This window comes from Emydura macquarii, unplaced genomic scaffold, assembly GCF_026122565.2.
Source record: "Emydura macquarii macquarii isolate MOO-44397 ecotype Brisbane River unplaced genomic scaffold, CSIRO-AGI_Emac_v2 contig_1146, whole genome shotgun sequence".
Classification (NCBI taxonomy): Eukaryota; Metazoa; Chordata; order Testudines; family Chelidae; genus Emydura; species Emydura macquarii.
Genome location: NW_027131283.1, coordinates 18,530,994 through 18,603,082, shown reverse-complemented (window position 1 = coordinate 18,603,082; position 72,089 = coordinate 18,530,994). Strand labels below are relative to the sequence as shown.

The window sequence follows — 72,089 nt, the reverse complement described above, 5'->3', positions numbered from 1 at the left end:
TATCTAAATAACTTGTACATCTTAAAAAGCTCAAAATTATGTTGTGTAGCATGTGTAATGGCAAAGGTTAGCAACAGCATCTGGTTCTTTATAACATATGCACTTCTTTTAAAAGCAACTCACTGAGATAAAATATCTACAGGAATTAGTATATGGTATCAGAGTAATATATATCCACACGCACATGCAGGTAGGTGGAGTGGATGAGCAAATGAGTCTTTTCCACTTCTAACAACTAAGATGCTATCAAAGTAATTGTAAAATGATGCCTTAACAAAATGTTGACCTCTAACACTATTGCAGTATCACACTGGCCATAATTTAGAAATGTTCTTTTATTGGTTTTATAAAAATTGAAATAATGGAAATGTTTCTGGACTGATTTCTAAAGAAATCTTTGTAGTGCTATATCTACACAATGCCAATAAAACGTGTTACATGGATTAAAAATTGGATGACAGATCTCAAAAAGTAGTGGTATCTAGTGGAGTTCTGCAGGGATCACTTCTAGACTTGATGCTATTCAACATTTTCATCATTGATGTTGAAGTAAATATAAAATCACTGCTGATAAAATTTGCAGATGACACAAAGGTTGGCAGAGTGGTAAATAATGATGAGCCCAGGACACTCGTACAGAGCAATCTGGATGACTTGGTAACTTGGGCCCACTCAAACAAAATGTGCTTTAATACAGCAAAATGAAAATTATACTTCTAGGAACAAGGAATGCAGGCCATCCCTACAGAATGACTACAGAGTGTATCCTGGAAAGCAGTGACTCTGAAAAGGGATTTAAGGGTCACAGCGGAGAAGGAACTCAACTTGAGCTCCCAGTGCAATACTGTGGCTACAAGGGCTAATGCAATCCTTGGATGTATAAACATGGGAGCAGTGAGTTGGAGCAGACAGGTGATTTTACCCTTGTATATGACACTGGTGAGATAGATACTAGAATACTGTGTTCAGTTCTGGGTTGTAAAAAGGATGTTGAAAAATTGGAGAGGGTGCAGAAAAGAGTGACAAAAATATTCAAAGGACAGAGAAAATGCCTTACAGTGACAGATTTGAGTCCAATCTGTTTATTTTTACTAAAAAGAAGATTGAGCGGTGACTTGATTATAGTATATAAATACCTTCATGGGGAGAAAATACCTGGTCCTAAAGGGCTCTTTAATCTAGCAGAGAAAGGTATAGCAAGAACAAATGGCTAGACACTGACTCCAGACAATTTCAAATTAGAAATTAGGCAAAAAAAATTAACAGTGAGGGTTATTAACCTTTGGAACAAACTACCAAGGGAAATGTGGATTCTCCATATCGTGATGTCTTTGAATCAAGCCTAGATGCCTTTCTGGAAGATATGTTAGGACAAACATGTTAAGCTTTAGTCACACATACTAGTTATTGGGCTTAATACGTGGTAACTGGGTGACATGCAATGGCCTGTGTTATACTAGGTCAGACTAGATGAACTAATGGTCCCCTCTGACATCAAACTCCCTGAAACTAAGAATTTACAGTTAATACAGAAATAGTTAATACCCAACACAATCCCCCTATTGCTGCATGTCCCCTGGCCCCAAGTTCTCCTTTCCCTTTTTTACATGTTTAGCCCTCATTTTGTGGCAGGGGAGAAAGATGGAGGTTTCCACTGGAGAGGGGTGAAAGAAGGAAGGCTGCCCAGGGTTTAGTTGCCCTGCCCAGCCATTCATGAGTCCTGAACGAATGGGCTGCCCTGACATGAAGTTGTCCAAGCTATTGCTGAGCTGAGGGTACATTTTAGGGTCATCATATGGTGTGGGAGAGGCAGCAGGAGTTGATGCTCTTGCAGCTATTATAGACAGCGGTTGGAACAGTTCTCTTTGTTTAGCTCTGTCCTCCTCCCTTATCTCCCATTCCTGTTCCAGGAACTACTTTGCACTTGCCAGCTCTCTCGCTGTAACATTCTCCTCCACCTGGGCAGCGAGCCGCAGCTTCTCCACCTGTATGTCAGTATGCCATTGTTCCAGTCTTTTGTCCCTCTTCTTCTGGTATTGGATCTGCTGGGCTGCCCTCTCAAGAACATCAACCGTATCTTCATCACGGGAATGCTTCCTTTTGGAATGGTCCATGATTGTACATTGGACTAGGAATCGAATTCCTGAAGAACAGCAAGCAGTATAGGTTGAGGGTCCTGAAACAGAACAAGGGCTATTGTTTATTAAGTAGCTATGTGGAGAAGCACAGACCTAATAAGTGTGGATACTCACTGACTCACCTGATTCTCTGCAGGCTCGGAGGTGAAGGGCTCAAACAGCTCTTCGGAGTAGGGACCAAAAATCTTCTGTCGATCCTAATCCACAGCCTGCTCTGGGACTGGTTTCATTATAAGAGTCACTTCATAATCTTGGCTGGGAGCCTGCTGTTGGCTGCAATCAGTCCCCATGCTGGATTCAGAAGACAGCAGTGCCCCGTCACGGCTCACCAGGTCATCATGAAGCACGGTTGGCTCCATGCTGGGCGCAGTGCCCACGACCCGGTCAAAGTCATCATAAAATGGGTCTGTTGTTGGCGAGTTGTCCAAGGTGCAATTCTTATCCCTGGTCTTCCTGTATCCGCTCTTTAGCTGCTTAATTCACTCCCTGCACTGATCACCTGTTCGGAAAATCTGCAGAGGCTGCCAGCTTTTTAGCTATCTGCTGGTATGCGTGGTCCTGCCTCATGCTTTTGCTGAAGTCCACAGTTTTACTGGCCTCACACCACAGATTCTTCAAAATCTGGCTGTGCTCGTATGACCAGGAAGCAGCTCACTTTGCAAAAGGCTTGATGGGATCAGTCTCCATGGCAAATCCTGGAGCCTCTCTGATACTGTGCTTGCAGATTGGTGATCAGAAGACAATGGGTTAATGCTGACCTGAGCTACTGCTCTTCACAAAGGGAGGGTGGCTTCCATTTGCAATACAGTGCATTGCAGATTGCTGGCATAAAGAGGACTAAGGAAGTTGTCTCAAGTAACTATGGGATAGAACTGGCTGACTCCCGGGCTCTGAGTTTACACTGCAAAGCCATAGGGACCAAACCCTTGATTCCACCTCACGTGAGCTCAGACTCTTCAGCCCTGCAGGGTCCTGGCACCCAGGATTTGAGGCCTCCCTGAGTTAGCATAATTGCAGTATGGACACAAGGGGAGGTTGCCTGAAGCCCAGGCTAACGCTTAGGCTTACATTGCAGTGTAGACATACCCACAGTCTCCTTAATCTACTCCAGATTCTGGGCCTGATTCTCCATTGTCTTGAATTGCGTCACAATTTATAGCAGCTCAAAGTGGGTATAAAATGCCACCATACCAATCTAACAGCATTTCACACCCTCTTTTTATATGTGTAAAAGATGACACAAATGGCAAAACAGTGGAAAGTCAGGCCTCTAATTTAATTTTAGCACTCAGGAACGAAGAGAAATATATTACAGTAATAAAAATACTTGGTAAAATAAGTTGATATCCTGTCTTGTAAATGCACATACCAAATCCAATTAATTAAGGTAGATTCCCTTGCTCTAATGTAATATAAAGCACAGTCCTTTGTCTCTCTATCCAGATAAGACGTCCATTGATTTTAGTGGGAGTTTTGCATATGAAAGGACTGCAAAATTGGGTTCATAAACACCTCAGGTGGTTAATCCATTATCTGGTTTCCCAGTCACTGACACACGGAAGCCTGCCATAACTTAAATCTATTGCATAAATTACAGTAACATGCGTTAATGCTATTAAATGTAAGGGATTGTCATTTTCATTATAAATCCTCATTTTCAACTTTTAGATTGCAGATTAAATTTGGCATAAAAGCTTTCAACCTGGAAACAATTTTTACTTTTGCAAATTTTCAAAGAGATGTATTTGGCTCTTTTTAAGTTATAGGAATGCAATAAAGATGTTTGCCATATACTAAGGAGTTTTTGATGTTGTTGTGCTCATATACCTGTATGTGAATGGAAATATCTTTTAAAATAAAATCACTATTTTTAAATAGTTTGAGATCCCTAATCATCACATATGTATATTTATAGATGATATATATATATATATATATATATATATATATATATATATACCACAAAGACTGAATCTGGATTCGATCATCCCTAAAGTTCAAAGGATTTAGGTCAAGGGTTTTGGTTTGGGCCCATTTCTAATAACGCATTTTAATGGTGAAAGGACTTTTCTCCTATCCAGACTGGAGTTCAGGTCCTCAGAGGTCTGTGGTTCTCTTGCAACCATAGATAATATCAGTAACACCTATGACCTCAACCCTCCAAGCATACAGAATTTGGTTCTAAGTCCGGTGCTATGTATTGTGGTCACTTGCTTTAGTGTATTGTTGTGCCCACAGAAGTGCCACTCTAGGGAAGGGCCTTTGGTATTAATGTTGTCATCCCTATGGCTGGGGATACACATGACCTTAAGGCCATTCGTTTGCGTGTTTAGGGAGCTTGATAAAGTGCTTGATACTTATTATTACAAAATTCTCAGGTTACTGTCAAACGCTGATTTTTTTTTTTTCATATTTCTGAAGGCTGTTCAAATGGAGAAGGCACACTGAATGCCAATCTTTTCATATGTTCTCTCCAAATAGATTTTAAATAGCTGAGTTACAGCCTGAACTTTAGAGCTGCAGCTAACGTTAGCAGACTGATCCTCCTTCTGCAGCCTGGGATTATCCTCGAAAAGTGGACAGATACTGGGCAAGCCAAGGGGATGAATGGGCAGGCCAGGACAGGGCAAAGGGGTCACATGCATTCATATTGATAAATTATTGCTAATCTACTGGTTTAATTCCCTCTTTCCCCTGAGTTGCCCCAAGAGTAACTAATGGCATTGCCCTTCCCCAGAAGAATGGTGCTTGTGTTTTCCTCTTGATTTTTCATTGTTTTTTCCTCTTGGATAACCTTTTTTCTCACGCTTTCTTTAGAAGAATGGAAACCCAGTATGGTTTGAGTTTGAGCTGAATTTCTCAAGCCCACAATATTTGAGTGGCTACAGATTTAAGCAAGATCGGTTTGCCCATCATTGTTATTGGTCAGAGGCTGGATGGGCAGAATGCACAGGATCAGACAGTTTTCCATGTTAAAGTTTCTGCATGAATTTCCATGAGAAACACTTACATTTCAAAATACTTGATTTCACAATAAGTCCTTCTATTATTGTTGAATTCCAGATGATGCTGTTTTATCATTTTTCCCCCACCGGAGAAGAAATCCATCATTTTTACATGATGCTGTGCACTCAGTAATACTGTTGTCCTGGAATAATAGGAAATATATTTCATTTGGTGCAGAATTGTGTTCCCTGAAAGCTGAACATTTTAGGGCCGTGTTCTTTTGTCACAATAGGCAAGATATAACCAAAACCAGTGCACTATTAGCAAATATATCAAATCCTCCAAAAACTACCACTATCCCTATCAATATTTTAATATACTTGCAAAATATAATCATGGTAAATAAATTACACTATGAAGGTAAATTCACATGTAGGTTTGATTGGTGTCTGCCTTTTATTTAAAAAGCAGGAAGAATATGATGTAACATGCTACAGTCTTTGTGCTACGTCTGACTAGCTTGTATTGAATACTAGCTCTGTTAAGTTAAAAGGATTTCTGGTTTGTTTCAACTTGAAAGTGATTTAATATGAGGCCCACAGAGAAAATCTGTCTCAGTAATCAAATTATAACAAGTAAGGATTAAAAGTATTAAGAAGTTTAAGCAATCTTTTAGCTGCCCTGTGTTCTTGAGGTCATTTGAAGCTGGCTGTGGGAATAAGTAAAATAAAACAACAAGAGGAAAAAACCCAAAATATTACAGAAGGGAATCAAAGAGCAGTGTTCAGGATTAGATTATTGTACAAGAAAGGGACTGAAACATTTTCCAGGATCCTTATAATTGATTTTCATTTGGGGAATAGAAGTTTAAAAGCTCTCAGGGTATTTTAATAATAGTCTCTTCTTTTTCTTCTTTAAACTGTAAATCTGGTCACAGCAACTCTTAAAAGCTAATATTTTATCGAAAGCATTGATTAAATGCTGCTAACACCCCATTGGCTCACATACTAATTAGAAGACCATGGTGTTGCCCAGCTGGAGAGCCTGGGATGGGCACTTTTTAAAACACTTGTACCCACTAGTTCAAATTCAGCCCAGGTCAGTAGCAACCAATGCATTAACATCAGATAGCTTTTTTGGTGGCCTGCAGGAGAAGGGGCGGTGGTGTCCCCAGCACAAAAAAGCTACCACCACAGCTGCGCTAATAGGCATACTTCTTGGCTATCTCAGTAAAGAGGCTAAGAGTAGAATGGACATGGAGAATGAGCTACAATCTCACCCCAAATGGTAGTCTCTCCACCTCAACCTTGACGCTCCAAGACAGGGTTGAGGGGACCCCACCAGGGTATAACAAAGCTTTTCCTGTCAGTGCCCAAGCCAGTGTTCTGTGAACAGGAAATATCTGTACTCTTCACAAGAATTATATTCATTTCATATTGTTTTCAATAATGTGCATATGAATGCCTCGTAAACTCTTTACATCCAATCCTACTAACCCATTTCTCACACGTCTAATTGCACCAAAGACAATGGGGCAGTTGGCTGTACTAAAGACTACTTGTATGAGTAAGAGGCTGTGATCTATCTACTCTATAGAGGGTCAGAAAGCAGACGTCATTGTTCAGGAAAATTGTTTTTATTTCCATGCTAAGATTTTGATATGATGGAAATTTTCCAACCACTCTTCCCATCAATCTGTTTGCATGGAAAGTGCTATAAAACTAATACAAAATGATAGTCCTCCCATAACTGATATGCTCTTTGGGCTTTATGTTTATTCAGAAGTGGAGGCTCAGTTCATTTTAGAGAATGCAGGGACCAGGAGCATGCTCTATAGTCCTACCTATGTATCCAGCCAGTGCCATTACTCCTCTCCTTTCCCCACTACACTGAACTCCCTTGGTGACACTAACTGATGGCAGCTCTTGTCTTCAAGAGAACTTGGGGACTACATTTGTGCCTGGTCACGACCCAGGAGGCCCAAGTGTCTGAGGAAGAAGCTCAGGGGCTCTTAGCCAATTATTTGTCAATACAGACTTTAGTCACATAATGATAGGTGAGTGGGGTGACACCTGGCCATAATTCATATTTCTTGGCAAAAGAAAATTGCATAGGGGGGGTTTAGCAAGAGGCCTGACTGAAACTAGGTTCACCCAGCCAAGATAGCCTGTGACAGGTAGTAGCTAAGATAGGTCATTAAGCCTTTGAAAGACAGTTGTTAATCATTGTTCCAAATGTGCATCTCCAAGAGAAAATAGTGAGCGCAAACCCTATTGCAAAGCAACTGCCTCCTGCGGGTCCCTGCCAGTAGGTCCCCCTGCCTCAGTTCCCCTCTTCTCAGGGGCCTATCACCATAATATCAAAATGCATGTCCTGCTGGAACACCCTCTGGTGGCAGGCCATGGCACAAAAAGAGTGCACCTGCCTCAGTTTTCCCTTCAGTGGGCCCCAGAAATAGCCCCCCACACACACACACACTCTCCACACATAAATACCCCATTGTGGGGTTAATTTATTACAAGAAGTTCCACAACTATAGCAGAATTCCAACTCCCAAAAGTCCATCAACACCAAGTACAGCTCCAGCATCTCTCACCATCTTCCAGCTCGGCTTCCTTCTCAGGTTTGATTCTAGTTCTCACCCCTTCATCATTCCCCCCTCTTCATCCCTCTGGCTTCAGCTCTCTGGATGTGAGAGCCAGCAAGGCATCACTCTCTGCTGTCGTCAGCTTTCATCCTCCTATAGTTTTCCGTGCCTGTGGCTCTCTGGGCTGGGGAAATTTGTAGATAACCCTCTGCCCACGCCCAAACTGCCTTTAGCTTTCACCAGCCTGATCTGGCTCTTCCACCCAACCAGGGAACTTCCACCACTCCCTGCTTCAGGAGTATCCTCTCCCTGAGATTCTCATCCCAGCCCTACTCCTCTTCTGAACTCTCAGGACTCTGAGTTTTGAACTCTCTTGCCTTCAGGCAACCTCCCATTTCTAATTCCCAGGGACAGCCCCACCCTCCTCATTACACCAAACTAGGGCACAGCTGGACTGGAACAGGAGCACTGGGCCCAATTTCATGTAATGGGTCCTCTAACCTGTTACAAGGTGACTGAAGAAAATGGGATTGGAAAGCAGGAGTTAGCAGTCCTGGATCAGAGGTGAGGAGGGCGATTGATAAGAGAGCTCACTAAGCGAGAGGAAAGGTGTTCTCTGGAAAGCAACCAGTGCTACCAGGCTGAACAAAGAGTTCCTGGAAGAAGTTTGTTTTCAAGGAATACCAGCAAAGCACTTATCTTGTTTTTCTGTGCAACTAAACTGAAAATGCCTTACCTAGCTTAGCTTAGGAGACACATAAATCTAGAGCAAACCATTTTTGTTCTTGTCCTTTTAATTCTCTTATCTATGTATTTCCAAAAATCTTGTTTTTGTTAAGATTACTAGTGTATAGGTAATTTCACACAGATGTTCTCAAACCAGAGTGAACCCTGTAACCTTTAATGTAAAGATTGTCTGGACCTCCACCACCCCCACTCAGTTTTAGTCAAGGGATCTGGACAAATGTGTTCCACCCCAGTGAGCTGTGGCACATGAATGCAAGGTGAACTGAAAGACCAAGCGGGAGACCAGAGTGTTAGTCATCTTATTTATTAATGGACAAAAACATGGCACATATAGCACTATAATATATACACTCTTCATGTGTATATACGCACACCTGGTTGAAAAAGGGATAATTATTTGAAAAGCCTTTTGTCTACCAAGCTGTGCCTTTTTTCCCCTCAAAAAGCTTTAAAATGTGAAATTTTTTCAACCAACTCTAAGACTTTATAAAAATGATTTTTGACTAAAAGCGATACATATATTGCTTTATTTTGGAGGGAAGCGCGGGAGATTTATCTTCCTATGAAAAAGGTTCCATTTTGGGGCCTAAGATATTTGATGGTGTCCTTTTAAATCTATAATATGTAGTTGTGAAACCAGTGCTGCTTAATGCAAGTCCTATTTGCTGTTTTTTCCTTGTCTTTAGTTTTAGTGGCTGGGATGTTGTTGTGTTCCCAGATGTGGAAATGACACTCAAAACAGGCTGCTGCTAATTACTGAGCGACATCCAGATGTGAACGTGCAATCACTCAATAGGCAAAAAGAGGTGTTCCCACATGCTGCCTAGATTTGTTTTCTGTGAGTGATTATATAAGATTGCCTATACCTCATCTAATTTTCTCAGTCCAATCATTGGGTGAAGGCTTGGCCTCCTGCTGGGAAGTTCTGGGTTGTATAAGGGCCTGATCTATGTCCATTGATGTCGATGTGCTTCTTGCTAAAGGGTCTGATTGTGAACTCCTTAATCAGTCACTGACTTCAGTGGGAGCCTTACTTGAAAACGGATCAGGTCCTTAGATGGCAACTGTCAATGAGACACAAGCTCCATTCACCGAAGGGAGATATTGGAGCTGGAACAGATATTTCATGAAAACATTCTGAGGGGAAAAAAAGCTTCACATCTATTGGGTGTATCCTATTGGCCTTACTCACTCAAGTAGTCCTACTAATTTCAATAAGACTATTTCAGGCAAGGTTGTGGCCCAGCTTGCCTTCGCTACTCAGATTATAGGAGCAGCATCCGGAAGAAAGCAGACTTTGCAGGCTGTTACTAAGTCTTCACCCTTTTGCAAATAGGTGGGCGTTGGCAGGATGGGGGAGGTGAGGGAAGTCAGGAGCAGCCCTAGCCATTTTGCCAACCAACCAGGATAGAAAACATTTCGGTGCCAGTCTCCCCCGGAGTCGCTGAGAAAAACCACAGCCAGCCAGAAAAAAAGTGGGCCTATCAGCAGAGTGGCACAGCAATATGGTGCCCTCTGGAAACTGGCTGCCAGAGCAACCATCCTGCTTGCCTGTCCCTACAACCAGCTCTGGGGAACACAACAGCCCCACAGAGGGTGTAGCTATGTTGCTGTCCCATGGGAAGCACACTGCCCTTGGAGACACAATTTGCCTCCCAGTTAGCAACAGGGGTAGCACAACGTGATGCTAACCCCTTGCTTGGGCTTGGTAGCAAAGCCACAATGACACCATTAGGGAATAAGGTGCTATTCAACATGAGTAAGGATAGAAAAATTTGGTTCACAAAAAAGCACTCCACATCTGGCCCTTAGTTAAGATGTTTAAATTAAAAACCACAGATAAATATGTCAGCAGCCAATTTGCCCCCATTTGTCTGGTGTCCAGGCTCCTGCTTATGGGACTGCAGTAACACAAGCATTATGAAGTTACTGCACAGTTAAGGTATGCAGTTGCACAGCATGTTGATCAGAGCAGTCTCAAACATCTCCATGGTCTTCAGTCAGAATGACCATCCTCAATACATGCCAGCTAGTTGTGAGATATTTAATTGCCTTCTCTTAACACTCACTTCCTCTATGAAATGCTGCAGTTTAAGTCAACTTCTTTCAGAGAAATTCTACCCCAGCATTTAGCTGACACAGAAATAAATTAAGATTAGAACAATTTCGAAGAGATTTTTTAAAAGTTATAAATGCTTTTTCAGAGCCAGTGGTTGTCATGGTAACCATTTGAACTGCTTTTTTCCTTGGAAACACTGAGTAAACACTTATTAGAATGGGCCTCAGTGATACAGTAAATCCATAAATTTATTGCTACTTGCAGACAGAACTGGGTGAAGAAATCCAGGAGACACACTATATTTCAGAATTTGTTTTTCTGCTCAAACTGATGTTCCAATGTACAAAGTCATTCAAGCAACCAAGCAGCTAGAGATGCATGTTTATTGTCTGATTTAGCCCATCAGATGGGGGCCTTGACGGCAGCAAAGTTGGTGGCCAACAAATTTCAGCTGGGTCAAACCCAAAGGCATGGATAGTGTTGACAGAACACATTAGATTATCTTGTTGTAGGGATCATTACATGATGTACAGCTGGCATGGAAAATTGTATGTAAAATCAGTTGTATGCTAGTCTTTTTTTCTGCACCAATCAGTTTTCCAATTGTAGACAAGCTTTATGAGTTAAAATATAGCACCCAGTGGAAAGAATAACACATGCATAATAAAAGCTGTACTTCTCTTCAGGATTAAACTGCTATGGGTTGAACCAGCATCCCAATAAACAAGCAATATATGTAAGGTAATATGTAAGACTATACCTAAAACATTCCAAGCCAATTGATTTTGGTTTGCTACCCCATACAGAAAAATGCCCTGGAAGACACACAAAAAGCCTGATATTTCAAAAAGGTAGGTACCTAAAGTGACAAAAAATAAATGTGCATTTGCAGACTTAATTTGTTCACAGGTTTACACTGAGCATCTGTGCAAACAAGGTACTTGTGAACATGTGGAAACATGGTAATTTTTAAATCATGTAAAGTCCTAATCCCAATTTTAGTTAGTTTGGTTTTTGTTTGCTGTTTTTAAGAAAGGCTATTGTTTTAAGACAAATAAATAAACCCATTTCTAAACAGGAAGGTTATATTCAGCAGTAATTCAGTTACAGTATTCAGTGGTCTAGAATACAAAGTACAGGAGTGTTTAGTTTTGTTTTTTGTGGGTTTTTTTGTCTCTTAAAGGTACATATAGAACTTGTCTAGCCAGACACAATCGGGTCTGAAAAACTGAAAAATTTTAGCCAAATTTCAGAGAATAAAATGTAACAGTGTATTTATAGCTTTAAGTGTTACATAAAATGCAAAAGAAAGACACATTCCTTTTAAAACAGATTATTGGTTTTGTTAAAAAATAACCCACTAAACTGTTAGGTAAATGTGAGACCTGGAAGCAACACAATCATTGCCATGTATCTTAGCCTGTGAGATGCTGGGCAGCTTCTCCGTTGTGTTTAAAACCCTCAATCCCCTCACTGATTTCAGTTGGGAGCTGAGCATCTCCCAGAATCCAGCTTTAACTGCTGATTTCTTGGTTCTCATATTCTCCAGAGCTATGATTTGGCAAGCTGAGCTTTGGCAAGCCTTACCTTGGTATCAAGCAAATTCACTTCCAAAAAGTGTTGGATAACCCCTGCCATAACTCTTCTTGTGCTGAAATCCAAATGTGAATTTCTTGGAAAGCATACGGGGACATGCAGTCAACAGATCTGTGAAACACATACCAGTGCTTCAAGCACTCTCCTATCTTGGAATAGAATCTGGTAAAGTCTATTTCAGAGAGATTCGGAGAGAAAACACTGCAACCCAGAAGACAGCATCAGCAACTGACTCCAAAGAAATAAACTCTGTCCCTAATGTAAACTCAAATGAGCAAAAGAGGATGGAGTGCATTCATTTAAAATAGTATTGAGATTAGTGATGGGCAAATTGACTTGGTATCAGAACAGACCATAAGAAGCCAAAACTTTACCCCAAACTTGAATTCAAGCACAGTGCTTTTTGGCATTTGGAAAAATATAGTCATGCTCTTTTATTCCTAATTGTTTTTCATTTTCATATTCCTCCTCATTGTTAGAAACAGCTGGGACTAGCAACAGAATTACCAACAGAGGTCGCTATTTATGGTAGACTATTTCCAGTTCTCCCGGAAACAGGAGACCAAAGTCAGTGGGACATTTACTTGAATGAGGACTGCAGGATTTGGCTCATGAAGTACTGAGGATCCCATACAAAATCCTGTTCTTGCAAACTTTCCAAACCAGTTGTGCAGAACAAAATGGTTCAAATGCGACTGAGCAGAGCTGAAGATCCAAACCATTTAATTCAATGGAGCAATGCCATTTTACACTCACAGAGGATCTGATTATTGACAGGTAGCCTTTATTAGTTGAGTTCCGGAGCCAAATTTTTACCTCAGACATATAAATTCAACTCCATCTGTGTCTACATAGGAAAGAAAAATTTGGTCCAGTGTCTATAAAGAAAACAAACACAACTCTAATAAAGATTTATAAAAACATGGGCCTAATTCTGAACTCACAACAGGAGTAAATCCAGTGAGGTCAATAGTTAAAATGGTGTAAATCTGTCACAAGTGAACTCAGAATGAGATCCATAACAGATATCATTATAAATACTGCAGAGTGCACCAGCTATACAGATTGATTTACCCCCACAATAGCTCTAGTATTTGTTTATCCTTGGACAGAGATGAGGGACAGCCATTTTATATACAGTAGAACCTCAGAGTTACAAACATCCCGGTAATTGAGGTTGTTCATAACTCTGAAATGTTCATAACGTTAAATAAAACAATATGGTTGTTCTTTCAAAAGTTTACAACTGACCATTGACTTAATACAGCTTTGAAACCTTACTATACAGAAGAGAAATGCTGTTTTCCCTTGTGTTTTTAGTAGGTTACGTTTAAAACAGTACTTACTGTATTTGCTTTTTTTCTTGTCTCTGATGCTGCCTGATTGTGAACTTCCGGTTCCAGATGAGGTGTGTGGTTGACTGATCAGTTCGTAACTCTGGTGTTCGTAATTCTGAGGTTCTACTGTATATAAAAATTTGGGTGGGTCTTGCCTTTGCTGCCCTCTCCTACATACACAGTTCAAAAGCTTGTGTCAAAGCAACCTTCTGTTCAAGAGCCAAGGAGGAACAGATATGCCTATTTCCAAAAATCACCAGCTCTGCACCACTCAGCCACAGACATCACTGCAGGTAACACAAGGCAACTCCTACCCCTTCTAGGGGCTAGAAACACTCTGTTGTAATCAATCTGTGGCCATCCACAGCCACATTTCTCCTACAACACAAATAGAAAACTGGTGCCTAGAACTCCAGGACTGAATTCCTGGTTCTGTCACCAATTCAGGACATGCACTTGGACAAGTCATTTAATGGGACAAATTTTAAGAAGGAAAGGGCTCCTACTAAAATCAGTGGGAGCTGCAGGCACTCAGCTCCTCTGAAAATCGGGTCTTATTTATTCCCTTGCCTGAATATGGATTTAGGTACCTACATTTGAAAATTGTGGTCTTGGTTCTTAGCACAACAAATACCTTCACTATCATCAAATGAAAGCTCTCATTCTAGCTTTGCTTATGCACAGTGTAGCCTCTTTCCTCCAGACCAATCTGCTTTTCGAAACAGACCAATCAGCCCAAATAAGCTGCTTTTCTGCAACATGAAATACACTACAGACATTTCTGGAGAAAAGCCAGATTTTTTACTGGTTTTTCATGCTATGCAAATATGGTTACCCAGTTCTATTATGGGATGTTTCCTTTCATTCTTGGTTTGTGACACAGCCTTTACTTACCGTTCACACTATCTATCTTTTTAATAGCTTTGAAAGCAAAAAGAGGAAAAGCTTTCATTGAACTTGATCCTGTATGAGGAGCTGCTAACAGGGAGTTCCAATAATTTCAGTAGGATTCTGCGTGCTGAAATCCTGATACAGCTCTGGGCTATAGAAACATAGGACAGTGAGTATAATGGATGTGTTGTAAATACATGTTGATCGATCTTTTCAAATGTAGGTTAAGTAAAATATACTGTGTTAATTCTTCATTCTTGGAGCTAGAGGGCGAGGAGCATTCTGATATGTCCCCACTGCAGGGAGGTAGCAGTTCACATCTGTAACAACCTCCTTGGTCAACTGAGGATTGGGGTTGATGATTTCCAATCCCTTCTTGCCAATCTCCTCTTCAAGGGCTAGACCACTGAATTTCAGCTGCACCCCCCTTCAACAGACCCATTTCGCTGACTGATCTTCAGACTTAGGGGCACCCGGGGGCAATTACCTCTCAAGACTGCACAGTGGGATTACAAAACCCACACTCTGGAAGATGCTTCTTTCCTTCCCTTCCTCCTGTTCAGAGATTTTGGTTGTACATTGGATGGGAACTCCACAATGCCACTGAATTTGAAAGCAGGAAGAAAAATGGCCCAAGTGGGAGAATTGCTGGGTCCTGTTGCTTTGAACATAAGGAGATCCTACACTGGAAGTGGAGAGTGGGCTACCCCAAAGATGGTCCACCAACCCCTAAGAGAGCAACATGGTCAGGCTGAAAAGAGTTGAATTGTGCTGGGAGGAAAGGATCAATAGGGAAGGAGGAAGCTGGGCACAGCAGACTGCTCCCAAAGGTTTATATCACTATCTAAACCAAACTTCTGAAGCTTTTGAGGTTTGTCCATCATGAATTCCCATCATCCACTGCTGAGAACAGCAGTGCCCACATGGCCTTTGGCAGTCAAGGGATAAGTACAGCGTGACTCTGGGCACTGAGTTACTTTACATATAAAGTACCATCATAATAAAAATATCTAGCAATTTTCATATGCAATTCATAAAGCCTTTACAAAGGAGGGTCAGTGTCTTCATCCTCGTTTTTACAGATGAAGAAACTGAGGGTTAGAAACTTGGCCAGAGTCATACAAGAACAAGTCAGTGGCAGAGCCTGGAAGAAGACCCCAGCTATTCTAACCTCTTATTCTATGCCCATCATATTAGACCGTGGTATAATTATTTTAAAAGTGATTCCCATTCCTAGGGCACAATGGGCCAGATCCACTCAGCACAGCAGAGAAGGAAGAAGTCATCAGGGATCTGGTTACAGCTCCCTGATTCTCTGCCAGCCTTGGCTCCAGGCCCAACATAGGTTAGAGCAGCTCTATGCTCTATTGACAGTGGGCTCAAAGGGACTGTGTGCCAGCTGAGAAGAACTGGAGCAGAGGAGCGCTCCAGTCATGCCCCATTTCGCCTCTGGCACCACTCACTGCACTGGAACTGGTAGGAAGGTGGCATAGGATCTGGCTATGTCAGTTTTGTATCTGATGTAAACTCCCCCATGCTGAGGGAATTTTCATTTGTCCAGACGTGCAGCAGCACAAAGAGGCCAGAGCAGGGAAGGAAGTCTGGCCCAGTTAGTTTTTGGTGTATCATTCTTGTTAACTCATTATTTGACAAAAATCTCATCAGTTTTAAAGATCCCTGCTGCAGTGTCATGCTGTGGCAATCCCACAGTGTTATGTTCTGTTGTGTGATATAACCCAATGTCACTCACTCATCCCAAAGTGAAAGGTCACATCAAGGAGAGCATCAGCCAAGAAATCTGACAAGAAACAGCTTTTCTAGTGCTAATGGAGCCAAGATTTACAGAAAAGGCTGTTTCTGAAGACAAAAAGATAGCGACACCAGTGATAATCACCAACTATTACACAAAAACGACCATGGTTACAGAAAATCCTACTCAGAAGAATACATGACGGCAGAACAGTTATTTGAAGAGGTACATTTTCTATAAATCTAAATATGACTATATAAAAAATACAGTGAAGTTCTTTCACATAAGTAGTACATCTAGATAAAGGACCATACCTGCTGAAATAATAAACTGCTAGTGAAAAAAAAGAAATAAAAAACCCTCTCTCCATTCTGTGTAACCAGATTAAGTAAATGGATATTAGAAGTACAAGGCCAGCTGAAGTCGATGGAGTTATGCTAGCAAGAATTCAGGCTATCATTTTCATGGGGAGGACAAATAAAGTCACTGGGGTTATCCTCCATCCTTGTCGTGCTATGCCAGAAAAGCTGAAATCGTCTAGCGGTTCGAGCAGGGGAACAACGCTCAAAATTCCACGCTTCTGCTCCTGCCTTTGGTCCTACCTTGCTGTGTGACTGTTCTTGGACAAGTCACTTAATTTGTGTGTTCCCTAATTTACCCATGTAGAAAACACGCCATTTTTTAGTTAGATGGAGACAAGGAAATATTAGACAAAAGTCCACTCGGGATAATTTTTTTAATGACCTGGAACTCAAAAACTGTTTGTTTGTTTTTTTCCTTTAAACTGTACTGAAACATTTGGCTTTGCTTTCAGAGTAAATATGTCAATTTTCAGGCCAAACCAATTTCCCAAGCCAATGTTCTAGGGGAATCAAGAAAGGGCTTTGAAATAGAAGATGGTTGCCACCTTAGCTATGAAGAGGCTACTGCTAAAATATTACTTAGAGAGGTGTGGTGAGAACTAATTAATAAATGTTTATAAATGTTCAGGGATCTTTGGTGATGAAATGGGTCGTAGAAGAAATTTAAGTTCTACCAGAGAAAAGTAGAATGGACTTGCATTTAATGTCTCCTCTGAAAAATTGCAGCAAATGTTAGTACTGTACTGCTCTATCCACTTTGGGTGTGAGTTTGAGTTGGACAAGAGTTGGACTTCACCTGATAACTCTCTTGTTTGTTGACAAGGGAGGATTGCAAAATTAACTACTGAAATATTATGGAAGAGTGAACCTAAAGAAATCACTGCTCAATTTCTATCTTCCAAACTTGATGAACTCAGACCTTTCATGTGGATGCCATTGCATAGTGACAGAAGCCCAAGATAACCTGCACTCTGGGAAAAGATCATGGCTGTCAGGAAAAGGATGGCAATATAGGAAAATAGTTGGATTTTCCTTCTGTGGGCAAGCTTCTTGAAGTCATCTTAGCCCTCTTTTAACAATAATAATTGTAATCATCTCTTGTATAGCACTTTTCAAAGTGTTTTACAAAAGAACGGTAACTCTCATTATTCCCATTCTACAGCTGGGAAGCCAAGGTGCAGAGAAGTGAAGTGACTTGTCCAAGGTCACACAGCAGGTCAGTGGCAGAACCAGGAACAGAATCTAGATTTCCTAGCTCCCCGTTCAGTGTCATATCCATCCTACAATGCTGCCTCCTGTTGCCACGTATACTCTTTTCTTGGTGCACAAGCTGTTCCAGGCTGCAATTGTCGTATAAGGACACTTACTTCATGATGTGAGTGGTTCAAGTTCATCAAATGTAGCAGCCAGAACCTGAACTTATTTGGGTAAACTCCCAGGTTAGTGATCTGCTGATGTTGACTATGCCAGACCTGAAAGCACAATTTTCACGTTATATTATACAGATTCAAACTAAATGTGTTCAGGTGGTTGTGAAGCTTTTCTAATTCCCTCGTCTTGCCCTAAAATCCCATTTAAAGAATTGGTCTCATTCCTACCAAAGGTGTGTCCATATTAAAAAAAGAACACTGTGACTGGTACTCCTTGGCACCCTTGTTGGCAGTCTCAGCAGCGAGGACAGACTATATCAGGACAGAAAATGAACTACCCTCTGACCCCTGGAGTTGGTCCTTTTAAGGCAGGGTAAGATATTAGGCAAAGCATGCACCTCTCTTGTCCCAGTTTATGTGTTCTATAAGAAGATAAAAGACCTTCATGTCCAAGGCTACCTGCCACCTTTCACAAGCAGCCAATTAACATTTAAAAAAAAAAACTTGAACTATATAAACAATTTATAATGATATTCATATTAGAAAAAGAACACTATTTATTTTCCAGTGTTGTTGTAACTGTGTGGGTCTCAGGATATTAGAGATACAAGGTGAGTGAGGTAATATCTTTTATTGGACCAACTTGAAATACACCTTTCCTGAACACCCTCTTCTGGCTTTCAAACAACCTCCCTGCCTCACCAAACTCATCATCAGAAGCAAGCTCCCCACAGAGCAGGATACGCCAACTCAAAGCACCACCAGCCCCGGAACAGATGCAAAACCTGCAGACATATCTTCACTGCTATGATAATCAACACCCACCCCAACAAAATCCTTTCAAGGGTTCAATGGGTCATAGACAGGCCTATCACAATATGTGGTGTACCTCATCCAGTACACTAAATGCCCCAATTACAACTATATGGGTGAAACCAGATGATCAATATACTCCCAAATGAACTCACGCAGGAAAACGATAAAAGACAAAAACACCATATTCCTTGTGGGGGAACACTTTTCACAAAACCATCGCTTCATATATAACCGCTCAGTCCTTGGCCGCAGAAAAACTGCACAACAGCTTCAAAAGATGAGCCTGCGGTTTAATTTTTTAACTCTGCTAGACTCTAGAAGTCATGATATTAATAAAGACACTGGATTTATGGCTTATTTCAACAATCTGTAACTCACTAAGTCCTCGTTTTTGTCCTTTGACTGCGGGTGTTAACTGGCCACTTCACCTTAAGAACATAAAAATGGCCCTACTGGGTCAGACCAATGGTCTATCTAGCCCACTGTCCTGTCTTCCGACAGTGTCCAATGTGAGGTGCTTCAGAGGGAACGAACAGAACAGGCAACCACTGAGTGACCCATCCCCTGTTGTCCAATCACAGCTTCTGGCAGTTAGAAACTAGGGACAGCCAGAGCCTAGGACTGCATTCCTGATCATGTTGGCTAATAGCCATTAATGGACCTATTCTCCATGAACTTTTCCAATTCTGTCTCTAACCCCGTTATAGTTTTGGCCTTCACAACATCCCCTGGCAATGAGTTCCACAGGTTGACTGTATGTTGTGTGGAAAAGTATTTCCTTTTGTTTTTTTTAAAACCTGCTGCCTATTAATTTCACTGGGTGATCCCCTGCTTCTTGTGTTATGATATGGAGTACATAACATTTCTCCAATACAAATACTCCTGTTCACTTTCTCCAAATCATTCATTATTTTATAGACCTCTGTAAGCGCGTTGGCTCCGGGGGAGGCCACAGCGGCTTCCTACAGATAGGGAATAGCTCGCGCTTGGCGAGTGAGTAGCCTTAGTAATTCCACCCTTAGGCAGGGTGAGCACCCAGTCTACCGCTCAGGCCCCCAATCTGGGGCGAGCGAACCAGGAGTCAATTGCTCCAACCCTTAGGCAGGGCGAGCAGCAGCCGATCGCTCAGGCCCTCAGTCAGGGTGAGCGAGCAAGGGGTCAATTGCTCCAACCCTTAAACAGGGTGAGCAGCAGTTAGTGGCTCAGGCCCTTAGTCAGGGCGAGCGAGCACGGAGTCAGCCAGGAGAGAGGTTCTCCTGAGGGTGGCTAGGGAAAAGGGGAGGGGGACGCAGGCCCACCCGTCTCCACTGCGTCCCAGCCCAGGGCCCTAGTAGTGGCAGAAACGGCTGCCACTGTGTCGGCGGGGCTCCCGCCGCAACACACCGACTATATGGCGGCTTCAGCCACAGGCAGTGGCTGTCCCTGGGCTACTTCCTCCCCACTGACCCCAGTACCTGCCTCCTCCGGGCTGCCGGGGTAGTCCGCCGGGCGTAGCGCCGTCAGTCCTTCCGCATCGACCAGGGGTAAGGCGGGGAGCTCCTCTTCAGGGGGCAGCTCCTCAAGGTCGTTGTATGTGGGGAGAGGCTCGGCCTCTAGCAGCTCCTCCAAGTCCTGCCCCGACTCAGGGAGGGGCTCGATGGCCGGCAGCTCCTCCAGAGGTGCCCGCCACTCACGCTGCTCCGGGGTCTCGGCCCAGTCCGGGGGTTCCAGAGCACGGGCCTGGGCTCGGGGTAGCTCAGCTCAGTCGTCCTGGCCGGGTTGCCTGGTCCAACTCTGCGAAGGCCCTATCCAGTCCCCAGGCGGGGCCGGGGTCCGTCAGCAGCTCGGCTCTGGCCTAGGCCTCTGCGGGCAGGGCTGCACGTCTGTCTCTGGCAGCAGTCTGGGCCCTACTGAGCTCAGGGGCCTGGCCTTTATACTTCCCCTTCCTGTAGGGGCTCCGCCCTGCTGCCGCTGATTGGTTTGGCTGTGTGGTCCTATCACGGCCCGGGTCCCTGGTTGCCGGGCAGACTCTGTGGCAGGACGTGAAGTGGTCCAATCAGGGCGCTCGCGCCCTTCCTCGGGCTCTTGCTCCGGGGGAGGCCACAGCGGCTTCCTACAACCTCCATCATATCTCTCTTAGATGTCTGTTTTCCAAGCTGACGAGTCCAAGTCTTTTTAATCTCTCCTTATATGGAAGCTATTCCCTACTCCTAATCTTGTTTGTTGCCCTTCTCTGTACTTTTTCCAATTCTAATATATCTTTTTTGAGATGGGGCAACCAGAACTGCATGCAGTATTCAAGGAGTGATCATACCATAGATTTATATAGTGGCATTGTATTTTCTGTCTTATTATACATGCCTTTCCCAATGGTTCCTAACATTGTGTTACCTTTTTTGACTGCTACTGCACATTGAGCAGACATTTTCAGAGAAATAACCATGATGACACCCAGCTCTTTCTTGAGTAGTAACAGCTAATTTAGATTCCCCCATTTTGTATGCATAGTTGGGATTAAGTTTTCCCAATGTGCATTGCTTTGCATTTATCAACTTTTATCACCTTGAATAATCTCTTACAATAAGTGTTTACTGCTTATGCTAAACAATCTGTTCCACCTTATATTTAGCTGTGACATGAGTATCTTTCTCAGACCTGAAGACCTCTGTGTAAATCAAAAACTTGTGTCTTTCGCCAGCAGAAGTTGGTCCAATAAAAGATATTATCTCACCCATCCTGTCACTCTATATAATGACTTTAATCCACAGATGTCTTTTACTAACACTGACTAAATGTAATTTATTAATATCAATAAATATAAGCACTACATTTACCCAACATTTCAGTAATGTCGTAGGTGATGGATTACACATTAAAAACTCCATTAAAAGCATTAAAAAAACCCTCCATTTAAAAAGGATTGTCAAATTTCATAAGCAGTCTCACGCAGGGAGAACCCAGTTGCATGGACAACTTCTTGTGCCTGTGCTTGGGTTAAATAGAGATTAGGGACCAATCAGGACCCCCAGTGTTCCACCAATCAGATCCCAGGACTGGAGTCCTCTGTCAGAATTCAGCTGCTATTCTGGTGGCTGTTAGCAGGTCACCAGGTGGTCAGACTGCCTAGCTCTTGAGAAAACTGTGGACTAAGGTTCAAGATCTGAAGTTACTGTTATCCCAGAGCTAAAAATAGAGGAGGGGTAAGGATGCAGTGGATAGCCATAGTGAAGAATAATATAGAACAAAAAGGTTTAAAGATGAATGAAGCTGGTATTAGGTAGAAAAACTTCAGTGGGCCTGTTGTCACTGAATGATGAGCATTAAGGAAGATGGTGGCACCATTATACTGGTATAACTGCATCCATGCTAGGGGCTGTACTGGTATTACTAGATGAGTAAAAAAATCATACCTCAAATCAACATAGTTATACAGATATAAATATTCAGTAATTAACCACTGGAGCAATTTAAAAAGGGTTAAAGTGGAGTCTCAATTTTGGGGAAGTTCTAGGGCCTGTGTAATACAGGATGTCAGATTTGATGATCACAATGGTCCTTTTGGTCTTGGAATCTATGAATACCTGTATGCAGACCAGGCCTTGGAGAAAATGAGAATCCAGACTAGCGTGTGTCTCTCTGTTTCAAAAACAGAATTCTCAACTTGCTATAAGAAACGAGATCAAAATCAAAACATTTTAATTGGTTTTTAATATTTTATTAGAGATGCCAAATGATCACCAAGTTTTATATACTGCTCTGATGAAATGAAGCAGAGAAAAATTAGAAGACTATACTTTGTAAAATCTTTAGTTGTAATGTGATCTTTGCATTTTAACATTCCAATTAAATATATTACTGTGTGGTATTTTGAAAAGCCAGTTTTCTCATAAGGGGTAATTAGGGTTGGCTGCTTGTCATCTCAAAAAAAGGAGAAAAGTTCTGACTTTGTCATAGCAAAAAACGCAAAAGTCATAGAGCTTGTCTACATGGAGACTTAGGGTATGTCTACCCGGCCAGCAGCATTATCAGCAGTACAGGATCGATTCTGCGGGATCGACTGAGCAGCAGTGGAGACCCACTCAATCGATCCCGGAAGTCGACACCGTTAATCCATCCCCGCAAGAAGAGTAACGCTGCGTCGACCGGAGAGCATTTCCTGTCGGCGCAGCATAGTGGGGACACTGCAGTAAGTAGCTTGTGTATCTTCTGTCGACTGCTGCCGAATTCCGTCAGCAGTATAGACCAGGCCTTAATGTGCAGGCTGTCTTCAATGTTTTAAAAAAATGGAAAAGCCATGGCACACAAGATCTTAATTAATAAAAATTCATCATGGGAAATGATGAGAAAAGTCAATATCATTTGTCTGCCATTAAATGTTTTAACACCTTTTAATACTATTTAAGTATTAGTTCAAAACTTTTTAAAATTCCATACCCCACTACACTGGAGATAAAAGGAGCCCTATCTGTGAAAATTCACAGAAAAGACTTTCTTAATAGTGAGCTGGCTGGAGTGACAAAGACCATGACTTTTTATTTAAAAAATCCTGAAAGCTATGAGGTTTTAAAAAAAAAAAAAAAAAAAAAAAGATATCATGCCCAGTGAGAAGCATATAGCCTTAAAGAGAATTTACTCATTCACTTTAGTAATAGCACTTTCCTGGATGACTGAAATATACTAACTGTGGCCAAAAATGGTCTCACTGTACACCACAAAAATGGAAATCATTTAGAAGTCAAATAACATAACTGTGTGTGTGACACACACACACAAACACACACAGTTTTAGTTTAAACCAAGTTAAAAGATGTGAAGGGATTTAAGGAAATGAGATGCACAAATATATAGAGATAGAAGATAAAAGCATGGTGGGACCACTACCCTTTAGGGCTTTGATGAAAATCCTGTTGGTCTTTCCATCATGGTAGCTAGGACTCAGGGCCAGATCCTAGAGCACATCTGAGCTCTACTTAGTGCAGGACCCAGGAAAAGGGAGCAGAGGTAGTGTTATCTGTCTCAAGGTTTTATAAGTTCTTATGCTATTGCCCTTCACTGAAGTGTCTGAGCAACTTCCATGAAAAATCAACAAGTTGTTATTTTACCCATGCACTTCCTGACTCCTGAGAGTGGCTAAAAGCCAATTTGGGCCCCAGAGAAAGTTAGAACAGCCTCAGTTTTTCTGAGGATTTTTGTCCAAAGAAATTAATTTAATAATAAATTAATAATAATAACAATAACTATTATTATGATTATTTATTTATTTATAATGTTTAGTTGCATCAGGCTGCTAATATGAAGTGTTTAGTATTTCTTATAAGGAATAAAGTGAGATCACATCATCGGGGCAAATTTCAAAAAAGGTTAAACTCCCTCTTTAGCACAATCATCACTATGAATCATCCTAATACAGCATAAATTCATAGAATAGCCTTTCTTTTTTATGATGAGAACAAGAGTTTTGCCATCATGTATTTTACGGTGCAAAAGTCTCTTACTCGTGAAACAAGTGAGGCTAATTCATCAGAGTAACCACATTTTCTTTGTAGCCTTTAACATTGGAAAGAAAAATAGGATTTTACTGGGCAAAGGAGACAAACATGCATTCAAATGAGTTCATTCATCTATTATCATTTTAAATCTTCTAAAAATAATTCTTGTATTGGTTTTTAATTGAGCACATTTTTTCCTGGAGTAGAAATTTCTTTCAAAAGCTTTCTTTTTCCATCTAAGGCAATGATTTATTAACACCCAGTTGATGCTCTTTGCTTCCTGCTCCTCCTGAATATTCTTTTTATTATAGCAATAGTTTTGCATCATTTAATCTTTAACAATTTGGTTTTTAAGTTTTCATAGAATCGTAGAATAAGGTATGGAAAAAGCCATTAAATAATCTTTTCCATCTCCCTGGCCAATGCTGGATTGTACTTTACATTATAGTCTTCAGAGCTTTGTCCAATCCCTGTTTAAACATCCCACGGGATGGGTATTCTACCCCTTCACTTGGAAAATTATTCGACAGCTTAACAGACCTCAGCATGAGCAAAAAGTTCCTGATCTTCAGCCTAAGTTTTCCTCGGCTAAATGTCATTCTGTTATTTTTCATTATGTCCCTCCTGACCACTCTAAACAATTCCATTCCCTCCTTTTCTTTTACGCCCTTCAGAATCCGTGCACTGGTTTAGTTACATTAATGTCACTAGCCACTACTGACAGCCCATTATGAACAAATCCACGGTGATGTTTTATGAAATATTTACTTACAGAAGCATTGATTGTGTAAGATACGTGTACACTTATGTTAAAGATAATGATATGTTTTTAGTTATGCTGTAAAATCTCAGTTAATTAACCTGATGTGTGCTTCTCCTCTAAGGGTTTTCTCCACGGAAAGACAGCGCATAAAAATGAACACTGCTTATCCCAGGAACATCTGAAAAATGCAGGCAGGTATACGAGATGAGCCAAGAGGAGTGGGTTTTTAGAATACTGTGGCAGAAAGAAGATCTTCATGTTGATACTGCTCAACTGCCATTTCTAATGTCTGAATAATTGCTAACTGTCTACGCCCTCTGCTGCTGTTGCTCCTGGACAACCTTTGGAAGTGGGCTAAGGGCAACAGTATTGATCTTCCCATGGCAGGGTGAGAAAACTATTTCTGGTCTCACCAGAGAAGCCAAGAAATGAATAAGAAAGTAGACTGAACTACTCTCTTATCCTTAGTGTTGGCTGTTCTGGGTCATAGATAAACTATATTAAGCTGGGTTGGGAAGGGCAGATAATCCAGGGAACATTGTACAGCAAATCCCCCTGCACCCCATTTCCCCATCCCCTTCTTCACCCTCAACCCGAGCTATAGCTACTGGCTTGTGTGGAAGAAGAGTGTGTTAGGGAGTTGCTTCAACCAGCCCATCAAAATTCCTTCCCACCATTTTTAGAGAACCTAGCACAGCCAGGGATTCTAGATTCAGGGAGTCCTTGTATTTCCTGGACCCATTTGAGTATGCCTACACAGCAATTAGACACCTGTGGCTGACCCATGCCGGCCAACTCAGGCTCACAGCTCTATGACTCTGCGGGGTGAGAGGGACTCAGAGCTTGGGCTCCACCCCGAGGCTGGAAGTTTACATAGCAGTGAAACAGCCCTGAGGCCCATGAGCACGACTCAGCTTGCACTGGCCAGCTGTGGGTTTTTCTTTGCCATGTAGACATACCCTTAGTCTTGAATACTTATCTGCACTGTGACAATGAGAAAGCCTCCAAGTCACATAATAACACAAAGTCTTTTTGATTTACAGCAGAATACTTGAGTAAATGCAATCACTGTGTTGTCCATAAGTATAGTTGTTTAGAAAGTCTCATGATTATATTCCATAGAACACTATGCCATATTCATATGCTGGGACTCTACCCAACATTGATCCTGATGGTTTTCCTCTAAATCTCCAAATCTTCATGTGTGGATGATGACTGTATATGTATAGCATTTATGTGGAAATATTGAACAAGGAGGGATTATAGTAATCTGGAAACTTTCCTTCGTTGTGCTGTTTCTTCCAATATCGCTACTTGTCCACAATACTGTATGTCAAAGTTAATAGATTCTAGTAACTATGTGGCTTAATGTGCTATTTAAAAACATGTAGTTCTCCGAGATTACAACATTACAGTACAACCTCAGTTATCTGAGTGCAATAAGGGACATGAAGTTTTCATTTGGCTAATCATGCTTTTGGCTAAATGTTTTTTGCTGGGACTGCAAATATTCAGTTTATAAAACCAGCAAGAGAGGCTACAGAATTTGTAAAGAATTCCTTCTGAGGAACTTATGTACTCTGCAAGTTTAAACACCTACCTGAGGTGAAATCCTGGCCCCATCAAAGGCAATGGCAAAACCCCAACTGACTTCATTGGGGTCATGATTTCACTCAAAGTCTTTATTTTCAAACCTTAATGCAATCATAGAAAATAAATTGAAGAAGAATAAATGAAGATGCTCTCCGGGGGGGGGGGGGAAAGCAGGAGGGAGAGAAAGAAGCACATTATTGTTCATATTTTGAATCAAATTTGCAGTCATATATGTGAGCGGAAGTTCCATTGATGACACCGGAAGTGACAGTTGCACACAGACAAATCAGTTGCACACAGACAAAATGGGAAATGACTTCCTAGGAAAGAGTACTGCAGAAAGTGATCTGGGGGTCATAGTGGATCGTAAGCTAATCTATGAGTGAGCAGTGTAACACTACTGCAAAAAAAGCAAACATCATTCTGGGATGTATTAGCAGGAGTGTTGTAATCAAGACATGAGAATTAATTCTTCCGTTCCACTCCACAGTGATTAGGCCTCAGCTGCAGTGCTTTGTCCAGTTCTGGGTGCCACATTTCAGGAAAGATGTGGACAAATTGGAGAAAGTCCAGAGAAGAGCAACAAAAATGAATAAAAGTCTAGAAAACATGACCTATGAGGGAAGATTTTAAAAACTGGGTTTGTTTAGTCTGGAGAAAAGAAGACTGGGGGAGGGGGGGGGAGAAAATGATAACAGTTTTCAAGTACATTAAAGGTTGTTATAAGGAGGAGGCAGAAAAATTGTTCTCCTTATCGTCTGAGAATAGGACAGGAAGCAATGGGCCTAAATTGCAGAATGGGCAGTTTAGGATGAATATTAGGAAAAACTTCCTAACTGTCAGGGCAGTTAAGCACTGGAATAAATTGCCGGGGAGGTTGTGGAATCTCCATCATTGGAGATTTTTATGAGCGGTTAGACAAATACCTCTCAGGGATGGTCTAGATAAGTGCAAGGGATTGGATTAGATAACCTCGCGAGGTCCCTTCTAGTCCTATGATTCTATGGCGTGGAAAACTCCTCTGCCTGATATCAGTGACAGACTCCACAGGCCTTGGCCTCCTCCTGCCCTGCTCTTGCTCTAATCCTGTTCTGGCTCCAGCCTAGATCCCAGCCCTATCCTTGCCTTGTTCTAGACCTGCTTTTGACTCCTGATTCTAGCTCCGACCCTTGGCTCTGATCTCTAGGACCAACCACCCCTACTCCAACCACTAGGCCTGACCATCCTCATCTTGGTTTCTGACAACATTGCCTGGTTTTTCTGCTAATTTTTCTGCTGCTCTGGTGGTTTAATAGTGACCAGGACACACCAGCTGCTCCTGTATTCCAATCTGCACCTTGCCTTTTGCTTCTTCAGCTATTAATATAGTAAGTCTCACCCTTTAGGGTCAAATTTTGGTCCTATAGAACTCGCTGGCAGAATTCACATTGACTTCAGGGGGACCAAGTTTTAACTCTTCATGCACATAGATGGAGCTGCTTAGCCAAACAAACTTTTTTGTACTCCTCTATGAAAAACGTCATTCCTTTGTGTGATTAAGAGATAACTGACTAGGACAAAATATCAGTGATTCCTGGTCTCTGAAGTGGTATCTTTTATGTCATTGCTTTCTGCTGACCATGGTCTCATTTTTTGCCAGTAGAGACACTGGACCAGATTCTTGTCTCACACCAGTTTTACACTGGTGCAATTCCATTGATTTCAATAGAGTTACTTCTGATATAGCCATGTAAGTGAAAAGATATCAGACCTAATGTTCTCCTCCAAATCATGTTTCTGCAGTGATGTATCTAGTATTTGTGTCTACCTTTCTTTCTATTACTGACATAAGAGAGATAGGGTAAATAGTTCAGAATGCATTATATTCTTTATATATCAGTTTAAACATACTGTCAGCTGTACACGGGCTCAGATGAACAATTAGCTAGTGTGACAAAGTGAAGACAATTAATTATTATCTTTTTGAAGCAAAGATATATGATGTCCCCACATACTGGTGCATCTATATCATCTAGTTGTGATATAATGTAATAATTTGACTACCTGAAGAGATCTCTATATTCGTGTCTTTTAAAAAGTCTATATGACCTGTGCATCTATTTGATCTCTGTACTGTTTGTCTTGTTTTGTCCTTTTTTAATGAGTGTATTTAATTTTTAAGGATTTATCTTCATTTAAATGACTAATAAAACAAGGTTACTTACCAGTAACTGATGTTCTTCAAGATGTATTGCTCATGTCCATTCCATTATAGGTGTCTGCACACCTCCGTGCACGGCTACCGGAACTTTTTTCCCTTTAGCAGATCCAGTAGGGCTGGCTCTGGTGCCCTTTGGAGTCCTGTGCGCATGCCGCGGTAGGTGAGGCACTGCCGGCCCTATGCCCTCTCAGTCCCTTCTTTCCGCCAACTCTGGCGGCAGGGTCGGGGAGTGGGTTGTGGAATGGACATGAGCAACACATCTCGAAGAACATCAGTTACTGGTAAGCAACCTTGTTTTCTTCTTCGAGTGCTTGTTCATGTCCATTCCATTATAGGTGACTAACAAGCTGTACGTTGGAGGTGAGCCGGAGTAAGCGGTGAGCTGCCTGCAGCCCAGCTCTGCTGAAGCCCACTCCTTCCCACGTCCTGGACAGAGGCGTGGTGGGACGAGAAGGTATGTACTGCCAGCCTGGCAGCTGTTTTTCAGATGCCATGCCCTAGCACTTCTGCTAGGAAGGCTGTAGATGGAGCTTGAGCGCTGCTGGGAGAGTTGTGGCGTTCAGAAGTGGCACCTTCACCTGCTCGTGGCCGAATGTGATGCAGGAATTTATTCACAAGGAACTATGCCCAGTATTCTTACGGGGGCAAACCCCCTCTGTGCCGAGGCTGTCTCACGATGCTGGGTCCTGCACCGCCCGGCAAACTCCTCAGTGCAGAGTCCATCTCCGGCATCCGGGGTTAAGTGGTGCCTCGGTGCGGGGGCAAACTCCTCGGCGCTGAGCCTGTCTCTGGCTACCAGATTCTGTGCCGCCTGGCAAACTCCTTGGTGCCGAGTCCAACTCCGGCATCCGGGGTTGCATTGCCTCAGTGCAGGGGCGAACGCCTCCGAGTTCTGCACTGCCTGGCGAAATCCTCAGTACCAAGACTGTCTGCGGTGACCAGGATCAGCTCCGCATCCTTGTGGGCAAACTCCTCGATGCCTCGATGGTGGGATGGTCCTCGCCCAGTGCCGGGGGATCAAGACCGATGTCACGAGGGCGACTTTGCTCTCCTCCTCGATGCAGGTCGGTCTGGCGACACAACCTGGGATGACTTCTAGGGGAACGTTCCTGCTCTACCCTAGGAAACCAGTCTGCAGGGGATCTTCCTCCCCATACCGGGGATCTCCCGAGCCATTCAGGGGGGCCCAACACGGGCTTCCCCTTAATGCCAGCCCCTTCTCTCTCGTGAAGGCATGGGAGGCGATAGTGTTTGCAAGGCCAACAAGGCTCTTGCCGCCCTTCGGCCATCAGAGTCGACGGTGCCGGTAGGTGCTCCACCCCGCCTGTTCCGATGGTACGGGGGAGTGTCCACGCTCCGTCTTCACGGTGCCAAGTCGGGTCAGTGCCGACGGTGCCCTTTGCACCAGTGGCAAGCTGTATACCATGGTGAAGCAGGATGACTCGGAGCCAGCTCGGGGCTCCATGAGCCAGGCTTTCAGGCAGATTTTCCGGGTCTGAAAGCTTCTCTCCTTCCACAAAAGGCTTCCCCCCCCCCCCATGCCTCAGGCAGTGGGGGCCAGCTAGCGGGAAAGCCTTCCCGTCGAAAACGTGTGGCGTGAAGCCATGACACCGGAGCATACCTGCGCCCGGTAAAGTCTGAGCTAAACTATCTTTAAGTCTCTAACTACCACTACAGCAGTTATTATATCTAGCTAATTAATTAACACAAAAAACCCTTGTCTAAAGTTTAAACACGGGGAATGAAGCGCTTGCAGTGCAAGCGCAAGCAGTTCCAGTAACTGCCATGGGCGGAAAGAAGGAACTGAGGGGGCGTAGAGCTGGCATGGCCTCATATACCTCGGCATGCACGCGGGACTCCAGGGGGCACTAGAGGCAGTGCTACGGAATCTGCTAAGGGGAAAAAAGTTCAAGTAGCTGTGCACGGAGGCATGCACTCACCTATAATGGGATGGACATGAGCAATCGCTCGAAGAAGAACTTCTGATTGCATTATTTAATAGTATTAACAAATCAAAAACTTCATCAGGAAATAGTTAAGGTTGTGGAAGTGTTTATTAATGAATTTTACCTAATGCCCTGGAAATACATAGAATAGAATAATCTAATTTAAAAAATTCAAATGTATTAAAGTTTGGGATGAAGAATTAAGGAATGCAGTCATTTCATGCATCCCTGCATTCCTTTTTCACTTACCATCACAACATGCAAGTTAAACATTCAATAGACCCCTCAGGACTATTTGTAAAACTATGGAAGATACTAGACGGAAAAAAACCCAACCCTGAAAATAAAGTTAATATTCAGAGTACATTTCACTAGCCTCAGAGAAAAATCCTTACAGGACAATGTAGTTATTAAAATTAACCATTTAAATGAAATGCAAAGTTAGGGTTCAACTAAGAAAATATGGTTAAGGCTAAAATATGCAAACTATCTTAACTGTTACTGTAGAGGTACCTTATCTTCCTTTCAATCATGGAAAATTTGCACCACAAAACACTGGTATAATAAATGGTTTTATTCATACTTACCCTTGATACAAAGAGTGGTGTATTGTCACCACAATAACTTTTGCATTTTTCATGTAAGTGCTGTGCTCTTGTAATGTGGACTTGGGAGGCTTGCATGTAAAGGACACATTAGCTCTGCATCTATTTAAAACTGGAAAATTGGCTTGCACAGGGACCCGGTACTAAAAGGAGTTGATCACCTCCTATGGAAGGCTGAGAATTCTCATCACTTCCAAAGATCAGACTTAAATGGAGAGTGATTTGTTTATCAGGAAATTGCAAAGTCCTACTTTTTTTTCCTGTGAACAGTATGTGACCATAAAGGCCAGAGGCTGTTCAACTACTCTGTGAGTAAGAGTAAGGGGTGCTAGTTTGGGCATCACAGATATTAACTGTTTCTTAAATATGGATAAGGTAATCAGAGCTGATTTTTTCAGTACATCACACCTTTAGGACTATCAGTCCAATGTGTGTGTTTGTATATGTATATTAGTGAAATTATCAGTGGACAGCTAAACAATGGAAAAATCGTGAGTCAAAGTTATAAATCATATTTATTTTTAAAACAAGTTTCTCCTATGAACTCACAAAATTCTTAACAGGAAGAATTTCTCTGGCATTTTCTGATTGAAATATAATTCATCAGCTCATCTTTTACTGCACAGTAAATTGAATTTGATTTAGACCAGTTTGTTTTCTGTTTTCAAGGAAAAAGCTATTTTACTTGTCTAAAGAAAATTGATTGGCTAAGTAAAATGTGTGCAGAGAAAAAGCTGCTTAAATACCAGCCTGTTGACAAACTGATATCATCAGGCTGAAGTTATTATATGGCCTCACTGAATAGGTGCACACCACGCCACCAGGACTCTTGCCAGTTCCTTACATTGACCTCACATTGTTATGTCTGCTAATCAGCATGATCCTCCCTTAAATGCTGATTATGCATGGACAGTTGTATTTCTGCAATCAGCTGAAATGCTTCTTTTGAAAATGTGGTTATTCAATACATGACTTTGAATACGGTATTACTTTTAAGAGCTGTATTGGGTAGTGCCCCTAAGGGTAAGCTTACTCCAGATGAAAAGGATCATCTGGTTTAAAATGGTTAAAGTTGAATTTTTTTCCTGATTCAATCTGAATTAAATATAAGAGGAGACAAGATATTTCCCTCCATTAACACAAGGTGCAGACCCACAGTCCTTAGCCAGGTCTTGCTTCAATGAAAATGGACTGAATGTGAATTCCAGAACTTTGCCCACAAATTTTAAATCAGGGAAGGGTGAAAAATAGTAAAGGGTGAACCTGAAAATGCTTGGAGGTTCTTTATACATATACTCTTTGAAATTTGGAAGCTTATTCAGGCTTTATGTATACTATCATCATCATGGCAAATCCCAAAGGGCCATAGCCTCTTTGCCGAGCTAGCACCACCCAGATCAATCTCTAGGTAGGTCCTTAAGATGGTCTGGCTGGATATTCAATGCCACTGAAGCTTTTGGAACCCACATGATTGTGTAGCAGCATTCCTTGATAAACACACTTCGTAATTCATTAGTCTTCTATCCTAACAATATGTCTATGTGACCCGTCCGTGCCCAGGGTAGCCAACTGATAATGCAGAGGTCGGGGCAGGCTGTAAAAGGAGAGCAGATTCTCCCAGCACTGGTGGGTGGCACTAAAGCCAGACTTCCCAACCAGACACAAACAGCACTTCTGAATCCCCACAAAAGCCAGTATACAAATGCACACAGCCCCCTTTACTGCATTTCAGCTCCAGGCTCCCAAATCAGCACTAAGTCCGGTAAAGAGATCAGTTGTTTAAACTCTATGCTCTTTACTAAAAAGGTTCTCTCTGACCCCAAGGGGTCAGCCACAGTACCAGCTCAATAGAAGTCTGGATCTTACCTAAAATACCACGCTGCCAACTAATCCTTTAGTAACTAAAACTAAAGGTTTATTGTAAAAAGAAAGAAATAAACCATAAGAGAAATGTTAAAGGGTCAAAGCAAATCAGATACATACAAATGATTGAAAGTCCATATACATCAGGTTTCTAGAAGAAATGTGGAGTTGCAGGCTTGTACAGTTCCTCTGGTATACATCCAACACCTGGATGGGCCTTAGTCCTTCGGTTCAGTTGCAAGTGAATTGATCCAGAGGCAGGTCTATGTCAGTAACTGGACAGGAACAAAGGCAAAATGGTTTCTCTGGTTTGATCTTATATACCCTCTGTCTTTGGCCATGCGGCCTGTGAAAACTTACAGGAGCTAAAATGGAGTCCAGAGTCACATGAGCAGGTTCTGGTGACTCATTGATGATGCTGGCTTCTTCCCCCGGGTCCCTTGCACCTGGGAATGTCTTAATGGGCCATTAAGCAGGCTATTGTTCTGCAGCCATCCTGTTTGAGATGCCACTCAGACAGCACACTTTGAAACACAGATATATCAAATATATCTATAATTTCCATTTCACACCTCACACATGAACATAAGTATCATCTTACTTAGCATATTATAACCTTCCTAACAGTACCTTACATGGCATATCTCACATGAATTAATATGATTTTGACATATTGATGTAAAACAATATAACTAATGCTCTCCCCCTCCCCCCCCATCTACCCAGCATGACAGTCTATATCAAGAAAGCTGCTGAAATCAAACTGGTGCTAATGGAGATGGTTACTGGGCTCAGCTAAAAATATCCTCATTACTGATCTTGTCCTGCCACTTAATAAGGAGCAGCAGACAAAGACCATGAAAATTGAGAACATCAATCCACCACTCTTCAGCCTTCCTCAGCACCCAGGTTTCCCTGCAGTACAACCATGGTTCTGTAGATCCACAGCCTCATAGCAAGCTTGTTGTCACAGCGTCCCCACAGAGGCTGCTGCAAGACCTGGAACATGGCAGACACTGCTGCTACACAAGCATCCACCTCTTTCAAACATCCTCCAGCACTGCCTATGATGCTTCCCAAATATATGACGGTTGCCAGCTAATCAACATCCCATAATGACAGGTTAATACTGAGGTGATTGTAATCAAGAGTTGGAAGCTGCTTGGTGGTAATGACCGTGGATTTAATTTTATATGGATTAATAACCAGACCAATGTGTGCTGCTTCTTGCCCAACCACACTGGTCATCAGCTGCAGTCTATCAGGCACTAAGTGAAAGTACAACAGCCACCATTTACTGAAGCAACCCATTAGGGTAGCCTGAGAACAAAAATGTATGGTCCTTATTACAGGGTGGACTAGGCTCAGAGGCTCCCTGTTGGAGGCCCCAGAGTCCTGCCACACCCTGGCCCAAAGAGGCGCAGAAGAGAAGTCCTCCAAATGGCCTAGAGTGGTTGAGTGACCAATGAGAGATGCTGCAGGGAAAAGCCAATCAGGGCCCAGCAGAGTCACATAAAAGAAGCGGCAGGGCCAGCATCATCCTGTGGCTGCCTGGAGCTGGAGGTGTGAGGATTGTGTTCCTGCCTGCCTGACTCACGGAACAGCAGGACTACAGACAGGTCAGTTGCTGCAGGGACTGGGGGAGTGAGAGGTAGCTCCTGGCTTCAGGAAGAGTCTCCACGGAGAAAGCCCTGGGGGCTATGGCCCCATATCAGGGCCAGGACTATTTAAAGACTGAGCCTGGGAAGGCCTATAAAGATGCCAACAGAGGGGTACTGGAATAGGCCCCTAGTGGACTGTATACCCCAGAAGGGGTCTGTTCTGTTTCACATTCAGACAGTGTGTATAACTTGGCTAGTGGGCTGAGTCACTGAAAACCTACCTAAGAAACCACTGACAGGGGTCACCACAAACTGAGAGAGTGCAGGAACATGCACTCAACCAGTGGGTGCTCACAAGAGTTGGGTGCCACCCAGTTACAGTCCTCTACTTTATTTTCATCATTTCCTGGCCAGCACACTTCAGATAAGGCACAGATATCAATGTTCAGTCTTTTCAACTTCTTGACAGAGAGAACAGCCTTAGCTATTTCAGACAACATTCAGACATTCTAGGCACCAATTTTAAACTTACTGCCAATACACAGTATACTAAAATGGTCCTATCACAAGGTTTCATTGGTCATTTTCACCACACAGCAGCTGGCTTTAAGAGCCAGATTGTCACAAATGGTCAGCTTCAGTAGAAACAGCATCCATATATGTTGTGAGGCTATCAGACCTCCTACATCTACATCTACAACATTGAGTTGGAAATATCCATATAGATTTCCATATATGACTTCAGGCCTCAAATACCAAGAAAAAGGTTATTTCATGGTATTATGATGCTTCTGCTTTTTTGTACTGATAGAAACTGGGAATTTAAGTGATGCGTGAAAATGAAAAATGATATTTAAACAAAACTTGCTAGACTGCATCAAGCCATTCAAAGAAGGGTTTGGTTCATTTTGCATTTTTAAAATTTGTATGCAAACCTGCTCACCAGCACTTCCTGTTACTCCACTCTTGTCTCCATACTTACCTCCCATGGCCTATTATCCCTCTGTAAAGTCACTCCACTAAGCCACATCTGCTACCTCTGCTACTGCTCTCATCCACTGAATGTGTCTAAAGAAAGACCCGTGACCACACGAATTTCTTCTGCTGAAGGTTTGTTTTCCCCCTCTTCAGCTCTGCATGTGCCAGGCAAAACTATATTTATCCACTGACATTGAATCCCATACCCACAGCCTTCTTCCTCAAATTCTGATTTGTAGCCTTTCACTGCCTCCTTACCATCCTCCCTCTCTTCAAGGAGAAAATTGACTAAGTCCACCCAAGATCTCCCCCTCAAACAACCTTCCTCCCCAAAACACCTTTTTTTCTACATCAACTTTGAGGTCTCTTGCTTTCTCTCCACCTGAGCCAGATGTCCCATCCCTTCCTGCCTTTTTATTTCCATTGCACCTGTGCTCAGGCCTTCAATCATAACTTCCCATTGTCCTCTGGTTCTTCCCCTCAAAATGTAATATTGTTCTGATCTCCCCCATCCTCAAAGTCACTCAACCCTGCTTGCCTCTCCAAGCTCCCACCCATCTTTTGCCTCCCCTATATCACTAAACTCACTGAATGTGCACAATGCACTAACTTTATCTTTTCAGCTCTGTCTTAGATCTCTTCCGATCTTACTTCCAGTGTTTCCACTCTACTGAAATCACTGCCACTAGGGTCTCTAATGACCTCTTCCTGGCCAAATCTAAGACCCTCTATTCCGTCCTCATGCGCCTCAATCTCTGTGACAGACTAAATATGATCTGTCAATAAATTAATGTTGTGTAACAAAGGGAGATGAAGGAGGTAATTTTAGAGTAAGAAACTCCATTTAGGCAGACTGAATTACTTATCTCCATGAATAGAGCCTACCAAATTCACAGACATGAAAAACGTGTCACGGATCGTGAAATCTGGTCTTTTGTGTACTTTAACCCTATACTATACAGATTTCACAAGAGACACCAGTATTTTTTAAACTGGCGGTCCTGACCCCAAAGGGAGTTACGGGGGGGGGGGGGGGGGGGGGGGGGGGGGGACGACACACAAGGTTATTGTAGGGGGGATTGTGGTATTGCCACCCTTACTTCTGTGCTGCCTTCAGAGCTAGGCAGCCAGAGAGTGGCAGCTACTGGCTGGGCACCCAGTTCTGAAGACAGCACCCTGCCAGCAGCAGCACGGAAGTAAGGGAGGCAATACCACGACTCCCCACCCCCAACAACAGCCTTGCAACTCCCCATGACCCTCTTTTGAGTCAGGACCCCCACTGCTACAACACCATGAAATTTCAGATATAAATATCTGAAACCATGAAATTTATCATTTTTAAAATCCTATGATCGTGAGTTTGACAGGGCCCTATCCATGAACAATGGGCCGGTCCCAACAGAAATAAATCAGCTTGATGGGTTAGTTGCAGGATACTTGCAGGATGAGCTGGGAAATCCCAAACTGAGGCTTGGAAAAAAGGAACCTCCCATTGGGTTGGAGGTGACCTGGTTTGGGGATTTTAGGGAAAAAGGTGACTCCAGCTAGTACAGAAATAAACTGTAATACCTAAGACTTTAAAAGACACTTGAGTGTGGAAGGGGTCACACCCTCTCCGCACAAGGCTAGAACATCAGCAGAAATTGGCAAGGCAAGGACTTGGTCTTTGAACATTGAAGATTTTCTTAGCTTAATTACAGAAGAGTTAAGAATATCGGATCTAGTTTAGCTTATGAGAAATGTATATCTAGAGCTGTTAAGAAAACTATTCTTTGTTTTGATTCCATTTTCTCACTGATGTGAATAAATCATGTTTTAAGGAATGATACCATTGTGTGGGCAATTCAAGTTGTTTGGCCAAACAGAGTTAAAAACTCTGCAGCCTCTCAAGGAGAGGTGCTAAAGGGTAAAGAATGTATAGGCCCTAAAACACCTGCTCAATCTTGGCCAAAGGACATGGGCAAAGTTGTTCTCTCCCAGTGAGATGTGCAAAAGGCTACACATCTAGCCTACGGTAACACACTAGGGAGACACCAACAGGATCAAAGAGATGTGAGTTAAAGGGTGATTACATCACAACCTCTGTGCTGCTTTTGACATTGTCAATTATCCTGTCTTTCTTGACATCTTATCCTCAATAAGTTACAAGAGAACATCCTCTCCTGGTTACCCTTCTACCTCTTTGACCATTCTTTTAGCATCTCTTTCAGCATTTTTAGCAGCTCTTTTAGCATCTCTTCCTCTCCTCTCCCACTCTCTGTGGAGATTTCTTAGAACTCTGTCCTTGGCCCTTTGCTCTTACTTTACATCCTGTCTCTGGGAAATCTCACCAATTCACATGGCTTCAGCGTTCATTTATGTGCTCATGACTCATAAATATCTCTCTCTACCCCACACTAGTGTTTAGTTCCATCCAATTCCATATTTCAGTTTTTCTCTCTGAAATCTCCTCTTAAATTTCTTGTCAACATCTTTAACTGAACAGGGCCAAAACAGAACTCCCTACTTCCCTCCTAAACCTTCTCCACTTGACTATCGCTGTCAACACCACCACCATCCTCCCCATCATTCAGGTCTGCAATCCCTGGGCTATTTTTTCACTCCTCCTTCTCCTTTGCCATCCAGGCCAGGCTCCAGGCTCCTTTCTTCTCAACCTCTCACATCCAACTTCATGGGAGCAGAAACCCTATGGAGGCTGCTTTCTTCCACATGTTGTAACCAGTAACATGAGTAGCCCACACAGGGACATAGAGGGCATGGAGAGCTCCCCATAATCTCACCCTAAATGTCTATGGCAATCAAAACAAAGTGTAGAGGTTATTGTTAGTTTTAATACAAATAATTTGGTTCCAGAAGTTTGTTTTTCATTTGTATGTGTTTTACTAAACGTATTAAAATCACTGGGATTGCATTGAGATGAGAGCAGAATTTGGCTCATTTTTTTTCTTGCACTTGTCTGGCATATGCAAATGGTATTATATCAGAGACAGAGTGATTGGCGTATAACCTGAAAGTTTTGCATTTGATTTATGTGGGTTTTTAAATAGCTAGAATGTTAAAAGAATTGTCTTGACCTACATTTGTATAACCAGAGTTCCTGTGTCGTAGTTTTCTGTAATTCTTACAAGATGATGGGAAATTGTTTGCTATCATTACAGACTTTTTATCCACATATGATTTTTATCCCCACTATTTCACAATTCATTACTGTCAGATGCCCACTGGATAGTGATGCAGACATCATTTCTCTTATGAAAGAACACTACAGCATTTTCTCAATTTGCTTCCAACAACCTTTCTAATGCAGCTGTTCTTGCTGTATCTAATATGTTTAGTTACAATAGCCATGAAAACCTCAGAATGGGTGTAGGATTTTGCAGCTTCAGCAAACTATAATTTTAGCAGTCTCTGGGAATGATGAGATATAACTAAGCCAACTACTTAATCTTTATGATAGTACACAAAGCTGCTGAAGTCTAAGACTGGAAAATTTTTATGCTGTGTGAAATCTTTAGATTTTATTGATATCTTTAAATCCAGAGAAACTGAAGAGAATATCACAATTTTGTTACCACCCCAAGCATAATGGATGATTGAATATTTCACTTCACTCAAATATCTATGATTAAAATCTATATATTCTAATTGGAGTTTTGCCTGAATAAACTGTATAGAATTGGGTCTAGGAATTATATTTCTTTCTTTGTATTAATAAAATCCAACCTCCCACAGAGGTCAAGGCATATATACAAAATTTAACAAATGCACAGAAATGCAAGTAACTCCATGCCTTTACAGAAGGCCATCAGACAAAATGATACTCTACAGACATGTTTTGCCCATCTCAAACACACTTCTCATTAAAGAGATGGGCTTTGAACAGAATCTTAAAATGTCAGTAAACTTGGACTATGTCAGATGAAGTCGGTGGAACGAATTTTAAACTTGAGTCCTAGCACCAAGAACGTCCTGCCACCAATCATCATACTTAAAGTTAAGGAGTATTGGTGCAAATGCCTTATCAGACCATAAATGCCATGGCAGATCCTAGGAAAGGAGAGAGCTTCTCAGTGCCAGAACTCAAGAACTACATACAGACTTACTATATACAGAAACTGGTGTTGGGTACAGCTCCTAAAAAGAACGGCACCACAACTCACAACACAGCATTTCTTCCAAGACTGAGCTGCCTATAAATTCAGTGAAACAGAAGATTATGTGGTGTTTGTCATCTGATTCCCAATAATAATGCAAGATGTTCTTAAAATGGACATATGCCTTTTTCACATTTTATTAAGCATTCCCCATGAAGGATCTTGTTTGGCAGACATCTTTTTTCCTCCACCTCTCAGGAAAAAAAAGTCATAAAATGGAAAGTACACAACAAGAAATCCCAAATATCTTATGTGCCTTTATAGCACTTCCTCCAATAATAATAAACAACTTCACAAAAATCCAAATGCATTGTTTGTTTGGTAAAGGCTGAAGGTGAAAGCAAAGAAGCCATCAGCCCTGCCTCGGTGAAACTGAATTCAGCTGAGAGTCAGGTCAGTGCAATCTGCAGATTGTTCTTTCTGATTTCGCTTGCACTGCAACAACCAGAAGGTTGCAAGAGAGGCCAGTGCCATATGTTTGGCATACTATAAACAGCATCTGATTTTTTTTTAAAGATGCGTGGTTTTTTTAATATATTGAAAACAAAATAGAACTGTCATTCACTGGATTCTCTTGCTTTTGTTTTAGATCCTGCAGGGGTTTAGTTGTCATAAGCAGTACCATGAAGTCTCATTCTATACCTTTCTCTTACACATTTCCTTCATTTTGTATTGAAATGGGACCTAAGCATTTGTTAACCACATCCTAATCTGTAACTAAGGTCTCGCCTACATGGCACCACAGTGCAAACTAGTGCCTAGTGTTAGACCCTGCTGGTGCAAAATAAAAGGTAACTAGTTCACACTGAAGTAGTCCCATTTCAAACAGGACAATGTTAATGCACACGAGGTACTTTTTAGTTTGCACCCGCAGGGTCTAGAGGGAACAGTTTGAATGCAACATTGGAGTACTCTACAATTCATACTCCCTTTAGTACGTACTATAGTCCCATGGGGACAAGCCCTATGGTGGTTTTGAAAGCCCACCAATGGTGTCTAAGTATTGATTAAGATGCCGCCTCACTTTATGAACCAAAGTTTGGAAATATTGGTCTATTAGAATATACACCTTATCCCTACCCCTCAGTGTGGTTAGGTCAAATTCCCAATACTTTGTGACACAGCAGAACATGTTTCTAAGTATTTGCAGTGTAAACAGAAGAAAATATTATGACTAGAGCTCCATGTTTTAACATAAACAGACAATTAGCTGAACTTTTTATTGTACACAGGGTATGCGACTACAGCGTCCCACAAACAAATCAAGTAAGTATAATCCCTGAAACCTAGCAAATTTAAAGGTTAACACATGCCTGTAAAATCTTGCATGTTCCCTGTAAAACTTGGCATGTATAAAGTTGTGTTAATAATGGATCAGGAAAATAATGGAAACATGAGGATGTCGTCCTTACTTTTAGTCTATGGGACCATGGCCATAAACATCCTTGCAATATTTTGGATATATTTTCATTGTTCACACAAACACTGGAAATGCATTTGAAGGTTTTCTGTACTACATGAGTCCCTGCAAAATATAAACCAATACTTAAAAGAATTTAAGTAAGAATTTGAAAAGAAGAACTCTGACAAATAGCATGTAAAACTGTTAATGAAACAGAACCAGGACAAGTTGCTGTGACATACTAGGGTACAATCCAGACTAATGAGTAGCTTCCTCACCTCTGCCATCTAACTCATTTACACTGCTTTGCTGCTGTGGCCTCCAGTCTAGACTGCTCACAAACAGCCTCCAGCTATGCCTCGGTGTGTGCTGCAGCCAGCCAGCCACATCTTGGCTCTTACTAGCCATGGTTATACTGCAGGGTGATCTCAACACACACCCACTCTTAGACTGCCCTCTAGAAATCTATGTCCTGTACTCCCAACCCTCTCCTAGGCAATACAAGTTTATATAAAGTCCATTATTTCTGTAATAGAAATAATATACACACAGCTTGCCACCCCAAATGGAGTTTTCCAGACACTTCAGTTTAAACACTCTGGATTAGATAAAACCCTAAAACAAGTTTATTAACTACAAAAAGAGATTTTAAGTGAGTACAAGTAATGAGGGATAAAAGTCAGAAATGGTTACAAGAAAATAAAGTCAAAACACTATTGCTGTCTAACTTAACAAATTATATCAGTTTCAAGCAAAGTTTCTCACCATACTTTCAGCAGAATTCTTAGGTCAGGACCCCTTCTTCCATAATCCAATGAATGTTTCCTTTGTCACTTCAGGTGCAGACACTACGATGGGCTGGGAGAGTGAAAGGGGGTATCTAGGGACATTTGTCCTTCCTTTTTATAGTTTGTCCCCCTCTTTAAAGACACTTCCAGCTGGGTAACAGGAGACAAAGTCTATGGGGAAGGATGTTCTCTGCTGCTCTTCCTCACCTGTTTGAGGATGTTCCTTTGTCTCCCCCTCCTGCTTGATGAATCTGTTTACTGCTTAAATGCAAATTAAACAGAGCACAAGGTCCCTTGTTTAGGACAGACCTGTTTGCCATCTTCTGATTGGGCAGGGCTGTGATGTGATTTGGAACATGTGTTAATAAATTCACATACAATATTGCCACACATTTTATCAGGACAATATTGATCAGCAAATTATGAGTTTTCAAATGGTACTTTAGAAGTAGTGCTTAATTTGTGCTGGGGCTGAACGCTGGCACCTTTAGGCTTGGTAGTTCATCACCCCGGCACCTATGGGCTTGCCATGTTAGTTATGAAAGTAAAAAAAAAAAAATCTCTGGTTTTTGCTCTGAAATGTGTTTTGCTTAAAATTCTCAATACTTGTATCCATCAGGGCTATAACCAGGGTGGGTTGAGTGGAGCAGCTGCCCAGTGCGCAAAGCCAGGGAGAGGTGGAAAAATGAGGCAGACGAAAAAAGAACAGTAGGAGGCAGAGCTCTGCAGCAGAAGTAGGATCCTATGGGTCCCATTACCATACCATGCCACCCTCACTTCTGTGCTGCTGCTGGCGGTGTCACTGCCTTCACAGCTGGGCACCCAGCCAGCAGCCGCCAATCTCTAGCCGCCCAGATCTGAAGGCAGCATCGTCGCCAGCAGCAGTGCAGAAGTGAGGGTGGCAATACACCATTGCCTTCAGAGCTGGGTGCCCAGATGATGCCGAGGAGCCGATGACACAAATTAAACCAAGGGGAGAAAACAAGAGGCTAGACAGGCAAACATGGCTCTTTCATGGACTTTTCTGGAAAAATAAAGCCCAAGGCTGTATCCAGTACCAGCTCTCCAAGACAATGCAGGATTAGGGTAAGAAAAAAATCTTAAATCTTTTTTTTAACAGGTTGGTTACATTTGTTCGGTCCACACTAAAATATAATTTGTTGATTTCTGTTAACAATGTTCCTTAATAATATAGAAAACAAAGTAGATGTTAACTACTTTTACTGATTGATTTAAAAGCTGTTACTGCATTGAACCATCGCTAGTTGTTAAATATTAGCACAATATAATCCTGCAGTTATAGTTCTTTGAACTGAACAAAGAATGGTTGTGGAGAACGTGTGTTGGAAGAGGGAGGCATCATAGGAGGGCTGGGAACGGACGAGATGCAAGAATAATATTCTGCAATAACACTGGGGAAAAAGCCAGCGCAAAGATGGATAGGTCTATAGCTAGAGAATATATTCAGACATTTTTAATCTATTTTTTTCTGCAGTTGCTTTTAATTTATTTGTATGCACAAGCTACTAGGTTGCTTACGCTGTAGAATATGTAGTTGTAAACATCTAACACTAGACTACTCTTACAAAGAATGCTAACAACAATAATATCGCAGTGCATTCAAACCCATAACAAGTTTAAACTTTAAAATTAAACCATTGCTTGAGCCCTGGCACCTCTTTCATTACAAATTAAGCACTGCTTGCAAGGCATACTTTGTACAAAGATTATTACAATAGAGCAGTGTTTCTCAATTAAATTTGGCCACGGAACCCTTTTGAACTCTATAAATAATTGCGGAACCCCCCCAAACTCTTAACCCAAACAACTAGGTCAGCGTTTCTCAATTAAATTACACTTACATTCGATACCCTCCGCCGAAAAATCCGGGACATCTTCCCTTTTTCGGCAGCGCAGAGAACAGCTGATCGGCGGCTCGGAGAACAGCTGCTCGCGGAACACCAATTGAGAAACACTGCAATAGAGGATAGGGCATGGACAGAGGGGTACATTCGCTCTCAGAGCTCTTCATGTAAAATGTGGAAATGCTTTTTTAGAAAAACAAGAGCATGTAACTAAATAGGAGACCGCGTTCAGAGAAACTCTTTGGGAAACCAAACTATTTCTCCTCTTGGGTTCATAGGAGCAACTGTGTCCTTATAGTTAGCACTAATTATTGGCCTCACTAACAGAGGTGTTGAATAAGAGCAATCATATTCCCCTTGGGAAGGATCAGAGGCAGTTTCCACTGGGAATCTCTTTTCTGGATAGCATCATGATTTAAGTGTGGTCTGACCCAAAAGCTTTTCAGAATAATGCTTGCGGGCAATATATTAAGCATCCATATATCTTGCCAAAATGAAGATGATTTACTCACAAAGAAAAATTGTAAAATCTTCAGGCATCTAACTGGTGTCCCAGAAAACAAAATTAGATTAGGATATAAGAAGCTGGAAGCTCTGGGGTAAATCCAGTCATCCTTTTCATAGTGGTTTATAAAGTTTTTGGGGCTTAATTTCATTTTCCCCATACAATGTGAAACAGCTCATTGTCTCCTTGTGAAAGACAACCCATCAAATTCTGAGATTAAAAAAAACCAAAACACCCCAATAAAACCTGCTTAGATCCTCTGTTGCAGATAGTCTCTTCTGGCTATAACTGATGGGATGAGGAGGGGGAAGAGGGACGATGAAGGAATTGATTATGATTCCCTGTTTCCCAGTCCAACTCCACACTGGCCCTGGCTCTGGTGTAGTTTAGAACAGACTTGGAGCTGCTGTAAACAATCCTAGATGGTAATGACGCTCAAGAAGAGCTGTTCATGAGCTGAGAATAGCCAAGTGCTACCATGCTCCGGTCATGCTTCCTTCTCCTATACTATGCCCCCTGTGCCAGGCGTTGGTGTAGGGGAGAGACAGCAAAGGAACTGGCTATGCCACGTGGGCAGAATACTCAGCTTCTGAAAGCCAGCTCATTTCTGGCTCCTTTGTGCTGCTACAGAACGGGCTAGAGAAGCAGGTCCAATATTTTTAAATTGGCATCTGTATCTGAGTCTTGTTCACAGTATGCAAGAATCTGCATCCAAATTCCACTCTTGGTCATCTTCCACATCAGAAGGTGTTCACAATTCTCTCCCAATAAGAGTGAAAAATATAGGCTGGAATCTCTGTTGTTATAACTTGCCAGGATAAGGATTCAATGAGCTTCTGGCTAGACATATGCCTTTTTTCCCTCTGTTTCTCATATATGCTACTATTTGAATGGTGGAAGAAAAGCACATCTGGGGGTCTATTTTTCCTAATAGTAACTGATTTGCTGGTTGGCTGTTCTTATGTGTTTGCAGGGCTGAGGATAATCTTTTTAAAAGATACCATAATATTAACAAATTTGACACACGATTTTTATAGCTATACATAGCTTGCAAAATCAGCCACTAAAAAAAATCAGGAAATTCCCAAGGGTAAAATTTTTCATGCAATATTAACTCAGGTAGGTTGCTCATTCTATATATTTTATCGTATGCATTTACAAGATAGTGGTCACTGTTTTAAAAAAAAAAAGTGCCAGGTTTGTCTTAGCTAAATAGGTACAGGGATCTTGTTATATGCCAAATCAGATTAACTGCTATAAAAATATTTAGTATCAATGGTTGGGTTGTTTTTTTTGTTTTGTTTTTTTTTTTGGTGAGTGTTAACACTCGTTTTGGAAAGCAGCACAAAAGGAGGGCTTCAAGTGCTTTTACTCATCTGTTATGTAAAGTGACAAACTCTACAGTTTGGAGGCAAGAGAATAAGGAACCTGGATTAAAGGTTTTTCTCCAGCCTGGAAAGTACTGGATCTTTTCCAACCAATCCTCCATAAGAGTTGAGTTTCATTTCTCTCTGAATCAGGGATGAGGTAACTGACAAGGCTCAGAGCCAAGAAGGTGTTGGCTGCCATTATGGCTGTACCGAATGTGGAGTTTATACAATGGGAAAGTATCTCTGGTTATTTTTAGTTGTTCTAGTTCCTTCCTCTTTTGAAGAAATTCTTATAAAAACATTTATCTTGTCATCTTGTGTAAATTATGTAGTATATTGTCAGTGTTATAGGGTGATGTTCACCCCACTGTGGGTTATATATCAAGACTCCTGCAGCTGTTCTGCACGGTATTTTACTCTGAAGATACTCCAAAGTTCTGGTTGACTTCAATTTGGAATGGGGATTTTGCTATTATACATTTTGTGAGGGAGGGACTGGTAAATATCTGGACTTTGGAACTGACTTTGTGATGTTTGGATAGTATTTGCACTACATGGGGCGAATTAGCATGTGGTGTTCCTATGAAAACAATAAAAACAAAACAAAAAATGAATTAAAAGTTCATTTAAGAAAAAGAGCTTCAGCATATGACTAAAACAATCCCATAATAGCAAAAAATTTTAGTACAGGTACATACTTACCAAAAATATCTACCAGAGTGTAGAAATCTAGTGCTCAAAAACCATCCATTTAACAGTATTTCAGCTGCTGTTACTTAGTTCAACATCTTTTATCATCGATGGCTTGAACGCTGTCTTGAGACTACAATTTGAATGCTTAGGAAAAGCACACATCAGTTGACAAAAGAGATTGTGGGCCCGATTCTGGCTTCAGTTATAGTGCTGTAAATCAAGGGTGTTACTCTGGATTTACACCAATGTAAATGAGAGCAGAATTTGGTCCAGTATGTACTTACCAGTGGGAAAAAAATTAAGTTTGTTAAAATCAAAACTGATGTATCTTGTGAAGAGCTCACCCAGTCAGATCTACTGCATCCTATCAATATTTTGCCTCTGGCAACTGCACAGCACAGGAGCTCAGTTATCAGGCTGGCTTACAACAGTCTATGATATATATGGTCCTTTAAGATAGTTAAAAAGAGTACTTCATATTACTGGAGACAGATGTGATGCTATATGATTAAATATGGCCATTTATATTATTGATATCACCGCTGTTATACAATTGCAACAAATCTTGGACAAAGTATATCATACAAGGTGTCAATGGAAAAGTTACAATTTATCATGTATGAATATCCTGGTTAAATCCATATATCATCTTTGTAGCTAAAGTTATGAATATTGGCTATGTATTTGGATCTGAAACCTATGTTGTGTTCCCTGGTGACACCCACCAGATGGATTTAGATCAGAGCTAGACAGCTATGTGTTGATGGCCCATTAAAGACACTTCACTCTACCAATGGGCCATAAAAGAAACTCATCCCACCCAGATAGCTCTTCCTGCAGTTGCCTCAGACTAAAAGGGGCCAATGCCCACCCCCTGTGTGTCAATAAATTATGTAAGGACATGTGCATTGCTCATGTGACCCTGGTCTCCATCTTGGGCCAGTAACTTTCCACAAACAGGGGCTGTGGGCTTTGTTTGGGATAGTAAATTTCCATGCACATAGCAAAGGATATAAAAAAGCAACTGAATCCTCTCCATTTTGTCTTCATTTCCTGCTTAATTTACTCATGACCCCCAAACTGTTTGTGTAATTCCAGAGAGACTTTCGCAAGCTAGCAGTTTATTCCATCACTGCTTCAAACCTGCTATAAGGACTTTGCAATCACTTGTATAGATATGATCTATTAACCATTTAGAAACTCTTTTCTTTTATTATTAAACCTTTGATTTTTAGTTACTAAAGCACTGGCAGCAATGTGAGTATTGGGTAAGATCTGAGTTATATATTGACCTGACTAGGTGGATGGTCCCTTGGGATTGGAAGAACCCTATAACTGATTAAACTGGTTTTCAGTAACCACTCATCATAAAGTCCACTGTCTGCATAGTGAGCCAAGGAGACTGCATTTTGATTTCTAGTTAACCAGTGTGGTGATACAGAAGCTATTATGTTACTGACTTGGCATAATTTAATGATAAAATAACCACCAGTTTGGGATAAGTCTGTCTTATTTCTCAGCAGTTTGTCCTGAATTTGGCATTCTCAGTTGTAACCCACTGAGGCACAGTGACAATCTATTGCAAGGAGTAGGACTGTACAAAAGTCCTAAATTTTGACCCCATCAATGTTAATAAGAGTTTGCCATTTACTTCCATCAAACCAAGATCTGGCTGTAACTACAGGACAGTTGACAGATACACAGATAGAAACAGTGACTTAGGATGTCATGAAACTAAACAAACACAATATAGTAAAGAAATTATTTGCTTGCAAATGATTACAACTTTGCTTTCTTCAAGATTTAAAGGCATTAATTCCTAGGACCTTTTAAATGGGAACTTATATCTGTTTGTATGGACTTTGCTTTATGTGTTTGGTCAAACTGCTTCTCTTTGTGCTGAATACTTTGTCATATGATGTTGTTCTATTCCACCTCAGAAATGGCTCAATTTCACTAATGTAGCATTATACATTGTAGATGAAAAGTGCTTCGGGCTAGAACAAATTGAATACTGTAAAATACTTTCCATAATTATTCATTCAAATCTTTAAACAAATTTACTTCCACTTTAGTTTTTCCCCAGACATTCTAGTGAAAAGTTTATTGTTAGAAACATGGAAACAAGAAACAACCCCCTTTCAGGTAGTTAAAGGCTGCTATCAAATCCCCCCTCATTCTTCTTTTCTGCAGACTAAACAAGCCTAGTTCCCTCAGCCTCTCCTCATAAGTCTTGTGCTCCAGCCCCCTAATCATTTTTGTTGCCCTCTGCTGGACTCTCGCCAACTTCTCCACATCCCTTTTGTAGTGGGGGGCCCAAAACTGGACACGATACTCCAAATGCGGCCTCACCAATGCCAAATAGAGGGGAATAATCACTTCCCACGATCTGCTGGCAATGCTCCTACTAATGCAGCCCAATATGCTATTAGCCTTCTTGGCAATCAGGGCACACTGTTGACTCACATCCAGCTTCTTGTCCACTGTAACCCCCCAGGACCTTTTCTGCAGATCTGACCACTGCCTTAATGAAGCAATGGTATTGCTAAGACTATGGGTTGGGTTGTGATGGCATCAATATTGACATCTAATGAAAAGACCAAGATGTGATCAGCTGTGTGTCTTGGACCAGAGATGACATGTGAAAGACATAGGAATCAAGAGAGAAGAGTTTTGGGGCTTTTGCATCTGCAACCTTAGATGTTTAAATGTTCAGGATGACAAGTCTAGGGTATTTCACCACCATCACTGACATGATACCAATGAGCATCTTTTGAACCCTTTAGTCTTTGCTGGTCTATATATGAGCACAAAATCTGTTAGCTTTTGCTTGGCTTCCATTGGTAGATGAATTAATTCAAATGAACTTTTGTCATCTGAAGCACCTCTTTTGGATTTGAAACCAAACAGTCTACATACTGCCCAAATGTAAAAAAATTTTATAAGCATATTATGTTTGTTTTTTCCAGCTCATGGGTGGTAAAAAATGCATTTTTATCCTAGATCCAACCTTAGCAACTACAACTTTCAAAGCTGAGTATATTTTAACAAAATTTTAATCGGGACTCCTGACTTCAGAATTAAGCAATTTTGTCATGCTCCCACCCCTACAAAAATACACTTCTGTCTCACAGCAGAAAACAATTAATCATCTAAAAGTTGTGCCTGCCAGAATGCCTACTGCTACGCTTGTAAACCATAAACCTGAACAGCACTTGTAAAACAGCTTGAAAAATAAGTTTTGAGAGAGGTAGTACCGTCTCTCCATTTGCTTAAGCAATTTTTCTCATATTAAATCATCTTTGTTCTGGACCAGCAAGTTACGTTTTCTGGCATCATCAAGACACTAGCATCCCACTGAAATCAACCAAAGTTTGGGGCAAATCTGGTATGCACAACCCCATAGATGTTTAGAACTAGATATATTTAGAGTATTTAGTAATAATTAAATGATTAACTACTCCATCTTTGGGGCTGATAAAGTACCATTTCCATCCTAGTTTTTCTTCTCTTGAAAGATGAAGAAACTGATTTTTTTCTTTCAATTTTTAAAGGGTTTTGTTTTGTTTGTTTGTTTTGGGGGGAGGGAGGGTTAAATGAGTAAGAGCAAACAAAAGTTTTAACAATTTGAAAAATATTTACTTTTCTCTTAATTAGATGTCATTTGCTTGATTTTTGTGATGTCTCAATCCTACCAATTCTCCAGTTGTCTTTAGAGTCTTCTAAAATAAACAGGTTAGACAAAAATCTTGTTTTATAATGTAAAACAGTATGCTGAGGGAACAACTCATTCATGCCTTCTTTTCATAAAAAGCAGGATTTGCCCCTTTCCCCTTAAAGTTTCATTAACCTATTATTTTCCTATAAATTGTTTTTTGGGGGCAGAGCAACAGAAAAAGATGGAAGTGTGACATAAGGAAAAGTAAAAATCCAAGGATGCTCATGTGCCCGATTTTCTACTGAAATGCTGAGAAAAGATTGAACAAGAGAGAAAAAAACAACTGTGTTTTGACATATTGTTTTCTATCCTCAAGAGTGCAGTGCTCCAATAATTCATTTGTCTCTGGTGCTCATTAACTATGGACCTTTCATGCTGATGAGGTAATTCCCTTAACACACTATAAACCGTAGGATATCCTCCTCTCTCTGTTTCATGTTTTGACATTGGAAAAGGTCAGGAAAGTGTTTCATATAGCACAAGGCATTGCTTAAAAAAGGGGGGGAAATCAGAAAAAATAGACCCAAATAACCTAGTACAGCCTAAGAAACCTAAACAAAAAAGCATTACAACAGAAATAAACATAGTCCATTATAATTTTGTCCACAGAAATTGATATCAGCTTCTAAGATTTATTTCCAATACAATGCTGAATAAATAGCTGATAATATGGATCTAATAATTCTCACGGGAATTTTGCTTACAGTAAATTCAGCATGCACAAACAGTTACAACAACAATAATTTATTTTGAATGTTAAACTGCTCTATACACATGACTTTTATTAAAAGTATACTTCCTGCGTAACGGAGGCATGTAAAAATTAAATTAAGTCCGAAATAAAGGTATTTTGTTACACAACTTATGCCTCAAATATGGTCTAAATTTCTTTAAAAGAGAAATTCAGACAGGAATTAAAATTAATCAAACTGAAAATATTCCACATGATCATTTCAATATAAATGTAATTTTACACATAATTTGCAAAAGAACATATTAAAGAATTTGATATTTCAAGCGTTTCCTAATTTGTTTTTTGTTTTGTTTAATAATGTTTTTAAGTCAATTGAATTTCTTCAACACAAATTGCAACTGCTGGAAATGGGACTTCGTAAATTTAATGTCATAGTTATTTAATCTTCTTTTGTAACAGAAAAGAGAAAATTGCCTCAATGGAACACACATGGCTCAGTCATAAATATAATGGTGGAAAGCATTTTGAAATCATTTTTGTAAAGTATTAATTTCTGAAAGGTGGAGTTTGGAATCTTTGTTTTATGTTTACATTAAAACAGAGGCTATTTTCTTCTTTGTTAACAAGGGGGCAGATCAATTTCTTTTGGGAAGAAATATGCAGGAGGCAGCTAGAGAGGCAAAAAACCTAACAAGGTTCACCTTCAAAGTTCCTAGCAAATGGTCTCCTCAAGGGGAGGGAGTGAATTCATGGGGGGGGGGAAGGAAGACATCCAGGTCTGCTGAGCGACATGGATGGGTCTTGTCTCCACTCTGCACTGCTGCCCCAGGTCTCCCCTGGCAGCATGGCTCCTGATGACGCTATGCTACTGTTTAGGTCCCACTGCAACTGTTCAAGAGCAGTCACGGGGAGGGGAACCCACAAGTTATTACAACTGCAAACTGTATCCAAAGGATTTATTTGAAAACAATTTTTATTTTAAAAGCAAAGGATTTATTTTAAAATCAGGCTTGTACCCCCTTTTTGCTACTTCTGCCTGACAGATGGTAGGGGCACAAATGTTTTTTTACTGCTTTTCTTTTCCATCAGAAATGGCAGAAATGTCAAGTCTGGTCTTCCTTAGTTTTGCTGGAGGACTTCATCCTACACAAGCAAAAAGGTGAAAAATCACTCCTAGTTTTAGGCTACCGTTAATTTCCCAGTTTCCACTTGGAAATGCTGAGAGTCATCAGGAAACAGTGCCATGGGAGCAAAGTGCCAGTATAGAGATTTCCTTGCAGAAAGTGGTAGTCTCCCTCCCTCCCCTTTCCTTATGAGAAGGAGCACATAGGGAGAGTGGAGGATTTTTCTTCTATGCAGGGATGTCCAGGGGGACAATTCCGGGCCAGACTAGTCCATTTGTTATGAGAATTTCAAAATAATTAAGTGTCCATTACACCGCAATAATGAAACCTTAGAATAATAGTAAAGAGACGCTTTCTTCCTTTTCCAGGAAAAGCTCACAAAGGATCTACTTTTAATACAATAATCACAAAACTAATACACTAAATGTGAAGCTAATTTGCCTGCTTGTGTGCTATGCATTTAATCTTAACCCTAGATTCTTGGATATAACTGCATTGCCAGCAAGTTGTTAAAGGAATAAGAACTGTGTAGCATAAGGCACAACAGGGAGTGAATTATAGTATATTAATAATTCAGTGTGTTTTTAGGCACAAGACTCGTCATAGTGCCAAACTCCTTAATTAGGCCAATAATACATTATAAATCATTGTCCCATATCTTACTGAGACATTTTTATTAAATATAGCCAGGGGCTACAATTAAGGTTTTAAAATACTTTTCATTACATCCCATTTTCACATGCCCCTCACTTGTTTGTTTATTCTATACAGACACACCTGTACGTATATACAGACATGATACACACATCTATATGCCAGTATAAAAATGTACAATTATAATACAGCAAAACCTTATGGAATAGTCACCTTTTGGGGTGAAATTTTCCATGCTTGGCGTCTGCCTGAAGGCAAATGTCTTTGGAAAGTATGAGCAAAATCTCTTCTGCCATTTTTAATTAAGGGAGAGCAAAAAACAGCATGAGTGAAATATTGTATATTATAGTATTGTCCACTCTCTCCATTTTTTCATGTGTATTGGGATTTCAGAGGGGCTGACCCTCCAGCTCCCTCGCCAAGTTCAGTCCTGCTGGAAGCCAGCAGTTTCTCCCCTCTACTTACCACAGGAATGGAGGAAACAAAGACCCCAGCACGCCCAATCCCATTCCCTCCTTCTCCCTCTCCTCCTGCGAGAACTACAAGCAGAATAGTGACTCTATCCTCCCCCCTGCAGCATCCAGCCTGGAATCGGGGAGTGAGGGGTGAAGAGCCCCCTGGAGCTGTTCCCCCAAGCCTGGGAAGGAGGAGGGGATCTGGCTGCAGCCACCCCAGGCCTGGGAGGGAGTTGAAGAACCCCAGGAGGAGCACAGGTGAGGCTGAGTTGGGGAGCTGAACTGATGGAGGGCTGGGGGACAGGCCCATGTGGAAGTAAGATGTCCTTAAGCAAGGGACAAAATCACCTTACTGAATAGATTTGTGAGATTGGCAACACTAATTGTCACACATGGCTGCACACACTGGGGATGGGCAGGGGAGGTCAAAAATTGATAGACCAAAAATATGTTTTAAAAAAATCTCATGATTTTGGTTGTCCCAATGCATGATTTTTTGCTCTCTTAAAATTAATACGAATACCTGCATAGATCACCCCCACAAATCACACATGGAGAGAAAGCTATAGGAAGGGCTAGAAGTGGCAGGGAAATGCTACAGGCTGAATGTAATAGAGCCTCATGGTGGCGGCTGTGCATCTTGTAAACCTGCAGGGAAGACACTGAGGTCCTTCCGCAGTTGAGCTGCAGAGAAATCCCCCTCAGCAGGGGTTACATATGCAGTAGTACACATAGTAACTCCTGGATAGCTGCCCAAACCAGAGGAAAGCATGCTGTGCAGAGCAGCTGCTCCTTAGCTCCTGTCCCGTCCCTGCACACGCACAAAAAAGCTAGCTACAGAGCACAGACCACACAGCTGCATGGCCTGTTGCATTCTATCCTGACCATAGGATTGAACTGAAGGCTGCTTCAAAGGCTTTTCCTCAATTCCACTTTGTGTAGTAGAAGGTAGCCTGTGAACCAGTTTGTAAGCTACTTTTGGATCATTTGTATAAAAGCTGCTATGTAAATCGAAGATATTAGCGATAGACCTAGACTGTGATTTTTTCCATTTGGAATCCCCTTTAGCCACTCACTCAGTTTCTTCTTCCCATTTTATAATCTTCAATTTAAAAAAAAAAAAAAGTTTCCCCTAACTGCTGACAGGTTGGTTGAAGCTTTTTCCCTAAATTCTCATTGAACTAGGTACACATTTCAAAACCAACAGCTGCTGAAGGATTCCTTTACTGACTCCAGTGCCTATCCATCAAAGCTTGGTGCAATCTTCAAACTATCCATCTTTGGTAACTTGCTTTTAAAAAAAAAAATAAATAAAAGTATTCCAGACATAGTGGTGATTCTCATTTTGAGCTTGCATCGCTGAAAATATAAACATGCACTTCATAAACTGCGGCACAGAGCTATGCCTGATAAACCTGCTTGTCATGAATATTAATGAATAAACACATCTGAATAAATAAAAGATTTATTTTATCTCTATTCTTCAACTTTATGTAAAGAATATGAATATGCCTTTTGAGGAAATTAACATTTATTCATTCTCTTAGCAGTAGGTTTTGGGGGATTTTTTTGGAGAGGTTTGGTTGTTTTTTACATAAAAATTGTTATTGGCATAGAGTAAAAGTGCATTACATTCTTCAGTTGTAAAGTCATATCAGGAAAAAAAAGCACATTGTGCAGTATTATGTTAAAAACTTGGAAATAAAATTGATCTGCTCTGTTCTGTATTTTCCAGACACTAATAAAATTAGTTAAAAGTTTGCATCTAAAAGTGTCTCTCTCTTGATTGGTCTCCCTAAGCACATTAGTCCACTTCAGATAGTAAGTGAAAAGATATTTTGATATTGAATTTGTGGAGAAAGACCTGCCCGGAATGAGCACATGGTCATATGAAAAATGTTGTCTAGATGAACGTTCCGCATGGAACTCTGGCAACACTTTAAGAAGGAATCCAGGACCAAACACCCACCCACTTCCTCTACCCATAGCTAAGTTAAAATTAAGGTTGAGCATACACAGCACTAAAGAGCTTCAGAAGAACATTGCTGCTAAAACCAAACTAAACCAAAAACAAAAAAAAACCAACACACCCCTAAACCTTGGAAACACTGGAAACCCACAATTAAGTTTCCACTTGAAAAACAAATCACAAAGCACAAACATTGGTAAGTACAGAAACACACAGTTAGGCCAGCCAGACAACCATAACTAAGTGCTGGCACCCTTTTCTTTCACTTTTCCTTTATTACGTGGTCTTTTTGATTATGAACTTTTCCTTAATTCATTTTTAAATATATTTTAATAATCCTGCAAGATTTAAGAAGCCTATAAGGTACAGTTGCACAAGTAATATATTTTGGAAAAGAGATTGTATTTATACAGCTTGCCTTTGGAGTTTAGAAATACTGTATGCACAACAGATCACTGACTTTATAAAACTACGTGTGAACCATCACCATTAGAGCTGGGTGAATAACAGCTTTTTCAGCCCCCTGGCAATTCCAAAAAGTTGAAGAAAAATTGTTTCCGGCTGAACCAAAATAAAATTTGTCAAAATTCTTGGCGAACAAGCTGACCTAAAATGTAATGTCTTGTTCTGATTTCAAGCATTTACGGGGGTTTTTTTTTAAATGTTTCAAAATAAAAGTAAAGGACATTTTGAAAAGTTATTTCAAATCAAATGTTTCGTTTTGAAAATGTCAAAACAATGTTTTGATTTTTTCAGATATATTTTTGTCTCCCCTGTTCCCCCAAAGAACAATTACGCAAAACTGACAAATTCATAAAATGTTTTGGTGTCACCAAATCTACATTTTTCATCAAAAAACATTTTGGTCCAAAAATTTCAACTAACTTTAGTCACCATTGTAGTGTCTGCAGCTTTTAAGCCAGGTCAGAGTACCTTGAAGATTTAGGACTACAGGCTTATTTATATTAGAAAAGTTGCACCCACGTAACTAAGTCACCTTAAAATTAGTCTAGTTACACCACTATAAAGGCCTTACATTTAAACTGAATTAAACTTCACTTAAACTGGTTTTACTTGATTTAGTAAGGGCTGATCTACACACAAATGTTGCACTTGTTTAACTAAAATTGATTTTAGTTAAACCATCCAAATTGTATGTGAGGACCAGCTCTTATCAAATTAAACTAAACTGAGTTAGTTAAACAATGCTACATGTAGGGTGTCTACATTAGGAATTTGCACGTGTAACTAGATCAATTTTATGTTGATTTAGTTACACCACTGCAAGTAACTTTTCTAATATAGACCCAACCTAGGAGTTTGGATCCACAGATACTATACTTCTGTTTTTAATGACACTTGTAATTATATCTTTTTGGAATATTGCCCTTTATATGTTCTTTTGAGATCCAGGAAGTGTTGAAATGGTAAGGTGTCTTTCTGTGGCCTCTGTATAGGTATAAAAGATGGCAAGAGTTGTGTAAATTTAATGACACACAAATGCAGTGTTGTTTAAGTGACACCATAGTATACAATCACCATAAAATAAAGATCAAGTTATTGCTGTAGGAAGTTGTCGATTGCAGTGGTTAAGTGAAACAAAGTTATTGACAAACAGAGTTTTGTCTACATTTGTTTGACAAACCAGAGACAATGTTAAAACAGTTTGGATTACCTTCACTGGGATTATCCATAATTTGTTTACATTCTCTGTCATCTGAAATCATTACCACTGGCAAAATGACCTTTCCTGTAAGAAACTTGAGCTTACTGTTATCAAGGGGCTCAAAAAGATCTTTCAGCAAATTAGTCAGAACCACATTAATATTCCACCACGCAGGAGATTATTATATATCAAACATGCATCCGATGAATATGGACTGAAGAGAAACTGGTGCACCTTCAACACATTCATGAAATAGTAACTGATGAACTCTGATGGAATTCATCTGTAAACCCAGGCTCCATTAGGTAAAGATGGCTGTTAAGCATTTTTGGGTAGATGAGCTTTTGGGTGTCCTGACCATGTTTGAATCCCTACATCGACTCCCCCTTTTCTCTTACATCAAACATAAAATGCTTGTATTCACTTTCAAGGCCATTCATTGTAAATCCCTACCCTATTATCTCTCAATCACTAGTGATGTTTGCTTCCAGTCATCAAACCACGATGCCAGTCTCCATCACCTACTTATTACATTTTCAAACAAGCTCCTTCATGCCTTCTCCCATTCTGGCCCACAAAGCTATCTCATTATCCACCTTAAATCTCTCCTCAAAACACTTTTGCTTTGATGCCTATATAAATTTTGACAACAGTCAGGCTGTTGGTGTTCTGAGACTACTGCCTTTCATGCTGACCAGTACTGTCTCAAAGTACTTCCCTGTCTTTTGGATCCATCCCTTGTTTCTTGTCTTATGCCTAAATTGTAAGCTTCACGGGGCAGGGACTGTCTTGTACAGCACCTGCTACATGCACCCCCATGATTAGGGCTTCTAGGCACTATGGTTATACAAATAATAACAACAATTTTTATTCAGTAAAATGCAAACATTTACTGCTTAAACTGACATGTTTTTCTTGTAAGGTTCTTCTGAATAGCGAGGCTTCAGACAAGTACTCAGACACACTAATAAGAAATCTATTAAATCTAGTTTCTTCTAATTAGCACTTAACTAGGCCAACAACAGCTCCACCACACATTAAATAAGAAAAGCCCACATTCCAATTGTATTCAGTGTTAGTGGAATATTGTTAAATACCTTGTTTTTAAGCATTCTGAATAATTTATAATCTGACAGACTAATTAAGGTTCTGGAATATTGAGATTTGTTATGTATTACCACTATTATCGTTTCAGTGTTAAATACCAAATTACAAACAAACCCTCAATACAAACTCCTATCCACATTCACTTCACATGAACCCAAAGAACTTAGTTATGATGCTTTCTAATGGGGGGAAATCTATCAACTCTTATTTACATACTTCTCTGAAAGAAAATTGTGAGCACAATATTGAAGAGAAATGAAGCCTCATGCTGACATGAGATTGTTTGTTTCAGTAGTTGCTTTAGTTACTACTTGCATAGTTAATTGTCATATGGGAAACATGTACCAAACACATCCATGACTACACACAATTATACACACAATATTTCTAAAGGTGACTGTCGTTTAAATAAATTGCCAGCCAACTGCTGAATAATTCAGAATACCACGTGACCTACCGCAGTAGCCTGAAAAATGCAACAGCTTCAAGATGCTGTCAAAGCTTGGCACATTTAGCTTTTTCTTCCTCTGTTCTGATAAACAAAGCTCTCCCATTTTTTGATGTGAACAAGGAATTTTAAAAAACACTTTAATTGCCCTACATCTGTCAGCAGTCCAAATTTGGTAAGCTTCAAAACTTTGGAAGTGTCACAGCATATATGATTCTAGTAAGAATAAACAGATTTTATTATAATAGGAGGCTCCTTAAGGCAAACAAAGACAGTAGACAAATTTCATTCTATCCCCACCTTATGACTGAAAAATAAGGAGTTTCACCTTATGGACTGTGTGTACATTTCTGAAGTGTTTTTCCATATATTAGTATCCCCACACACATACTCACTGGAGATAGGGGTCACCATAATGAGACATAATATGTTTTGTAGCATTTAAAACTTAAGACCTTACTCTTGCAAACAGTTATGTATGTAAGGAACTTTATGCACAAGTAGGGTCACTGAGTTCAGCAGGACAAAGTGTGTAAAGTTAAACACGTGTGTTTTTTGGATCATAGCCTAAGGCCTAAATGTGAACAGATACAAGTCTGGACTAGAATGGGAAGTAAAGTATGAGATCATTAATATACTATTTATATACTTAGTAGGGTTTAGAACTACCTGAAATTCTATTTAAAAAGTGTTAGAGAATGTTACTGGATGATTTAACCAGTCAAGAAATGCAAAAATTAAGTTTGCACACACATCATATCAAATTTTTCCAAAGTACCTGCAATGTTTTATACATTTTTTTTTAAACTTACAATAATTTCATAATGATCCCTTACAGCACTCCTCAAGCAAAATGGTTGTGAACTGATGACAGGCAGGGTGCCCTACCCCAACCCCTAGGCTCAGTTCAATGCACTTGTACAGTTTGGTAATTGCCTGTGCTCTGAAGCACTAGGTTGGTCACCTCTGTCCTTTCTTACTCATTGCAACTGGGAAGGGAAGGGCTGAGTACACACAGACCAGATCAACGGCTGTTTACGGGATCTTTAGATGCTGGAGCCTTAGATGCCTGATGCAAGGCCCAGGGAAATTCTTGTAGGGAATTTGTTCCTTTCTAAGTATTCCTATTTTTAAGTACACTTCTCAAGGTACTTATTCTCCATGATTGAAAAATCTCATGCAGTTATCTTTAAAGAAGGGAAAATATTTACCTAACTTTTCTTCCTTGAAGATATTCACTTACAGGATTCTTGCACAACCACACACTTCTCAGTGTTTGCAAGGATGTTTTGAGGTCATTGTGTATTTTGTTTGTTTCGTTTGTAATATTTTGGTACTCACTTCAATAAACTGTCTTTATTTTTATTGGCTTTTTCTTGGATCTCTTTGGGTCTGTGCAAGTCAGGAACTGATTAGAAGGTTCTGGATGTGAGGTAGTGGTAGGGGGAACATGGGACGTTGATCAGTGCTTCAGAGGGTGGAAAAATTGTAAATAGTTTTGCCTTGTCTTCCTGGAGGAGAAGCAGCTAAGCTTTTTAAGTGAATGGCTTTTTCCTGTGTCCTCCCTCATGTGCACAAGAAAGAGCTTAAGCAGGTTCAGTAAAATAGCTCCAAATTTATAGAATTTCCATGCACCTCTGGCAATACTCGCAAGTCAGCAATGCTTCAAAATCTAGACTCTACAGAATCATAGCTTTTACTAGAGAATAACTTACAAAACTCTAGGAAATTCCACACTCAATGTCATTAAGGTTATTCCTGTAACCTTAACACTTTCTTTTTGAATATTTATTAGAGTAACTTAATTATATGTTCACATAATTTCTCAGCCAACAAAATATCAGAATACTTTTTCTATGATATTATATATGATTATAGCCTCTTGTGGTACTTCATGCTATTCATGATTGCTTTCTATGATGAGGTGACTGGCTCTGTGGATGTATGGAAGGCGGTGGATGTGATATACCTTGACTTTAGCAAAGCTTTTGATACTGTCTTTCACAGTATTCTTATCAGCAAGTTAAAGAAGTATGGGTTGGATGAATGGACTATAAAATGGATAGAGAACTGGCTAGAGCATAGGGCTCAACGAGTAGTGATCAATGGCTCCATGTCTAGCTGGCAACCGGTCACAAGCGGAGTTCCCCAGGGGTCGGTCCTGGGGCCGGTTTTGTTCAACATCTTTATTAATGATCTGGAGGATGGGGTAGATTGCACCCTCAGCAAGTTTGCGGACGACACTAAGCTGGGGGGTGTGGTAGATACCCTGCAAGGGTAGGGATAGGATACAGAGTGACCTAAACAAACTGGAGGATTGGGCCAAAAGAAATCTGAGGTTCAACAAAGATAAGTGCAGAGTCCTCCACTTAGGAAGGAAGAATCCCATGGACAGCTATAGACTGGGGACCGACGAGCTGGGCAGCAGCTCTGCAGAAAAGGTCCTGGGGGTAACAATGGATAAAAAGCTGGATATGAGTCAGCACTGTGCCCTGGTTGTCAAGAAGGCTAATGGCATATTGGGCTGCATTAGGAGGGGCATTGCCAGCAGGTCACGGGAAGTGATTATTCCCCTCTATTCGGCATTGGTGAGGCCACATTTAGAATATTGTGTCCAGTTTTGGGCCCCCCACTACAAAAAGGATGTGGACAAGTTGGAGAGAGTGCAGCGGAGGGCAACCAAAATGATTAGGGGGCTGGAGCACAGGACTTATGAGGAGAGGCTGAGGGAACTGGGCTTGTTTAGTCTGCAAAAGAGAAGAATGAGGGGGGATTTGATAGCAGCCTTTAACTACCTGAAAGGGGGTTCCAGGGAGGAGGGGGCTAGGCTGTTCTCGGTGGTGGCAGATGACAGAACAAGGAGCAACAGTCTCAAGTTGCAGGATGGGAGGTCTAGGTTGGACATTAGGAAAAAGTTTTTACTAGGAGGGTGGTGAAGCACTGGAATGGGTTACCTAGGGAGGTGGTGGAATCTCCATCCTTAGAGGTTTTTAAGCTGAGGCTTGACAAAGCCCTGGTTGGGATGATATAGCTGAGGTTAGTCCTGCTTTGAGCAGGGGGTTGGACTAGATGACCTCCTGAGGTCCCTTCCAACTCTAATATTCTATGATTACTGCTTGACAGTTCTTAGAAACATATAAAAAATGCAGTTGACTCTAAACAATGTAACTATACAACAGAGTGTAAAAATGTGCTAGTATGTGTGTTTTAACTGGAGATTGAGGTGTACTAGTTTTGCAAATAACTATCATCTTCTGAACTGCACCCAAGGAAGGCTGTCCTGATGGTGGACAAAAGATAAATGATAGCTGACAAAATATTAGAAAACTTAGTTTTGATATAGACCTTTTTTGTTAAGTCTTTCTATACTGGATCAATATCCCTCCATTTATTCACTTAGCTTCTTTCATGACTTACTGGCGCCTGAGCTTTCCCTCTCCCACTCCATCTTATCCTACACATCCTCCCTCTCACTTTCATTGTGGGTGTGAATATAAAGGAGAGGAAAAGAAGAGATAGAAGAGAAGAAGAGGGAGGGACAAACATGGAGCATGGGAACACCGGAGGACTCTTGCCTGGACCATTATCAACAGATGAGTCCAAGCACTGGGCATCTTCTCTCCCTACCCTCCAGCTGGTGGTACTGAAAGTGGGTAGGGCAAGAGGGAACCCTTCAGCATCTTTCCTCATCCTGTGTCCATCCTCAGCTGTGTTACCTGTCAGCTCTGTATTCAGGGCACAAAACCCCTTCTCTCTCTCTGGCTCACCTGAATCCCCTCTCCGCCCCAGCCTCTTGAACCAGAAACCAAAAGCAATGAAAAGGCAGCGGGGGCACACCTAAACCCTTCCAAACAAGGGTGATAGGATTAAGGCAACTCCCCTAACCTCATCTACATCAAAGATGTAAAAAGGAGGCATCTCAATTAGCTCATCGAATGGAAAACAGAAGCCTAATCTACATCGAAGATAAAACAAGAATTAGCATACCGAATGGAGAACCAAGCTCCAAAGCAGGAACCGCACTGAACTCTGGGATTGGCAAAGCAGGGATGCACTGCATGATGGGAGATCTCTGCTCCTGATGTTAATGAGCCAGCACACACCCAGCTCCACAATTATCAGGCCATTTTAGTTATAGATATCCAAAATGCTGAATCTGCCTGATTGCATTGTGAGCTCCCTCGAAGGAACACTGCCCATAGCCAGGAATGATCAGCTCCTATTGTCCAGCATAAACAAAACCACTCTGGTATATTCCCTTGTCATTGTTTACCCATAAACAAACCTAGTGTTCTCCCTTGAACCATTGTTTCTTCCCTATAAAAACCCCTACCCAAGTTCAAACCTGTTCTGATGCCTGGATCCAAATGCTGCCATCAGTTCCACTGTTTGGACCCAGCCTGCTCTATTCTGCTGCAGTTCAAAGGGGCATGTACGGGTGGCCGCTGAAAGTGCTGTGCAACCCAGCCTGCTGAGTTCAGGGACATACAAGGGGTCAGCTGAGAGAGTTGATAGCCCGGTCGGTTCAGATGCACTCGATTAATCTGGAATGTGTGTGTGTATATATGTGGGGGGTTTATTTGAATCTGGGGCTGGAGGAACCCAGCCCTGAAAACCTTAGGTCCTGTAGGATAGCTCCATTGGGAGGGATCTTGTAGCCATATGAACACACAAGTAACACAAGCAGTACATTAATAGAATCACACACCCCTCCAGGAAAGTAACCCTAGTACATGAGCATACCCCAAGGTAAATCTGCATACAGGCAAATCTGGTAACAGCTGGTGGTACCAGAGCACAGAGGAGTCTCTTTTTGCTTGCCCCAGGAAGTTGGATGGTGGAGGGAGAGTCAAAGAGCACCTCTGCCATCTTTCTCTCCATGCCAAGCTAATGGTACTGAAGAGCTAGAACACAAAAGGAAGTAAGTGAGCCTCAAATAATTCATTTGCCCTCTCTGTACTACTAAGGATAAGACTTTTAAATACTCCTGAAGAGCAGTTCATATATTTTGTTATAAGAATACACCAAATTGTACTAGAATGCAGGATTTAACGTGCACACGCGCGCGCACACACTCACGCGTGGTGGGGGGTGCTCTTTGTATGGTATATGCATCTGGATTTAAATTTTAATGTTGCTACAATTTGTTTAAACTACATAAATCAAATAGGAATTGTACCAAATGAAAATATTTAGATCTATCTTTTTATACTATTCCCATTAACATATTAACAGTATAACACAATTCAACACATGCCTACATTGTACAAAAAGCCTTTATTTTTTCTGTTTAATGAAAATTAACTGATATGCACACATGAAGCCCTGTTAATGTTACATAAATCACAAAGCAACACAAAAGAACAGTGTTATTGCACAAAAGAAAATGATACAAGTCTACATTTTTAAAAATTTAGTTTCATTAGGATGCAAGACACTTGGAATGAAAGCACTCTATATGCCCACACACCACTGAGATTCAACCCAGAGACAGAAGGGTAGAGAGCTGCACAGTATCCATGCCTAGTTGATACTTATTGCCAATTTCAAGGACCAATTTCAAACATAGCAATTGGCGTCAGTTGTAGTGGCTGTTTTTATGAAATGCATTTGCCCACAAAGACCTGGATTAAGACCATCAGTTCATTTGACATAGACCACCAGATAGCCAATGGAGCAATTTGGAAGAAGTTAGTGCCCCATCTAAAAATAAAGGTTCTGTATCCCATTAGCAGTCCCAAAAAATATAGAAGATTTATTCAACTTGCTGTTCTTGAAAATTATTTCAAGAATTAAGGATGTGAAACAAGAGATTAATAAACAGTCTGAAACCAAGATATTTGACACAACACTGTCAGACTGTAAGGCTTCTTTAGGAAGCCAACATTTTGTTTGCATAACAAGAACTAAACTGTCATTCAGAGTAAAGTCTCTCTTAGAAAGATTAAATGAGGAAACACTTTCTAATTAGGAATAAGACATGGAAGGGAAATGCTATAGGTTTTTCCCAATATTTTAGTTGGAGGTACAACAGAAAACTTATATTAAAAAAAAAAAATCTACTTTCACCACAAGTTTTTGCCTCATGGCTTTGGTAAGAGACCCATGGATAAAGGAATACATATAATGTATAAACATGGATGTTTCTTAAGAACGTGGGCCCAATTCCTCAGAGGAGGTAAAGCAGTGTAGCTCTACTGACTTCAATGAAATTATGTTTATTTATACCAACTGAGGATCTTAGCCATGATATCTAAAAGTTAATAAAAATACACTGGATAAAGCAAGCAGGATTAGAGAATAAATACTTCTTGATTTCCTAGCCTCTGCTCTTCTTTAAAATAACCTGTGAAAGTGAAGAAAAGTATACTCATCATTACTTATATGTCCACTGTGATTCAAACAAAATCAGTCATTTAAATTCATATCAGAACATACTTTAGACAAAATGCCACTTAAAGCAAAAAGCTTTCTAAAACCAATGTTTTCTAGAGAGACCACCCAGAAGTGTTAATAGTTCAGTAAAGCTCTAATCACATCCCTTAATGCTCTTACCCCATTATATCTAGATAGCACAAGAGGCTTTAAAATGTAATTGTATTGCTGTTATGCTTGATTTTTTGTTTGTAATGCTTCATATTGTTTTTTTAAATTTATGTAAAGGGCATCCAAACTTTGGATGGGCATTTTTTGGTTTAGAGTTTAAATTGGGAAGATCACTTCTCAGCCCAACTGGGACCATAAAGTGTTAATATTATTAAAACAAGGAAATTTCTTCTTTCCCATTTATTCATTTAAAAAAATAGACAAGAGCAAAGATGTTTAAATAATGTTAAGATTGCACAGTTAAAAGGTTAGAAATGCACAAGATTCTAAGTGCAATATTTAACTTGGCCACACTACACATCCTCTCTATTTTGTATTAAATATATTAACAAAAATAGATGCAGCTAATATTTCACAAGAAAAAATGGACTAGAAGATATAGTAACCATGGAGTACAGGGCCTCCAATATTTTCATGCCATTCAACTTTATTTTTCCATTTTGTCCAGCACTACTTAGGTGGATGCAAAGATGACTTGAGCATCTGAGAGTAATTGAGTTTTGGATGAGGCCTGACCCTTCCAAACGTTCCTCTCCCATACTCCACTTAATACTTCCCTAGTCTAAATGAAACAGGACAGGGCCCAGAGAAACAAGTGGGGTTTTAGGATTTGAAGGAGCATCAGATGCCCTCTGCTGATGTTTGCATGAAACAGCAAGGAGCAGATTAAGAAAATCTGCTTCTGAAGCTATCCCAGACCACCTGCTTACCCTGGGCTCAAGATGATATTTCTCACCGTTCCACTGGCAACAGATCCACATGTATTGTTGCAGTTAAGATCAACAGAACCACTCAATCTATAGCTCCCTTGAAATAACACCATTTTCCACAAACACCCCTCTGCTATGGAACTTGATCCCATCCTTGGTCTGGAAGACTCCAGATTTTCATCACTCCCCACACCCAAGAGGCTGAAGGGCAGGGAAATTGTCTTCATTTCAGACAAAGGGTTTTAAATTTGGGGTTATGGCATGAGATGGGGGAGTATGTTGATGTGCAGGCAGTTTATTTGAGATTACTGTAGCGGATTTTACAACATTATGATTATTGTTCAAATTAAGATATTTTGAGATAGGGTTGGGTTTTTTTTAAATGTTTTGTTTATAAATAAAAAACAACATGGCCAAGATAGTGTTGCTGTTCAAATCTTTCTTTTAGTATATCCTGGCTTTTTTATAGTAACTATGCAACCTTATCAGTGCACTTTTAATATTGTTTAAACAAAAAAGGGAGAGAGAAAATTCAACTTTAATTGTATTACCTTTGCTGCAGCCATGACATTTTCAGATTTAATTGTTTTACTCTTGTTCTCAAAAGCATTTGTCCTGGCTTCCTCTGCTAATCGGTGGAGAAACAATAAGAAGTTCAAATGCACCTTTGAAGAACAAAACATCAACGCAGTCAAATAGGTTTCTAACAAAATGCTTATAAACAGTTGATAATTTATACTGATTTAGCAAATGCCTTTTTAAAAATAAAGTATCAATCCTTTATCTCAAAAGATGCAGCAAAATATTTCTGAATTCCTGTGACTAACTCAGCTAGTTTAATTTTCTAGCCCTGAACATTTCTTGCTTCAGAAGTCTCCTGCACACACAACTTCAATTTAGTGAAACTTTAAAAAAAGTGCCTGTACTAAAAAAAGCTACACACACACACACACACACACACACCAGGTGCATGTATATATACAGGTATAATATTTGCATCTACATAATATATTTTGGCATTTCCCAACACTTTCCCAAAAGACTCCTGTCTATGACTAGGAGTTACACCTTTCCATTCAAAACATGTACTCATCTAGTTTGGCGTGAACTAAAATACTCTGATTTTACTTTAGATTTATTTAATCACTCTAGATCCCTCTCACTTTGTGTTGAATATTTACCTACAATTATTTTCAGAGACAGCTTTTCTTTATCTGACCATTCTTTAGTAGTTGGAAACAAGGAGCAGCAATTATTACCATGTGACCAGTTAACTCTTCCCTGCCATCATTAAGTGTATAGTTCACAAACTTGGCTGGGAAATTCTTAGTTAGTCCAAGATTCTCATTTCTAATCCTGCAGTGCAAAGTAGTGACAACTAGCTATAACAGATCAGCCAAGAATTCCCCAAGAGCTGGGAACTCTCCCTCCAATGGCAAAAAACAGGCAGAACTATCTCCTGTAAGATGAACTGAACTGTCCATATTGCAGATGACATTAATGAAGGGACAGTGTTCTGCTCCATCAATACTCAACCCCCAGGCTACTCTAAGGTTATGGCTACACTACAGAGTTTATAGCGCCACTGTAAACTTTCTAGTCTAACTGCTTTAAGCCGACAAGAAAGAGAGCTCTCCCATCAGCTTAATTACTCCAGCCCCAGTAGCTATGTCAGCGGGAGAAGCTCTCCTGCCAACATAGCACTGTCCACATAGCACTTAGATCGATATAACTTATGTTACTCAGGGGTGTGGCTTTTTCACACCCCTCAGCGACAAAGTTATACTGACATAGGTGGTAGTGTAGACAGTCTAATTTGTGCTGGGACTGGCATCAATACACCTACAAAATAAGAGAGTTATAACAGACTACCTCACAAACTCCCCCATATCTTCCTGCACCAAACAGATTTCAAACACAGGATAGAACATACCCCACTGATTAATGGAATAACTCTTATCAAGACAAACAGCTTCTTAAAGATGAACTATAAAATCATAAGATGCAAGTGCCAGACAGGTGACTAAAAATTAATCTCTTGATAAATGTAGTCCCTCATTTCTCAAATGGAAAAGAAAGGAGAAACTAAACTACAAATTGTACAATTTAACATAACCAGTCAACAGAGGCCTGATCCAAAAAACATTTGCTCACAGGAGTGGTCCGATTCACGTCAACGGACTACTTGAGTAAGCCCACTCCTGTAATCCTAATACAGAAAAATTAAGACTATTATATACTGCCTTGATCCCCATGTGTAATTTCCATTGACAAGAAAAATTCTGTCATGGATCAAGGGCAGACACGGCTTTTAAGTTTTCAACTATAAACTTACACACACATGAGATCATATTATGTCCCACTACACACTTATCTCCTACTACAGAGGTTTAATTCTAAGTGATTTAGCTTAAAACTGATATAGGATAATAACTGGCCAATAATGGTATTTTAAAAGTTATATGTTCTAAATGGTTGAATTTTAAAATAGGGTAAAATGAACGTAAATGAAACAAGCGACAAGATTAGAGAAAGTCTTTTATTTGTTTTCATCTATGTGGTTTATATACAATCTACAAGAAATTCATCCTCAACCAAAAGGTTTAGAAAAGACCACTGAAATATGCCTAGTAAGTTATATTTCCTTCATATCATGTAAACATAATTTATGTAAAAGCAATTTCTTGCTTATTCTGTCAATATATCTGTTCTGCAAAGCTATAAAATTATACAACAAGAAAAGAATACACTTCAGCGTTTATTTACTGGAAATACTTTGGTAATAGACATACAATACACACAGACAAGCATATTTTTAATGCTAGTGTGACTAGCATGCCACATGGATGAAATTTTTTAATCTGCTGAACTACAGAAGTATTAATATGCAACAGATATTTCCAAATCACGCCAACTTTTACAAAAATATATGTACTATATAAAAAGCAGACATTCTTGCAGGTTTGCTTGGCAAACTATCAAAGCCATTTTTAATCTGATTAAAATTTTTAAACTACTCATGCAGAGAATATTTGAAACATTCAAACAACAGTGGCACTAAAATAATGTTCAGCATAAGAACCTGGATTATTGAACATATCAACATGGGGATTCGATTTTTGGAAAATGGTAACTATACAAACTTTCCACATTTTAAATTCTTAAAGAAACTGAAAAATGAATCCCTTCTGCTGACATCTATACTCTATTGTGGCATCAAAAGGTAAAACTCTTCATTTTAAAACCATCCTTAAAGAGTGTTTTTCTCTCTGACCAGCTGTGTTATTATTCTCTTATTTTTAATAGGAATATTTTCCCAGTTTTGAGGCGTTTTTACCTGCAATCCGAGATTTAAAAATACATATACCAGTGTAAGTAAAATCAGAGTGCTCCTCAATAAAAACAGATAAAAGTAGTAAATATTTCAGAAATAATTTGAAACTTACAGTACTTTTTCTTTCTTTTTTTTTTTTTTTAAAGGGAGTAGGCCACGGGAAATGGAAAGGAAAAAAAAGTGATTCTCTCAATAAAAGTGGTTGGAATGTCCAAGCAGATGAGTTATTGCCAAGTACCTAAGTGCACACATTTTGTCTATAGTGATTGAATTATTGTATATTACACTAGAATACCTCAAGCAGAGAAGGTGCTTTACAGGACAGAATTCTAAACCACTCAATGCAACAATGACCCTGCACTGTAATACACCAAACTCACATAAATATAGAAAGATGCACATATTTGTAGGCATGAAGATGCCAAACTGACATTGAACATTAAACTCCTACATTTTACCCCAAGGGATAAAGTACAGAAAGAATCAGTGCAAGCTCTTCATTTTGTCCTGCTGGTGTGCCTTATGCTGTTCAGTGGAGGATTTATCTGGAATGAAAGGATAGTCCAAGATCTATTTCTTCAGATTCAGCACCAAAACTGCAAACAAGGAAGGCAGTGTGATATCTGAGGTGGTTTCTGTAGTGCAGATACATGGTTGTGGTTCTAAAATAATGCAGCCAACTAGAGTGGTGTTCTTCTCCCATTACCTCAAGCTGGAAGAGAGTCTGCAGCTCCACGACTTGAGACCTTCCAAAAGATCCAAGTCCTCTTGGTCAGCTGGAAAACTGATTGCCACATACTTTTACTATACTTGTGACATTTAGCAGGTGGGGAAGGGAGATGACGCAGGAGAGAAGAGACTGGATCCTTCATCTCAAGTGGGCAGGAAGCTGGGTTAGTTCTACTACCAAAACATGATGTTCAGTCACCCCATTAATATCTGTCCAAGGCCTGGCCTACATTCAAAGCTTAGGTCGAACAAGCTACGTTGTTCAGGGCTGTGAAACTGTGCCCTCAACACAGTAGTTAGGTCCACCTACTATAGAACCCCTACTATAGAAGCAGCTAAGTCAACAAAAGGATTCTTCCATCGAACTAGCTACTGCTACCCCTGGAGGTGATGTAGGAAGCATTACACTATAGCAGTGTAGCTGCACCGCCATGGTGTAGACACACCCTAAGTTTCTTCTCAACAGCAGAGCAAGGATAATGCATATAGTCACCAGGAACTGCTAAACAAGCAGTCTTCTGCCTGAGAGGCAACAGAGCATAGCATCTTCTCATCATACTTTTATGGACAAGAATCCTTGATAGCTTCCCTGACTCCCACCCTGCAGGATCCCAGAACTCAGGCTCCAGCCCAATTCTGGAAATCTATACAGCAATGAAACAGCCCTGCAGCCAGACCCCCAAGTCAGTGGGCATGAGCCAGCCACAGGGTTTTCTTTGCTATGTAGAAATACCCTCAGGGACTTAGAACTAGATTCACAAAGATACTTAGGTGTGATGACAATGAGTGTTGCCATGACTAACTTTTAGGCTTCTAGAAAAATCACTGGGATTCAAAGCCTGGATTAGAAATCTAGGTTCCTATGCAATGAACGGGGAGAGAGAGGCACCTCAGAATGGGATTCACAAACGCTAGCACGCTAGGCAGTTCCTGACAAACTAGCCAACAGAAGATGCCAAACCAAAGGGGTATGCGCTAAACTCCATCCCTCTCTCGGAGACAGGCATCTAAATCCAGGTACCTACCTCTGGTTGGCATTCATAGCCAATCTATCTTTGAGTTACATGACTATGCCGTTTTTGCAAGAAGCCAGGGAGAGACCCTCCTTCATAAACTTTTAGCCCAGTGGTATTTACCTGGGATGTGGGCGACACCCCCTGCTCCTGAGTGGGAGAAGGGATTTGACCAGGGATCTGTCACCTCTACAGAGTGCGTGCCTGTAACCACTGAACTATGGAATATTCTTGTGGTGCTCCCTCACTTTCTCCTACTGAAGCTGTGGTATAAATAATTTTTTTAAAAAGTCAATGGAACAGGTCTCCCACCTCCAAGATGAGTATTCTAACCATCATGCTAGAGTCACTCTCATAAGCTCTCTTTCTCTGGCCCAATAATTCTTTTGTTATTTATTCACAGACGAACAGCAGTGGACAGCAGGTGGCTAGGCTAGAGGGGTTCAGTCCCTCCCCCTCCCACCTCTTTGCTTTATCGTTTTCTGAGCCACTCCGCCACTCACATGCACACCCAATTCAGCAGGTGAAGCCTTGCATCCAGCAGCACCAAAGCCAGGAGGAGGGTGGGCATGGGTGTCGTGGAGGGAGGGCCTCACCTTCATGTTGGATTCTCAGAAGGTGGAGCTAGATTCCTCAGTTGTGACAGGGGGTGCTAGTTCCTGAACAGTGCTTCCTGAGAAGGAAGATGTTTGAAAAGTGCCAGACGCAGGCAGCTCCACCAAGTGGGGAGGATTGGGAGCTGTGTCTGAAGTCAGGGGGCAAAGGAGCTATGGCTTCCAGAGAGCAAGGAAGTGGCAGAGACCTATTCTAGTGGAGATCTGGGGAGTTCCCAAGATGAGGAGATAAGGCTGACAAGGAGAGTAGAGTCCCCATGCAGGGGATCAAGATGAATTTACTAGGATGGGGTGACAGTCCCAGGAGAATGGAGGAGATCGGGTTAGGGAATAGTCAGGGATCCTGAAGTAATGGGCGAAGGAGTAATGAAAAGAATCCCAGGGGAGAGAAGAGAGATCTTGAGTCCCTGCATCTGGCTGAACTCAGAAGGGTCCGAGTGTCACAGGAGGACCTGTGTGCAGATACATGCTGTGGCAGGTTCTTCCCAATCTGTGAGCAGCCACAGCCAATAGGCTGGAGCAGGGTGCCAGGCCTAGACACACAGGACAGGAGTCACTGCTGAAGGGTGAGTGCAGAGTGAGTGCAGATGCCCCCCCCCGCCCACCCCCAGAATATATGTGCCAGCTACCTCTGGCAACAGCTTCAACAGCAAAGACAGAGGGAGCTCCCTCAGAATATCCCATAGCTCAATGGCAGGGACTCACCTGAGAAGTGGTAGAACCCTGTTCTAATCTTTTCTTCCCCTCAGGTGGACTTGAACTGGGGCTCCCCCATACCTGAGGTGAGTACCCTAACCACTGGGCTAAAAGTTATGAGGTCGGTCTTCCTCTCACCCCCCCCCCCCACCAGCCATT

General features: G+C 40.9%; 1 protein-coding gene and 1 long non-coding RNA gene across 2 annotated transcripts in view; one reads left to right on the top strand and one right to left on the bottom strand.

Annotated features, from left to right (window-relative positions):
• Nucleotides 1-34,595: 34,595 nt before the first annotated feature.
• Nucleotides 34,596-54,331, top strand: LOC137152228 (uncharacterized). Its single transcript, XR_010919495.1, has 3 exons — nt 34,596-34,656; nt 53,161-53,296; nt 54,224-54,331. It is a non-coding gene; the product is annotated as an uncharacterized lncRNA (long non-coding RNA).
• Nucleotides 54,332-63,486: 9,155 nt separating this feature from the next.
• The window catches only part of CENPW (centromere protein W), an 11,443-nt gene continuing 2,840 nt past the window's right edge, over nt 63,487-72,089 (bottom strand). The window contains exons 2-3 of the mRNA XM_067546789.1: nt 66,096-66,209; nt 63,487-64,574 (exon numbers count right to left, since the gene is read on the bottom strand). Coding sequence (XP_067402890.1) covers nt 64,548-64,574; nt 66,096-66,209 — 141 coding nt within the window. The 3' untranslated portion in view covers nt 63,487-64,547. The remainder of the gene's footprint in view (nt 64,575-66,095; nt 66,210-72,089) is intronic.